This window comes from Ziziphus jujuba, chromosome 10 (assembly GCF_031755915.1).
Source record: "Ziziphus jujuba cultivar Dongzao chromosome 10, ASM3175591v1".
NCBI lineage: Eukaryota > Viridiplantae > Streptophyta > Magnoliopsida > Rosales > Rhamnaceae > Ziziphus > Ziziphus jujuba.
The window spans coordinates 17,317,929-17,390,017 of record NC_083388.1 but is presented as its reverse complement, the minus strand read 5'-3'; the positions used below and the strand labels follow the sequence as shown (position 1 = coordinate 17,390,017).

Genomic DNA, 72,089 nt, shown 5'->3' with positions numbered 1-72,089 from the left:
AAAAATTATATAAGTGTCGAGGGTTAGATTCTTATTTTCCAAAAATCACAATCAAATATGGAAGGTATAAATATAAAAAACGAATTGATTACAAAGTTGCCTCGGTCTACACTCTACATACAAAAAAGTCTCATAACCCACACATAGATCTTACAAAGTTCATTCCCTTTGCAGAGTTTAATATATATATATATATATATATATTGTTCTACGGCAGAATTGACCAAAACAACAGGAAAAGACTTCCAAGTATGCTTGTGATGTATACTCTCTGCAACTTTTCCAAATACCATTTGGTCCATACAACTCATTCATCACAGAATACGGATTTCTTAGGTTTTGTGTTTCCGTATATTGTAGCTATTTCTACCAGGCACGGCATAACATTGTTGTAAAAAAGTACTGGAGATCAAAGTGAAATAGGAAGGATATCATTTTATTTTGATAAAAAAAACTTTGAGATTTGGCATTATCTTATGTATGCTGTTTAAGTTGTAAAATCTCTACTTTTACTTGATGTTAAAATATATAACCAATTTATATTTTATATGTCTTTCCATTTATATATATATATATATATATATATATATATCCCAATTTAAAGATGCTGATGTGTGTAAAGTGTCTAAAGACCAGCATTGCTGTTGATGGACTTTTATTCTCTCTTTGTTTTCCTCTCATTGTTTTTATCATTTTCTTTAAGTATTATAATCTAACATCTAAGCCGTTCATCAGCTTCTAACATAATCTAATAGATAATGTAAACGACAACTAACGCTATTTAATTTAAGTCAAGCCTATGAATTATCCAACGGTATAAGAAATTTTTTTAATCAAAATATACATTTGTGGATTTAAATGAATAATTTAAGACAACTAATGCATAAGTACATTCGCCAATATATATATATATATATATATACATAAAACGTCGTATTTTAATATTTTATTAAATATTAAATATTGACAAATAAAATTAAATATATATCTTGATATAGATTTATTTGTTATCTCAAGCATTTTTTTAATTTCAGATGCATATTATATAATTTCTTTAAAATAATTATAAAATACACAGCCGTACAAAGAAAAATGAACATCTTGTTACATCCACATACATATCGGCCCGACAAAGTCAGTTGGATCCATTACATATCAGCTCCGATTCCGCGCTGCTGGCCCATATGTTATCAGCAAATGCACCATGACGAGTACTTTAAAAATTTTCATTTTCTTTTTGTAAAACATTACTTTGAAAAGTTGATGATAAAGATAGCCATCAAACTTCCCTGTATATTCATGCGTTCGACTCACGGGTTGGGTGGGGTTGGGGTAGAATTATGTATCGGTATTTGGACCCAAAGACAAAAACAAAAACAAAAAAATCGTTGTATACATTCGAGGAAAAGAGCTTATTAGACATGTCAAAAAAATAAAGTAAAATAAAATAATGTGCCTTGGTTCGGACATAGGAGTAAATCTTGATCATACAATTTGTAACTAATGATATGATATAGTATTTTTTTTTTTTCTAAAAATAATTATAATAAATGACATATATTTTTAAAAGTTTTTTTTTTTATACAAACATAATATTTTTAAAATTTGAGGTTAAAGTTCCTACATTTGAAGTTGCAAAGTAATTGACGACTAACATCCCAAAAAAAGGCAACTGGTAAGTGAATTTTATCCATTTTCTTCGTTTGGAAAAAATAAAATAGCGACAAGAATAACTCAAGTCATTTGACATATTGTTTTAGAAATTTATATAAATATATTTTTTTAATAATTATATACATTGGCGTTCTGTCATATTCCAACCTGAATAAATATAGATAAAAAAGCATGGCATTTACCAGTTCGATTGAGACCTCATCGTTAGAAATGTGTATTAGTTTACAACTAAACATTCTAAACATATTTAATATTTTGTAACCAAAATGGTATATTATATTATTTGGTAACATGAAACTAGATAATTGGAAACAAAAAAGATATAAAAATAGACATGAAGCCACAATCAATTTCACAATAACATCTAAACTTTTTTTTTTTTTAATCAATAGAATTATTTAAACCAAAAGCTTTACATATAAAAGAATGTGGACAGTTTCTCTTAGGTTGTATCTACGCCAAAAACATGCTTCAATTATGTAAAAAGAAATTTTTGCCAAATCGTGTGGAGCCTGAATTTCCTATTGTTTTAATTGTAAACCCCTTGATCATTATTGAGCTGAACAGACGATGTACGGGATCGAGCTGCCCAAATTTATATATTTAGGGTAGTTTAGGCTTTTTTGTTTTGTAAGTGGTGCCTAGTATTTGGCTATATAGAAAATACGAGACATCCCTTTTTCAGAAAGAGAAAAAAGTGAGACTATATTGTGTATGTTCATCTTCCATTGAAGATGAACCACTATAAGTCTTGTGTGTATTCTTGTTTTCTATTTTGTTTTACTGCTTTTATACTTAGATATTAGACTATTTCAAATTAAGCAAGTGTCATGGTGAGATTCATATCTTCCAAAAAGCACAATCAAATATGAAAGGTATAATATAAACATCCAAAACAAATTGATTACCATGTTGTCACAGTCTATACGTACAAAAAAAGTCTCATAACCCATACATAGAGATCTTACAAAGTTCATTCCCCTTGCAGGGATTTTTTTGTTTTTTTTTTTTGTTTTTTTTCCTTTCTTTGTTTGTTTCACGGCAGAATTGACCAAAACAACAGGAAAAAACCTTCCAACTATGCTTATAATATACTATATATCTTGGCAACTTTTCCAAAAAATCATTTGGTTTTGGTCCATCCATACAAGTCATTTACCACATGATACGGATTTCTTGGTTAAGGTTTCGGTATATTGTAGTTATTCCTAAAAGGCACGGCAGGCCTTTCTCATAGTCTTCATTTACTACTATTTCAACTAAAAAAAAATGATCACACTTTTTAGGGGTCATTGAATCATAACATTTAAGTTCGTTTTGGTTTTTTCCATCATTAGATGGGAATAGGCCTAATAATTTTGATTTAGAACTCTTACTCTCCATGTCACATTAATTGGAGGCTGAGGCCACATAATTAATGTGAAAAAAGTCTAATTTAGAAAGTCTTCAACAACATGAAAGAAGAACATGGGCAGAGGCGGAGGGAGAGGGAGAGGCATGTGAAGTGAAATAGAGTTGTAGTAGAAGTAGTAAGTTGAGCATAGAGAGTTGAAAGAGACGTTTTGGTAATGTCCAATCCCATTGAACCAAAAAGATCTTTTGGTCAAGGTGTCACCATCCAACCTAAAGATCCTCCTCTTTCCCTCCCTCTGCCGTGTGGACCCAATAAGCTATTCTCATTGGTTTTCTTTTTTTTTTTTTTTTTTTTTCTCCCTCCTAAATATTCTATTTTGCTTTGGTTTTCATATTCATTCATGAAACCGGTTTGAGCTACTTACTTATAACCATATGGGCAAAATACACTTTTCTCCCCCCCTAATCATTAAATATTTTTCACTTTACCTTCTAAACTTTGGAAATTGTCATTTTGCTTTCTGAGATATTGTTTTTATGCCAATTGTAGCTTGTTTGATAACGAACTTTAAAAATTAATAGCAGAAATTAAAAGGAATTTGCAAAGATTTTATTTTGTTGGTGGAATAAAATGTCAAAAATGTGATAATTTTGGGGCCAAGTGTTACAAACAATAAGTTAGGGAATTACTTTTTCTAAAAACTCAAGTCTATAAAAAGTGAATTATTATACATTTTAGTATTTTCTATTCACATGTAATAGATTTGAATCCGAACTTGATAACTTAATCATTTTTCTAAAAATTTAAACTTATAAAAAATAAAATTTTATATGCTTTTACCATAATAAATGAAGCATGACTCATTTGTTAACATTCCAATTGTTGGTTATGGGTAGAACCAAAGTGACATAAAGATAATACTTTTAGGAAAATTTTTAAAGTTTAGAGACAAAATACAAAATACAGGTTAGAGGGCAAAATGTATTTTATCCAAAGTATTTTTCTTTTTGTTATTATTATAATTATTTTGGGTTTTGTTTTGTTGATGTGGGGAATTGAGTAAATACCTACGAAACGTACAGTCAGTCTACCTCTCAACATCTCTTTGTTATTTTTTTTTTAGGTGAATACCCCTCAATAACTCACATCACATGGTGCGGGGCAATGAACACATTGACAAATTTAGGTAACGATCTATCAGATCCATACCAGATCCTATGGTGGTGGCTGAGGCCCATCTTTGAAGAGGGTATTACTAGCTCTCGCATGTACTTGTCCATAAGTGACTTGCCAGTTCTTTCAACTCACCTCTCTCGAGTAGTATTTGTATTTTGGACTTTTGGGGTTGTTGTTCAGTCACTTCTAGAAAATTGATTTCCTTGTTTCCTCATTTTCTTGATTTTTCTATCTGTTTTTTCTTCTTCTTTCTTTTTAATCTTTATTACCCACTCAAACCTAGTTTTTGTCAAAACCTTTATCGAGTATGTGTTTATATATTGGTGTTGACTGTTGTGGACATGGCAAATATTGTAGGAGGCGTAGGACTCAAATAGTGGGTCTATAAGAGCAAAGCAACCAATAACCAAAAAGTTCACCTACAGCCTTTAGAGATTCTCTGCCTCCATCAGAAATATTCAAATCTGATTGTGGGCATTTGAGCAAATACAAATAAATTATTTCTCAAAATTTGAAGCACCATGATTATGATAATGGGAGGCCAAAAGAATCATCAAATTTTGTCAATGTTTTTCGGCTTCAAGGTGTGAAATATGTAAAGAGGATGGACAAATAAAAAGCTCAATTTCAATTGGAGAAGGTTTATGCTGATAAAAAAGCTAGTCAACGCAATGCATTCCAATATTGCAATGGGATTGGAAAATTGGATACCATTTCCATTTGCATTATTTTGCTCCACCTTTAGAGTGATAAAAGGTTTAAGGCAATAAATAAGTATAAGCAAAGTGTGAGTGGGGACAAAGATTAAATTAAATAAAGACCCTCTAGAGTGAATTAGTATTATAAATAAAGAGGGGGAAATGATTTTTTGAGAAAAACATACGATTAGACTTAAAATAATCAACACTACCACCCTCAAAGACTTAAAGATAATCATACATCACACCAGCAGCAGATCCTGATTCTGATTTGTGGGAACCACTCAAACCCTACAGACAGGGCTCTTCTAAAAAACCTTCTGGTTGTTGGCCTCACCCATCTTCCAAACCCCAACAACTCCATACCCATCACCTTAATTTGTTTTTTTTTTTTTTTTTTTGGGTGATCAATCTTTCTATCTATCTGTCTCTCTCTTTCAACATCATACTCACACACACACATACACACACACACACACACACAAAAACTCTTACTGAACTAGATTCAGAGTTACATTTTACATCCCACAACAATTTTGGCAAAAAACCAAGCCTACCCTACAACCCTTTCACATCATGGAGCAAAACTAAAATGTGAAAGGGAAAAAAAAAAAAAAAAAAAAGAGATAAACCCCACACAAAATGCTGAGCAGAGAAGCCTAAAACAAGCTCCCTCTCATTTTCACTTCTCTCCCACTGAGTTAAAAACTTTGGATAAGCTTCTTTAATCGAAAACAAGCCTCTGTACAAAATGCTAGATCAGTCACATAACCACAACTTGCAAATTTTTCCATCCTCACTAACCTCTTTTTAGTCGTATATAATTATAATATAAACCTATAAAATTTAAAGGGATTACTCTGTAATAGTCAGTGGAGTACAACCCTTTGGTACTTGGTCTCTATTGGAGAATCAGAGCCTTCATAAAGAACCCTTTTCCTATTCATTCTTCCACAGTTGGTTATGTTGCAATTAGTGATGTTAATCAAGGAATCTTGGTGGATTTGTGAAGATGATGATGGTGGTGGTGGTGGTGGCGGTGGTGGTGAAGGAATGGTCACAGGTGGGATCTCAAAGGACTCCAGAGGTGGTGGTGGGTGTCTCCATTGAGGAAGTGGTCCAGCAAGAAGAAGGGTCTGAAGGAGTGGACCAGCTTTCATGACTGCCTGCAAAAGTTTTCCCTTTTCAGGCAATGGCTTTTCAGAAAGCAGCTCTAATGTTCCCTGTGGCATGGATGATGATGATGGTGCTGCAGACTGCTGTGGCAATTGAACTGGTGGTTGAATTGGGTCTATAACTGGTGATGAAACAATGCTTTCTTCACAATCAGAAGAAGAAAAGCCATTATTGGAGTCAATTCCCCTTCTGGGTTCATCTTCAATGCTTGAAATTCCAGAAAGAGGAGCTGTTTGTTGTTGCTGTTGCTGTTGTTGTTGCTGTTGAAGTAGGAGTTTCTCAATCTGGAGTCTTTGGCATTTCTCATGAGCTTCATCTCTTTCTCGGATGGCCTTGTTGAGTAGATCTTCGAGCTGAATTACTTGATCGTTTCTCTTTCTTAGCTCCTCCTGAGCTGCAATTTTTGTCTGTTCAAGCTCTAATGTTGTGTACAAAAGGGTTTGCCTCAACTCATCCACCGACTGTATGATAAAAAATACACAAATTACCATTAACAATTTAGCTCTCCAATTGCTTAACAAAATAACCCAAAGATAAATTTCGGCAGAACCCCAAGTGGTAGAATCATGAAAACTTGGGTCCCAAATTGTAAAACAAGCAAACCCATTATACATTTTCAATTTCCAAACTATTCATTAGTAATACCCGTTGAAATATATATGTTAAAAAAAATGAAAATAAAAAAAGAAGGAAATTTGTTTTTACCTTTCCTTGGCAGCAGTAAGCCCAGGTTAGAAGAGAACTTCGTTGATTGTCCATGTTCTGGTTATGCTCCGAAGAATTAAATGTAATATGTCAAGCGAGAGAGAGGGAGAGAGAGAGAGAGAGAGAGAGAGAGAGAGAGAGAGAGAGAGAGAGTTAGAGAGAGAAGCAAAGAAAGGGAAAGGAGGTGGGGTTTTTGAGTGGTTCTTCCAGGTCTTATAAGAAGTAGCATATCTACAGTCACTACTTTCTTTTGTCCCTGTTGCTTTCTTAAGAGACTAAGCGAGGTTGGACAAAAGCACAAAAGGCCAAAAGCCTAGCAAAGCCAATTCCTATATACTATTCCTATATGCTCTCTCTCTCTCTCTCTCTCTCTCTCTCTCTCACACACAGACTCAGAGTTAGTCAGTCTCTTGTATGGAGTCTACGGCTCTATTGCATCACAAACTAGCGCGGGGAATCGAAAATCAGCGATAAAAGCGGGAGCAACAACAAGTCTACTATGCGTTTTCACTTTTCTAGCCACTTGCATTTGCATGTATACATACATAAGAACAAATTTACATGAATTTCAAAATTATAAAAATAAAAATAAAAATGTCAAAAGAAAAGCCTTTAAACCCAATATTTATAATGTTCATTATGTTCTAAATGAGCTTCATATGTGTATTTTGGCCAATTAGTTTGAAGCTTGGATTAGTTTGAAGCTTGGAAAAACACTACTAGATCAATGAGTAGTACACCATTCAAGAGATTTTTTTTTTTTTTTTGGGTTATTGAGCCTTAACTTCCCTGTGGTGTCAGAGATATTATATATGGGTTCCCTTACTATTTTTTTTTCCGTTTTCTTCATAAAAATCTCATGTGGAAAACAGGCATTTCCATTTCCAAGGACAATTTGCTAAGTTATTTACCAAAAATAAAAAAAAGGACAATTCGCTAAGTTGTAATCAAAAAAGGACAATTTGTCACGTTTGTTTTTGCTGTATTTATAAACCATTTGATCTTTGATTGGAAATTTGTCAAGAAAATATACGGTTTTGGTATATGCAAATACTTTCACCATTAATTTTGAAACTAAATGAAAAACTAAACTAACCCTATTGCTAATAATAAATTTCTTTTTCTATGACGTTGATACAAAGTTTTTTTAGCAGTTTATCTACATAAGTGGTAACTTTTCAATTTTCTTCTTTCCAACAGTGAATCAAAAGGGCTCCTTTTTGTTTATTTGATTTTTTTTCCCAATGTTTTTGATAATTCATTTTTTGCTTAAGATTAAAAAACTTATTTGCATTTTTTTCTTTAGCACGTGGGCTGCCTAGTCTAGCTACAAAATTAATTCTAACACTAGCTACAAAATTAATTCTGACATTTTTCTTGTTTGAGTCCATTTCTTTTCAATTCAATGATTTAAATTTGAATATGCCTTGCACATCATGTTTTCCTTCCTTCTTACTTCTTAAATTATTATTTTTTTTGTATATTTATTTATTTTTTTTCCAGTTGGGTACGAATTATTTTAGAAATCGATGCACATAAGAACTGAGTAGAATACAAATTGCCACGTAGAGCCATAGAATTCTAAACAAATCCGATAAACTAACTAATTAAAGCTAAACATTAGGTAGGTATCTTTAACTTTCACATACAGAAATGCGAGTGAAGTTTTGTTTTCAATGTTTTAAAAATTTATTTTGCTTTTTGAATATTTTACATCTCCGGTGTTCGGTCGTCTCATGTTTCATGTATTGTCTTTTGTCTGTGGAATAAATTTCCTAATCCATTAGTGGTCAATAATATTATTCTTCCTATACAACTGTAACCGTGTTGGTGATAATTAAATCGTTTTATTTTAGAAAAATTAGCTAGGGGCTTTAATATTCTTTCTCTCAAAATGCCGCTTATATATATATATATAGGACCTTAACTAATTAAGCAAAAAAAATATAGGACCTCAACTATCATTATATATATATATAGTGCATTACTTAGGCAATTTTTTCCCCCTTTTTTCCAAAAAAAAAAAAAAAAAAAAATTGTTTTTAGTTTTTGTTTTCTCCTATTAAATTGTGTAATTTGCTTATTTCAATTATTTATTAGTGTTATTTAATAGTAGAGTTTATTAATTTAACAAATCAATTTGCTATAAATTTGAAGGGGAAAAAAAAAAAAAACTAACACAATTTCAATATTTGAATTTTTTTTGGTCATTGAGACAGTTTACATAAGAAAAAAAAGGATATCTCTATTGGTCATTGAGACAGTTTACATAAGAAAATTTTTAGATTTCCTTTTGAAAGTTCTCTTATGAACTACTAAATGCTAAAACTATTATTTTCTTACATTGTCGTTGGTTGAAGTTTTTTATTTTCATATCAAGAAAAACAAAACAAAACATTTTTCATTAGCACAAAATTCCTCGGAAGATTTATTGTTTTCAAACTCCAAATTTTGGAATTAAGCAAAATTGTCTTGTAGCAAAAATGAAAAAGGAAAAGAGAAGAACATGAACAAGAAGAAGAGCACATCTTGTTTGACAAATTAATAAAAATGAGAGAAAAAAATATGTTTTCGTTGATGTATCTCATTTTATAGTACTAATCTTTTTGACTTGAAGAATGTCTGCATGTGCGATATCCATGGCTAGGAACCGTAAAACCAATAAATATTTGTTTGTGCCTCTTTCAATGTTCCCTAAGTCCTAACTATGTTCATATATAGGAACAACTTTCATTTCATTGGTCAGAAAAAGGAGCTGGTAACCAAACTTTCCCACCAATATTTTCCCATAGAAAGGTAATGGACCCGCTTTTGAACAATAAAGTCCTCCTTCAAGGAAAGGAGGGAGGCTTCTATTTGACTAATTCAAGACTCTCTCTACCATTTTGATCAATTAGCTTCACCTACAAAAATTGACCACCCCTAGATTGATCTTTCTAAAATATGGGACACGTGTAGGGTGCTGATCTCTAAACTCTTACAATTTTACTAAGAGCATGAAAATGTGTGATTGAATGGGTAGTGATTGGTTAAAACTTATAACTTGTTGGATTAATGAATACCTATTAGTTTTTAACTTTCGAAAAAGGATAGGCAAAAAATCCACATAAATAATCCAAATTTGCCCAAAAAGAATAAATTGGGGCGCCGCGCCTTTATGTCCCATCCAAGGGTGTGATTATCTTTGGCATTTTGTTTTAGCTCTCTCCAAAAATAACCTGCATATATATATATATATATTATAGTGCGGTGCCCTAGAAATATATTTAGCGGCAAGTTCAAGCATCAAAACCAATTAAGAGCTATTACCATAAAAAAAAAAATAATAATAATAATAATAAAATAAAAAAGAACCAGTTAAGGGCAATATCCTTTTTTTCTATTTGAGAAAGGGGGAATATTTATTTACCATCCCCACCTTGCAGTCATATATTTTTGAAGAACTTCAAATTTTATCAAAATCCTTTTTCTAATTCTTGAAATGAAAAGGGTCTTTTTCTTTACCTCCATTTTGAAGGTTTTCTTTTAGTTGTGTATGATTGGTTTGTACTTAAAAGAATAGTGAGGTTTCTCATCTAAATGCAAGCTTAAAAATACTAGAAACAAGTTTAAAGAAAAACAAACAAAAAACACTAAATTGAAAACTACAATTTTAATCTGTTTATAAAATGAGAGTATTTTGTCTGAAAGCAACTCTAATTCTAGATAGCTTTATAAATTGTCTAGTGATATCATATGGACACCTTTTCTTTTTTTTTTTTTTTTTTTTTTTTTTGGTGGGTAAAACTGATATCGTTTTGATTAAATGATGAGTTTTCTATATCTTTGTCTTTCTCAATATCAATAATTAAAGAGAACCAAGCCATAGAGTGTTGGCTTATAATAATGATTTATCTAGCAAGGAAATGATCTTCAGGTTATAACTACTATTTATGGGATTAAAAAAAAAAAAAAAAAAGCATTAAAGCTACTGTTTTGGAGCGTTGCTTTCCTGTCTCAAGCATGTTATGAAATAATAATGATAATCATAGACTTGCCATGATGCTAATAATCAAAATAATTATTCCAAATAACGAATTTTATACAATAAACTATAAGTGCAAAACCCTAGTTAGCACTAGACCCATTTGGTTTCTCCTTTTTGTATAGAGTGTAGAAATAATCTTTAGTAAAGTTGTTTCAAATACAAAAAAGATAGGAGACAGAATATATCATTACAGTATTACTTTTACCAACATAACCATGCATTATACCATGATCAATCATTATTTTATAAGTATATATTATAAAAACAAATATATTTATATATAATAGAGTATCAGCATTAGCTCCAACACAAAATTTTGGTGGAGCCCAGATTCTCCAAATCTTAAACTTGGACCCCACATTATCGTATTTTCAAATGCCTTGTCATTCAAACATGCGTGAGGTAGCAAGTAAAGGGCTATGATCTGGTTGGCAATATAGAGATCACAATTCTATGGTTGATAGTGATTACTAACATATTGATCCCATATTAAGCCTACAAGGCTCGCAGTATGCTTGCAATTTTACAACCAAAAAGAATATATTTACACTCCTAGCTTCCCATTTAGGATTACAAATTTTAAGGTACTATTTGCAATTAATACTTGTTAACCCCTCCAAACAATATATACTTTCATTATTTTATGTTTTTCTTTCTGGATATATGGATAAGATATATATTTACAAGGAGTAAATTAAGGAAGTACTTGCGGCATATATATATATATATATATATAGCTTGAATTGGTTTATTTTATTTTTCACCCTTTCCACCAACAGTCTTGTTGTTGCTTTTGAAAGTGCTTTATATTATTATACCATACATGGGATAGCAGAGGAATCCCAAACAAAATAAAAGAAAATATAAAAAAAGAAGCAACTAACTAACTATGAGGTTAGTTAGTAAAGAATCCTTCAATAGCATTAAAGTGATTGAAAAGTTAAAAAAAAAAAAAAAAAATCTTAAAGCAAAGAAACCGAATTTCTTTTGGGACAATTGGGAATTATATTATTTTGTATATCAAAAGGCAAAATAAAATGAAGAACTAGATACCTGGTTAAGATCATTTTTTTTTTTTTTTTGACTCTCCCTTTTTCGTACCAAAGCAGCTGCATTTTCAGACTGATCCTTATGTCTCACGGAAATTGACAGTCTTTTTTTTTTTTTTTAACCTTTTTTTTGTGCATTTGTGTCTGCCATATGTTTGTTTGTTTGTTTCTTTTATTTTCTTGGTGAAGAACAAGTTATGAGCTTTATTCTTAACTACATTTTAGTAGGTAATTAAAACTGGTTTTCATTTGCTTTATTTTAAAGCTAACTGAAGCCCATTAGTCTTTTTGTTTACTTCAAACAAATTATTGCCCTTTTTCAGCCTAAATAAGTTACACTTATCAACCACATCTTGTTTAGTCCTTTTCTTTCTTCTTTCTTCTTCTTCTTCTTCTTCTTCTTCTTTTCTTTTTTTCCATCCTCTCCCACAACCAAAATTCTGGTTGTTCTTAAAGATTTTTCAAGCAAATAAATTCTCTGTTTATGTAGATTCTTACAAGCCAAAAATAATCTTAAAGGGGTGTATTCAATTTAAAATTTGAAGAATTTTAAAAGTATTTAAAAGTTTAGAGGTATTCAATTTAGATTTTAAAAGAATACATACAAGTTTAATGATATTCAATTCAGATTTTGATAGATTTATAAAAGTTCATTAAAATTTAGATGTATTCAATTAGAATTTTGTAGAATTCTTTTAAAATTTGGTGGTATTCAAAAAATCATTGATTTTAAAAGATTTTAAAAAATGATAGATTTTAATAGATTTGAAAAGATTTTAACAGTGAAATTGTAAAGAAAATTGTCAATATAAAATCCAACTTTAAATTTAAATATTTCGTTAGATTCTTATAAAATCTTTATGGAATCTGTAGAATTTCATAACAATTTATCAAATCTTTTAAAGTATATAACTCATTTTAAATCCATCAAAATCGAAATTGAATATATCCTCTTTAATTTGTAATTAATTGGGAAATTTTTTACATGAAAATTACCAAAAACATTAAGCCCCTATCATGGGTTACATCAAAATAGTCGTTATCATCTAACTGTGTTTTAAAGACTAATTACAAGATTTCATACATCGGAGATGAGGGAAAAAAAAAAAAATTGTTTTCTTTTTTTCAACACTCTACTTTGGAGACAGAAAATGAAAGATATTTTTGTAAAAATAGGCATGATGTTTAATAGAATTAGGGGGTTACATCAAGCTCGAATATACCAAGATTCAATTTGAATTGGATCACTCAACATAAAGTCATAGAACCATGCAGTGGTTAAGTCACAATAAGTGGGGTCCTAACGGCTAATACCTGTCGGGTGGAACCCTAGAAAATCATGGATGCCAACTTTGTTTAACCGTGTGGGCTCCATTCCCTCAAAAGAAAATAAATATTAAAAAAATATATTAGAATTAAAATATAAATAATATTATTGAAAAAACAAAAAAAAAAGGTCATGGATAACCTCTTTTTAGTCTTTAGGTGGGTGGTCAATTCCATCTCAAATCATATCAATGTTTTGGAGATCTTTGGAATCCCAAGCGGTCGTTATACAAAGAAAGTTAAAGCTCCAACTATGTTTTTTATATTCTTTAAATCCTCCTCACATTCTCAAAAAAAAGAAAAAAAAAGAAAAAAAACCTCATTTTTATTAATAAAATATTAATCATTTATTGGTCATCATTTTAGTCGAATTCCCTCATAAAAATAGTACATTAGCCTATCAGGTTTAAAATCTAAAAGCTCATACAGTAAAAGAAAAAAATATATATATATTTTTTACTGTTAATGAATGAAACGATATTAGTTTAAATCACAATATAATAAAACATATACTGTAAATGATAATTTTTTAAATAAATATTATCACATTATTTATTTAAATTTTTTAAATTAAAAAAAAAAGAAAAAAAAAAGGGAAAAGAATGCAGTAGAAGATGTAAAATATAGTCCGTGATAAAACGCGGTTTTGCGGGTACTTAAAATCTAACAAAATGACGGCAATGTTTGTCGTTTAACGGAAGGTCTATGCATGTGAGGATCACTCTTATTTAGTAGTTATAGTTAGTTGGATTTTGCCAAGTGGCCCAATTCCATTTCTCAATTCTGATTGGAAAAAAAGATGTTTGTTTGTGCATTGGGATTTGTGGAGCCCATTTCTCTCTTATAATTAATCTACCCCCCCAACTCTCTAAAATTCTAAATTAAATTAAACATTGAAAAAAAAAAAAAAAGATTAAACTCAAACTCTTCTTTTTCAAAAATTAAAATTACATTGACAATTTTTTTACAGGTAAAATCTGATTCCAAGTTATCATAGGCCCATCCAAGTTGCAGGTTTTTTTTTTTTTGATTGATTTGTATGGCCTCTCTGTCTCCTCTTTGATATGATGTCCATCATACACTTAACCTATTTTGTATAAAATATTAAAAAAAATTAATTAGTTTCAATAATAATCATAAAACAGAAAAGTAAAACTAAATGACCCCACACGGTTTCGATAAAAGATATATAATCTGGTGCGATGGAGACTACAAACGGCTTTTTGTGGTCTTGACCATTGAGTTCTTCTAAGTCACATGGATAAAAGGACAATGTGGTTTCTAGTTGGTAACCACTAGCAACTGGAAAAAAAAAAAAAAAAAAAAAATAATTTCTGTGGGTTCTTTTGCAAATTACCATGCCTTGTACAATGCATATGTCTCAACATTTATTTGTTTGCGTTTTGTAAATTACAAAAATAGAGATTATTTCTTTCATTTCTCTGTTTAAACTTCAAATTATTTGTACCAACCTTAAGCAACTGGGTATGTCATTGTCAGGCAACTCAGTTTAGAGGAAGAATTCAAGGAGGAAAATGTATTAAAAAAAAATATATGGGTTAAAAACAAGATGGGGTAGATAGATCCAGAATGTTTTCTTATCTAACATCATCTGACTTGGCAGGCCATGAACTTGAAACTTGATATTCTGTCTGTAAAGCCCATCGACCTATTCTGGCTCGCGTTGGGTTTTTACAAGATGGGCTTCTTTGCAAACTGTTCATGTTAACATCTGACAACATGGTCTTGGGGTGAAGTTTCTGCATGACTACTGCTTGGGCTGTGTTGCTCATAGGATTAACATGCATAGTAATTGAGTACATTGGAATGATGATATCACGGTATGAAAACTTTGATGACCGGTTTTATGTTCAAATGTTTATACCATTGATATACATAGATGGGTCCGCTTTCCATTTCTTATCGGTAAATTGTTAAAGATGGGAACTTTACATGCAGAACATCAAAGCGAGATAGATTAACAGCTCTATCACAGCATTATCTTGGTATCTGCACTCCAAAACCTTATTAGTTTTAACCTATTGAAATTTGAAGTAAGACAAGAAAATCTTGTTAGCAACCAAACACAAGCTTCATGGGGAAAATTGTCATCACCAACGCAACCATTTTCAAGTACTAAATAATAAAGTTGTAAACTTTGTAATAGGACATGAAGTAAACAAGATATAATCAAAGCTTTTTCTCATTTGAATGAAATGCTTGTGTCAGTTAGAAAAGGCATTAGAAAAATAATCACAACAGCGTGGCATCACATTACCACATCTTACAAATAACAAATATTTCAGTGATACAAACAGTATGGAGGATAGCATAAATATACATTATGGATATTGTTCACTCTTTTCTTCTCATTTTAACATTGAGAGGGACTTCCTTGTAGGACTGAACCTTCTCCACCGCTCTGCGCAACGGTCTTCCTATTGAAGATCTCTGTGATACTCCTGATTCACTTCTTGATGAGGCACAACCAATTTCTTCTTCTTTCTCTTCTTTTACAGCAGAGGCATGTAGTGGAGTGGACCATTCATTAGACGTTGGATTGCTAAGAGCCTCCGTAGCAGAAATTTTAACATCATCTATCTCAAACAAGTTTCCTGGTTCCCTCTCATGGGATTTAAATCTAGCAGATTGCCTCCTCAAACAGCGCCTGAACAAAAGGGAAAGAGGCTCATGGGCAAAGGGTTGGGAATATAAAAAAGATGAAGATAAAAAGAATGTTTCTAAAAGTAGGCGTAAGTGCAGGAATCCAACACAAGTAGAGAGTGACAGAATCGAATAACCATGACGAGAGGCAAAAGCTTGACACAAACTACAGTTCTATGTTGGGGGAAAACTAACATGCATAACCTTTTCTACATCTAAATCAAACATTTTTCTTCCTGCATCGATTTTTATAGTTCATAATATGTAATTGAAATTGTATCCAGTATTGTATATATCTTTCGGGACATAGATAGATGAAATCATGCAATGTCAATTTTGTGTCCATTCAAATCCTTGTGTACCATTCTGCAAGACAGTACTGTGGACTAACCTTTTGTTTTCAACCTTGTCTTTGTCTTCTCCTTTTTGGCAAGTGCTTGAAGAGCCCATAGCTGTAAATTAGACCACATGTTAACATAGCAGAAGCAAAATGAGGGGAGAAAAGTTGAATGACCCAAACAAAAAACAGAGAGGAAATATGTGGTCATCAATATTACATCGACTTCTTGTTGTACGCCTTCTGTTCTGACTACATGGTTTGTCATCAGTACTAGCTGCAACTAAAGCTGCCTGTTGTCCTTCCTTGAGCCAACAAATTCAAAATTAGGATTTAACTCCATGGATGAAATATATATAAGCAGAAGATTTTGCTTACATACCTGACGAGCAATCTTATTATGACAATTTACTTCTGCTTTCCCCTGGAAAATAAAGGACCATTCATCAGGTTCAGTCTTTTCGTTGGGTGGAGGAGGAATAGTAGTTACATAAAATGATAACTCAAGAGCTCACCATTGGAGCATCAATTTAACCATGCAGAAGTTCTGAGTATGGCATTAAAGTAATTGAATTACTAGAATTGCATAGTCATATGCACATCTTTAACAGCTGAGGTAGAAATTTCACAAGTTAAACTATATTACAAAGTTGGTGAACCAGCTATTTTGCTAAAATCTTTTATGTAAATTATATAAAATTGTAGTTCCTTATGTGACACAATATTGAGTAATCCGTGTTTACACTCATTTATTGGCTTGTTTTCATTACATTTAAAATTCAACAAAACAGTTGCAGTCAAATGGTAGAATATAAGAAAAAATTCTAACCTCCAGTTCCAACTTCTTTGCTCTTAGTAAAGCATCTTTGCACAATAGTTCATGCTGCAATGCTTTTACCTAAAATTAAACAAGAAGAGATCAATAAGAAGCTGATAAGAAATATGGGAATGGGACTCCATTCTCCACAGAACAGTCAACTTGCAAGTATTTTCCAGGAAGAGTTTGGAGTAAAAAATTAATTTACCTTTTCTCTTCCTAAATGAAGCTCCTGCAAGTATGCATAAAAGAAATGATATATCACTGACAGTTTAAGATTTCCATAGGTGAGATTCTAATTAAGAGAAATTCTAGAAGCAAACATACAGCTAGCATCTGGCTATTTGATTGAGCAAGATTCCAATTCTGAAGCTGCAATTTCTGAAAACTGGCTCTCATTTTTTGCAACTCCTCTCCACTCAATTCTATGATTTTACTGTACAAACGTAATTAAGGAAAACCCATCTGCTATTTGGTTGCTCAAAAAGAGAAAATCCATCTATTTGGGTAACAATCTTAAACAACAAAGAAAAACCAATAAAAAACCAACAGAGAAACTGTAACAACATGGAAGAAGAACCGAAGGATACTTTCTTTCTGCGAGAAGTTTCATCAAAGTGATTCTTTCCTGGTTCAGAAATTCAGAGCATAAAAATTCCGCAGAGCAACTGTGATGTGCCACAAGTAAAGAAAAAAAAAAAAAAAATCTAAATTTGAAGTAGAGATCATACCCTGATGAGTTGGTCAACATAATCCTTATCAGGTTGGTAAATTTCCTGGGGCTTTTCCTCTTGATGAGTAGTGGTTTTCGTGGCCTGCGAGTTAGTAATATCGGACAGCTTCTTCCTCATTATGCTGCCAAAAGACGCTCTCTTGGCCATTCTCTCACCTTTCATATTTGTCCCAACTAGTCCCACAAAATCCCGGTTCCAAAAAAACTTCAAGAAACCTCTAATGGGTATTCAAGAATTGCAGTCCCAACAATAAAAAACAGTGGTGAATTGCGAAAGCAAAATTGCACAAGTTAAAAAGATTCCTTGTATAATAAATGTGGGATATATTATACCCAAGGAGGGAAATGAAATTCAAAATACTTCGAGTGAGGAATAAATTCCGGGAAAAAGAAAAGGGCTTTTAGAGTTTATGATTCAAAAAAAAGAATATGGGCAAAGAAAGAATAAGAAAATTTCAATACCAGAAGCGCGGTAGAAACTGAGGACAAATTTATAGAGGCAACAATTTTATGCGCTTTTAGAAATCGAAGATGGAAAAATTGTGAAGATGGGTAATGAGCAAAAAGTCAAATTTGTGACATCGGAGTCTCTTGTTTATTTTTATTATTTTTTCCCTTGTCTTTCTGTGAAACAAACGGTTTTGGATTATGAGAAACTGAGAGAGAAAAAGAATGGATGAAAGCGAAGGAACAATGAAAGGGAAAACCAAAAGGAAAAAAGGAAGCGAGCCAAACAGAATGCACAAAGCAAATTACTTAAGGCTTGGAGGGAGGTTCGGTTCCACAACGGCTTCCCAAAGCGAATCCCGAGCCTAATTTTAAAATTCCCAACGTTGCTGGTTCTCGATCCCGTTTTAAATTTTTTACTTCCAAGTCTTTCCTTTTTTATTTTTATGTTTCTAAATAAGAATGTTATAAGCAGTCCTAATTGGTAAATTACCTGGCTAATTTTTTTTAAAAATTTTTTACTGCATAAAATTGTAATAATGAAAATAATTCCTCTATAATTTTCATCATATTTTAACATATCAATTTGCATGTTTACTCTCTGGAACTTTTATCTTTAAAATATTGTTTAATGCACTTTGATGAGTTCCGAATACAGACATGTATTTGTCCACAAAAAAGGAATTCTTTTTCTTTTTGCACAAATAAACACTTGGATGCTTCTTTCATAAAAGATAAAAACACTTGGATGCTGACAAACAGTAAAGCAAAACTTTTTTGGGATGAAAAAAAAAAAAAAAAGCATATGGCTGAGAAAGGTATTCTTACGATCCAAAATTAATTTTGCACATTTTTTTGGGCATGCAAGTTAGAACTTCTATAACCCACAATTTGTTCCTTCCTTTTTTTTTTTTTTTCCTATGCAATTTGTTCCTTCTTGGTAACTACAATTTTAACATTTTTTGACATTTACTTGGTAAGTTCAAAGTTAACGTTGTTGATGATAAAAGTTAGATGCAACGAAAGTACAGCGGTAACAGATTGTAGTGTTCTCTCACATCTGACAGTAAACTATAAGATTAAAGCAGTAGCTCTGAACAAAGTGATACCTTCTTCTTTATTTATTTTATTTTATTTTTTGTGGGTTTAAATGAATGAAAGTGACATCTTAGTGCTGACATAAAGAAGCAAATTTTTACGTCAAACTCAGGTTTGGTTGAAACTGAGTTTTAGAAGACTTCAAACTTGGAAACCGTCCCTCGTCCATCAAATCTGCAATTTTTATCTTTCTTTTTTTTTTTATTTTTTTGGGTAAATCTGCCCTGTATATTGCAGCCATCATAGTAAGAATACCTCATCCTGCATAACTTTTGACAGATTCAACTATTGAATTACCAGACTAAGTGGCTTCGTATTCAGAAACTTGTGCCTTAATGGAAACCTAAACCGTAATTGCCATTCCTACATTTCTGACAGCTTTAATCTATCCCTCCTGTTTAATCAAATTTTGTTGAGCTCATGAAGAAATAAAATGAGTATGTATGCAACATGCTCAGTTTGCTTGACCAAGCAAGGTCTTCGATTCGACTACAAATAACACACTCCCTAAGCATGAAGTAATGGTGAATAAGTGCAGCCAACTCGTGCGTAACCTAGTTGCAGCCTTCATGCAAGGTGTCGAAAGTTCTATCCAAAACAAGGACAAGGTGAGAGATTGAGATAGGAAGTGAAGGACCAAGACCAAAGGTATTGTGCAGACACTTCAACCCAAAAAAAATATAAGAAAAGAAAAAAAAAATTATATACATTTTGTATTAGATTTTAACTTGGAACAATTTATACAAGGCAGGGAGGAGAAAAGGGCTAAATCTCTGATGCTTCAAAGCCTCCTCCATAATCTGGCTTACCTACAGTCAAAAAGGTGCTTATCCGACTCGCCCACCGCTATGTTCTGGTGGATTTGAAATTAAGCTACCCATCAAAATTTCCTGCAAATACCAAGTAGCCCAAAATATGGAGATGTTCCAAAAATATAGTAGAGACTGAACAGGAGTACAACTGCATAATGGCCACAATTAAGGAGAACCTAGGATAAACATTTAGCACACAGCATATGTGGCAATGAATTCTATTGTCAAGATATTCAAAAAAGAAAATGTAAGAAATGGAAAACTACTGAATGCAGCTCCAAATACTAGTAATGCTCTACTTGAATTTATCAAGGTATTTTTCCTTTTTCTGCTTCTTCAATTTCATACAAGCCTTGCAATTAACGATTTTATAGATCACAAATAATGTGTAATAAACACAGATAAACATCCCAGATAATAAATCAGAGTATGTATACCCGACTATTTAACTTTCTTTTGTTTCCATTTTGCTATAAGTACATTTTTTCTATAAAATCCTCTTTCAGAACACATTCACAAAGTAACATACACCACAAAGCTATATCCTGTAGAGTAAATTAGAGTATATAGACCTTTTTAAGTTTCTTTATTTTATGTTTTAATCATAGTTGGGGGTGTGAAGGTACTTACTGACAAATTTATGTCTGGATGCTTCCTTGAAGAAAATATGAAGCCTTATTTCGCACCTGCAACATATAAAGATAATTTTAATATGACAATCTTAGCATATGAGACAGAACAGATAAGTTTAATTCCACACCTTCGACGCAAAAGGCCTCAAATCTGTGCTGGCGATCAGACAAGAACAGTTCCTAAGATATAGATTCCACATTTCATTGAGAACTGGCTTGTCTGCTAATAGTTCATTAGAACAGAGCCAATTCTCTGTCAAAACCAGGTAAATGTACATCTTGACGAGATCACAGCCTTTTTCTTTCACATTGATTGAGATAAGTAATCTCAGGATTTCTTCATCAGCAACCTGAGGAGAAACATCAAATCAGTCAACTTTTAATACTGAGTTGGCATGATAGCTGTAGACTTTCTGACAAAATTTTCATAGGATGCTGACAGCCAAACACTTGTATTAAAGATAACTAGTGGCAGTTTGAATGGCTTTTCCTGATGGATATATGACAATGGAAACATAGCTGCGACTAAGCCATATGACTGCTAAGGTTTTTAAATATACGCAGGTAAACCACATATAGAAGTTCACTGTGGACATGTGACAATTAATATGTGCATATAGCTAAGAGAGGATAATATGAACTACCTTGTAATCAAAGCAACTCAGAAGAATTTGATATGCTACTGCACTTCTGAGTTGTTTACTGCGAGTGTCAACTCCTGAAATGCATTCCACTATTCTTAAGCAATTCAAGTCCTTAGGAACTCTGAAAGAAAACAATCAGCAACAGTAAGGGTGAGATGAGAAAGAGGGAAAGACCAAAAGACAAGCAACACAAATAAGCATTAGTTCCATCAAGATTCAGTAATTCCAACGAAGGACACGGAGAACATTTTGTAATCATCACATAGAAGCTCAGGCGTGACACCTTGGAAATGTTTGGTACCTAATCATTAAATTTGAGAATCTCTTTTTTCAAAAAAAAAAAAAATGAAAATAATTAAAAAAAAGAAAAGAAAAAAAGAGATAAATATAAAAATCTAATGACTAATTGCACTAACTTTAACAAGTAGGCCGTACTAATTACACCCTTAAACCTCTTATGACCAACTTCTTAAATTTTTTTTTTTTTTACAATTACTGATAGTCCTTCTATTTATTAGGAGAGTTTAGGTTAACAGATTTAGTAAGACAACAACCAACATTTAGTATTCATCAAACTTCTCTGAATGCTAAAATTAACATAGATCAAAGAAAATATATTACTCAGCAAACTTTTACAATGCACTATGCAAACAAGAAATGTGAAAAAGTCATGAAAAAGATTAACATATCTGCACCACAAATTACAAATGAGGATTCACCAATCCTCCTAGCAACAAATTCAAATGAATTATAAGAATTAGTTGAGCATCTAATACAATAAATTAGGATAGCATTGACAACCTGCAAGCAACAGATTTTGCTATTTCTTCACAGCAGGCTTTCCATTCTTTGTCTTTGAAATAATTGATAACAGATTGCATGCAATCGTACAAAAGCAACATGAGGCCTTGAAGCTTGCGGTCTAAAAATAAACAAATAATGACTTCAACTAACTCTGCAGCGTCTGAGGTTGAAAACATAGACAATTTACTCCTGTAAGAGATTTAAAGGAAAAGAATCAAACACACTTCAAGCTTGCCATGAGCATTGCATCAGGCAGAGTCCATTTTATGTCGCATTATGTCTATTAAACAGCATAAAGACATCCATAAACATCAAAATATAAATCAAACGCCAAACGTGTCATGTACCGAATGGATGGCAGTTAAATGTTTACAAGAAGATAGTTCCTGTAACTTTACTTACCTCACATGACAAGAAACAGTTACAAATTTGATCCAGGCTCTAATGTTTTGAGCTGGCCCTTCACGACCAGAATCTGGAAGGAAATTAAAAGAACTCAGAAGGGGGCAGTAACTACAAACGGAATACTTTCAGAATCCTATATACCATTAGTATCATATCAGAAAGAAACAGAAAAATAAAGGGAAAAGGAAAAAAAAAAATTTGAATAAACTTACCAGTAAGGGTAGCGTCAGGGTGAGGTAAAAAATTAAAGAGAAATCCATAGACTTCAAGAGCCCCTTTCAGTTCAGCATAGCTTGGAATCCAAGTTATTTTGACAGGTTGTAGGTCATCCTGTTATGTAAAATTTATAAATAACATTGTTTATTTCAAATTTCGTTTCAAAGAAACAAAACAATGCAGTCCACCTCTTCTTTAGATGAAAGAATAGCACACCAGAAGTCACAGGCGGATATCCTCAACTCTTCTTTTGGTGAATACAACACTGAGAAAACAAAAGAAAAGCACATTAGGAAACATAACAGGTAATCAAAGGCAAACTAGGTACAATAAATCAACTCACTCAAATTAAAGGTCCAAATGAGAACTGACTCTTCTACATGACCACATGTAAAAGCCAGTTTTGAAAGCCAGCCATCAACCAATAGTCCTTCAAGAAAAGAGTTCCCTGCAACAACATAATGAATAAGTGAGTGCAATGTTTTTGGTTTTCCTGGTCAGAGGCTACATGCTCTGGCTTATACATTATGAGGGGAAGTTCAAATTGATTCTTAAACCACATATCAATCCATATTCTTAGTAGGGTAAAGAAAGGGTGGTCACTAATATTAATAAGGGTAAGTTAGATAACCAACCATTTTCAGTAGACAGTTCAACCAGGGAATTAAGCTTATTACTCATAAAAGACTGCAAAAGACCACAACTTTTAAGCTCCGGACAAACTAGGGGAGGTGGGGATTTCTGCAATTCACCAATTTGAGCAAGAAATAAGGCAATGCCCATTGTTGAGAAAAAAAAAAGAAAAAGGGGGGGTTATCTACCACAATTTTTTTGTTAAAAGTAATAAACATGATGAAAGGTAGCACAAAGATATCCATTTAGTTAAAACCTGGTCTCCAAAAACCTGCATTCCCCATACAAAGCTATCTTCGTCAGCATCTATTTCTGTAATCTGCATAAAGGAGTTTACATTCACAATTTCGTAACAAAACGCATAAAAACTAACACCACGTGCATTATTAACAGAAAAAAGCTATTTGCCTGGTTTTGGCACTCATCGACAAGTTTTGATAAGGAAGCCTCTTTGATATCCTCTTCTTCATCAGAATGGTAGTTTTTTAGCGCCTTTGCCTTTTTAGCCTCCTTCTCAACAAGCTTGTTTTTCTCTTTGTAGAAATCAGTCAAAAGGTCATCCAACCCAATAACCTTCTTCCTAGTTCACACCAAATAGATCATGTTCTATGTAAGGCAATTTTACTAAATTCCTCAAAACCTTATCCTCAATTATGGGGGTAAAAAATTTGCTTTTTTAATCAACTTAAAAGATTATACCAAAAAATATAAATAAATAAATAATAAAACAAACACTATTAACACGAAAGCAACCCTAAATACCCAGATGGAAATTTTGGTGGGAAAACTAGAGAAGAAGAAAAACGAAACCTTTTCTTAGCAACAACAGGGGAAGTGAGGAGTGGATCTTCAATCTCGAAATCAAGGCGATCATCCATGTCGTCCACAGTCCCTTTCTCAGAAGCTTAAATATTTGTTGGGTCTCTCTTCTTCTCCCTCTGGCTTGTCAAAATAATTCTTCTGAGGGAAGCGCCAAATTTATTTAAGAGCACTTCAAAATGCTTCCATTTTCTTATTCAATCGGTCTTTTTTTTTTTTTTTCCGACCCAATGAACGCCAAAAAAAACCATTTCGTTTTTTAATATTTATCTATATATATTATAAATTTTTAATACATGCTGAAAATAATTTAATATAATTTTAAAATAATTAATATGATTTAATATTTTTATTTTTATATTTGTTAAAATATTTTTAAACAATATGAAAATAGATAATCAATCATTTTATGTCTAGTGAATTCACCATCCATGTAAACCCGGTTCATCTATTCGTTACCAGTTCAATAGTAAGAGTGCTTTTCCTATTTTCAGGTTATTTTTATTTTTTAATAATATTTTTGGTCGCGCCTAAAATTCCAACCGAAGATACTCGCTTCTCATAGAAAAATATTATATTATTTATAAAAAAAAAAAGTTACTAAAAGAAAAATCTAATAAAAACAGTTAGTTAATTTTTTTTTTTTGACTGATTATATGATCCTAATCATCTTTTATTTTTCGATAAATTTGAATCCGACATAAAAAATATAGATAGAATTGCTCATATTAACTGAACTAACTACACTCATTTAAATTGTTTAAATTTTCATTGACAAGAGAAAAATACATTCCCCCCCCTCCCCTTTTTTTTTTTTAATTACATTTAGGATAAATTTCAAATTAATTAAAAAAAAAATTCAAGTTGCTTCCAATTTCGTATTTAATCGGTTTTCTTCTGACCCACCCACCCATGGACAGTATAAAATAATATTTTATTTTGCACCCAAATTCCAACAGAAGATAATCATAAAAAAAAATATATATATATATACATATATTACGTCAAAAAAAAAAAAGTTACTAAAAAAATCCAATAGAAGGTAAGTTGAACGTGTAATATATTAAGTTATATTTCATTTTGTTATTTTTATTTTTTATACTTATAGTTGATTAATTACCATTAATTAACATTAATAAATTATAAAAATAAGCAAATCACATGCAATTTAAAAGAAAAAAATTTACAAAAAAAATCTTATTATCAAAATAGGATTTTTTTTTTCCCCTTAGATTTTGATCGGTAAATTGTACTTAATAGGAATTTAATTATTTTAGAAAAATAATAATTTTTTTGTTTTTGAATTTTATATTGAAAAGGCAAAATGCTGGCATAAGGAATTAAATTCTTCTTTATGTGAAAAGGTATGAAGAAAAGTTATTTTTATATATAAAGATATTATTTTAAAAATCTTTAGAAAATTAGTTTTATAATTTTTAAAAAAATACAAATTTACATTTAATTTATTACTCAAAACTAAATTTAATTACTTATAAGTTTGAACTTTTTTTATTACTTATCAAATATAACAAAAAAAAAATAATTTTTAGAAAGCTAAAAAAGAAAAATCAATTCCTAAAAAGCTAATTTCTAGAAAACTAAATATTGAATTTTGACATTTTTCAAATATTATCTTATATCTTTTGAAGATAGAATGATGGTTAAGCCATGCTTTCTTTGAAAATGATATAGAGTTCCAATTTTATCAAACATCAATTTATTCAAATAAATGGAAAAATTTTATTTAAACCCCTTCAATTTTTCTTAAATACAATTAGATCCATTCGTGTAAAAAACTTTATTCAAAACTCATCACTCAATTATTTTTTTTCCAGTTAATTTCTCCATTAAAAATTATAAATATAATTATGGTAAAATTGAAGGTGTTTAAATGAAATTTTTAAAATTTAATAAATAAATAAATATTATTTAATTAACAAAAGAAGTTATGTTTGTTGGCTTCTATTAATTGTACTTTGATGATATTACTAATAGGATCATTTAAAAAAAAAAATCTTTGAATCTTTTCAATTTTATCTTAATTACAGTTAAATTCTATATTTTTAAAAAATAATCACGTAAACGCTATTTATAACATCCCACATCGGTTGGAGAGGGGCACGAAGCGGTCTTTATAAGGTTGTGGATACCTCTCCCTTCAAGACGCGTTTTGACAAAACCTTGAGGCCAGGAGGAGAGAGGGAGTGAACCCTGATCAAAAGAGGACAATATCTTGATGCGGGTGGACTGTACTGTTATACTATTTGTTAATTTTTAATCATTAAAGGACATTATTTATTTTAACATTATTATTCAATTATAAAATATTAATTTTTAACTTTTTTGTTTTTAGATTTTTAACCATAAAAATTAATTAAAAAATATTGACAAATAAATATATTTTGATAGATATAGAAACTAAAAGAAGGTTAAGAATAATTTTTAAAAAAATGCAATGTCTAAATATATTTATAGCAAAATCCATAAAGTCTAAATAAAATTTGTCATTTTTTTTAATTTGATATGGAATATAGGATTAGAACTCAAAAAAGTTAATATATATGATCAGTACATTATGTCATCATATATCATTTTCAATTATCACATGCAACTTAAACTTAATAATCTATTAATCATTTACAACATTACACAACGACCCTATATAAATATTATAATATATTTAATGATGAGTGGCTTGTAATACTGTGCTTTTTATACCATTTACATAAAAAAATAAATAAAATAAAATAAAATGAGTTTAATTTTTCTAAAACTCAAGATCTTTGAAGAGGAAGAAGTGACTTTTCTATTGGGTTGTTCAAGGGAATTGGGATCATTACACAGACAAAGATTTTGCCCCCCCTTTTTTTTTTTCTTTTTTCTTTTTTCTTGGGAAGTCAGATTTTAACCAATTATTTTTTACTGTTTCAATATCCTTATATAATATAATCTAAAACCTATAATAAAAGAGCACATGGCCCATGAATGGAGTTTTGGAAGCAAATTTCATAGTATTTTGAAGATAAATTTGGTCGTTAAAAACATTATATCTCTTCCTGCACATTCGAAATCATTACAACGGATTTGTGATTATATTTGTAATTATAGGGAAGGTATTATATGTAACACTCATTTCATATATTTTCTAATCATCTCATCCAACACAACATAATCTCAATTATTTATAACCATGTGCAATATTATATGAACATAAAATAAAATATATAGGTCTTATATAAATATTATAACATATAATGAGTGATTTATTATACTAATTCAGCCGTATACTATATACATAAAAATAAATAATTAACCATGAAGATTTCTTTTCTTATCGTTTTGAAACCTAATTTGTAATTTTGAAAATTTCTTTGTAAAATGTAATTAAATTTGGATGACAAAATGTCACGTTTTAAGTCTTATTAACCATCTATGTAAAATATTTACAATGATAATGCTATAGAATATACACAAATTAGTTACTTGAATATGCCAAAAATGCTTCTAGAAACTTGACACTCACTTGTGAGTTCTATAAATACCTATACATAGAAACCAACCATGATGCAAGAGCCAAAAAAAAAAAAAAAAAAAAACAATTTTTTAACAAAAGCTTTGTGAAATCCAAATTCAATTAAGTGATTTATTTCATTTCCTCATCTCTAGTAATTCAAATCATGCCGTTCATGCATATTATCTTAATTAAATCTAGCACCCGAGTATAATTTTTGATGTTTATTTCTAATTGGGTTTTATTCCATGTTATTGTTGATCAACTAATGGTTGATGAAATTACGGCTTGTTTTCGTTTGTAATTCTTTGTTTATTTTTTTTATTTTTTGGTACTATAAATGCAAATTCTTTTTTTTTTTTTACCAAAATAAAAAAAGTTTTTTTTAATAAAGAAAAACAAGTTTATTGGAATCGTGCTGGAATTACATGGTAATAGAATATTAATATAGTTTACAGAAAAAAATTTATTTAAACCTTTTTAATTTTATCCTAATTACAATTAAATTATACATTTTTGAAAAAGTATCATGTAAACCCATATATGATTTTAACAAATAAAATTATAATTGTATTTTTACAATATTATTCAATCATAAAATGTAAATTTTTAACTTTCTATGATTTCTAAATATAAAAATTAACAAAAAAAATTAACAAATTGATCTATTTTAATAAATATAAAAAATTAAAATGCAATTAAATAACAATGATTTTCCAAATATATATGATCTACATATAATTATAATAAGTTTGAAAGAGTTTAAATATTATTTTTCCTAATTTATATTTACGAATAGGTGAAAATCAAAATTCGAAGGAAGTAATTGCAATTAGCTTGGTCAGGCAAAAGGAAAATCAATGGAAGCCAATCAGTGCAAGAAGTGTCGGCCCTCTCCAACGCATGCCACATCAGCAAAGGTTTCTGGAACCATGAAGGGTTACCTGTACTGGTAACTTGTAAAATATGAATAGTAACTAGTAAAACATGAACAGTACTTGTGGAATATGAACAATGGAGCATTTGACTATATTACCAAAAAAATGAAAATAAAAATAGAGCATTTGACCAGAGAGCCATAAATAGACGATCCATGTATTGCAAGGATATATTTGCCATAGTAATTTTGTTGTATTATATTAAATTGGTTTGTATTGTATTAGAATGTAGAGTATTAATAATTTCTATTGTTTAGTATAGAATTGAATTATACTATAAATTTTAATAAAAAAATAATTTTAGCAAAATAAAATTGATTTTTATTATTATTCATATAATTTTCTTAAATAATTACATAAATTTTTTTTATCATTATTTACTTAATTTTTAACATAATTACATTGTTTAAAAATAGATTAAATTGATTATTATTATTATTGTTATTTTTAATTTTTTGAAATAATTAGATTAACTCATAATACATTAAATTGAGTTATTTTATTGTCATTCATATATATTTACATTATTTAAAGTTACAAAATATTAATTATTAAAATAATTATTGGAAAGTTTAACATTAAAAAATTAAAAATTAAAAATATTTGAGTAAATTTTTTTTATTGTTATTACATGGATTTCATTATTTAAGCTAGAAAAAGAAAAAGAAAAAGAGGAAGTAGTTTTTTTGAGAAAAAAACAAAAAGCCAAAAAAGGAAAGAAAAGAAGAAAGAAATTTCACCAACCCACTATTCCCCCCCCCAAAAAAAAAAAAAAAAAAAAAAGAGGGGGAAAAGGTGTTATATCCGATAGGATTGTGCTGGCCAAACCCCATTGCGTTTGGGTCAACTTGTGCGGCTTATTGTTCAAAAAATGGTAGACCCGATTCTGTTTAATCTCTTATTCAATTTCCGTGATTTCAATGCCAGATAACGACCATGGGATATGATTAATTTTATACACACATGGTTTGGTACATGGCATCAAACAGCTCTCTGAATGGCAATTAACCATGTAATTAGTAAGACACAACTCACGGCAAAACCGGCCGGCTAATTTGCCGTGCCAACAATATTGATAATGACTCAATATTTTGTTTTTGAATTTATATCAAATAAACAATCTAGCTAGGAAGTGAGAACATGGGACTCATATTGGAGACTTTTTCGGCTAAACAAATACTAACCAAATATATTTACCTTGCTTATTTTTTAATTAAGTTTCTAACAATATATTTTATAAATAAATTGAAAAGAATACCATCCTCCAACAATAGCTTTCTAGTTAATACGAACAAAACACACACACACACACACACACAAAAACAATATATATATATATATATATATATATTTGTCTAAGAGAATAGATTTTATTCTCAGCAGCAGCCTTAGCACCCTAGTCAGCTGCTTTATCTAATATCAAACACAATAATAGCAAGATTCCAAGGTGCATTTTTTATCCCCAAAAAAAAAAAAAAAAAAAAAAAAAGATTCTAAGGTGCAATGGCATCCTTTGACTTGAAGCTGGAATACAACTCCTTAGAATCACCTTCAAATACCATGGTTTTCCAATCTTGGTCTATGGCCTAACATTAAGAAAAACTTACATACAATATTTATATCATCCATTCCATAAGTAATAATTATGTAATGCACAATATCAAAATAAAATGTATAGTTTCTGCCAAGTAATAAATATTTATTTAGTATATGATTATACTTCACATTATCCATGGTTCTTAAGCATTTATAGCATGCAGATTTTTTATTCTATTTCTCAACCCTACCTACAGTCTAAAAATTCTTCATTGTTTTTCCTTTCAAATTAATATATCTTTATATTATATTAATGTGTACGAACCTTTTTCCACATCTCCCTCACAAGACGGACTACTATATCATCAACATGCAAGATTTGGATGCCTTTTCTCTCTTATTTAATCTGGAAAACAGAAGGCCTAAAAACAACAGGGAAAGCCAATATAGGTTCTAAAAAAGACAAAAGCAGCGCTCATTGTATGGAGAGCAACAGGATCAACTCGTGATCAACAATGTCCTCATGAATCATATATATTATCACAAACAACCCAAATAATTTTGACCGTCAGAATTTTTGGTACCAAAATACAGAAAAAGCTGACCATTAATCCTAATCACACACAAAACAAAGCAGGCTCACAAATAAAAATCCACCCGTGAGTCCGTGACATATAATAACCATGACCACCGTATACAAACAAATTATAGAGCAGCCATTTTAGCCAAAAATAAAAATAAAAAATAAAAAATGAAAAATGAAAAACGAAGAATAAAATAGAATGAAATATTACGCATCAGCCCAACCCAAATGTCCTGTCTTTTCTTAGGAAGACGATAAATATTGGTATTAGATAATCCCACTTTTTATCATTTCAATCAGTATGACTCATACACCAAAAGAATCATAAAAGATAGATACAATGTTAAATCCAAAAGCCAAAGAAAAAAAAGAAAAGAAAAACCTTTCTTTTGGCCTTTTCTTTTGGGAGAATACAATTTGCCTTTTTTGATGATGGGAAGCAAAGCCGCATAATGTTCTGTGCAACCAAACTTCAAACACTTGGAACATTCTGTAAGCAGGACCTATTGTCGACCACAAATTTACTCTTGTCAGATAGCTTCCTCTAAAAATCCCCCAATTAATCTCTACCTCATGGAGATCTCTTCTGTGTAGCTTGATTTGAAAGACCCAAGTCTGGTTCAATCTGGTCTGCATTTTCTCTAAACTTCTTATATATATCACTTTTGTAAAATTTCCTTGTCCTCACAACAAGAATCAAAGAAACCAGAGAACCAAATAAACTAAGACAAGCTAAGATGATAAAAGGCAGTCTATAACATTGAACCCCAATGCATATCAACTCTTTCACAGATGACCTATCCATACCTTTCTTGGCCAACTCCTTCAAAGCTTGATGATCATAAAGCTTACCAGTGACCCTCACATTCATTATGTATGAACCAAGAGGACTAGCTATCTGTCCGCAATTGAACAATGTGGAATAGTGTTTGAGCCCAAACAGCTCAGAAATGATTGCGAAAAGCAATGGCAATTGGGCACCAAAAGAGAACCCAATAATCACAGAAGCAACATAGAGCGAACCAGGTGTTGGAAAAGCAATGAGTAGGTAACCAATACAGGATAGAAGAAGAACGAAGGTCATTATCAATGGGCGTGGAACTTTATATCTATCAAGAAGCGTTTCAGAGACAAACCCAGAAAAAACCCTCCCGAAATAGTTCCATATACTCACAAGGGATACAAATGAGCTCACGGTGTGAGCTGGGTATCCGAGTGACTCGCCGATCTGCCCCAAATTGTCCACGGCGGTCAAGCTCGATCCGAGCCCACAGAACGTCGCGATGAATAGAATCCCCATGTCCAAGCTCGTGAGTGCTTGCAAAATGGTGTAGTCTTCGCCTCTTTCTGGTTTATCGCATATGTTCTCGAAACAAGCTGTGCTTTTCTTCTCCTCTGCTCCCTCTGTTTTCTCTGTTTTCGATTCCTCGGTTTTCGATTCTTCAAGTTGTGATGAAATTATTGCTTGTGGCTTTTCAATTTTCAGCTCAGTCGGAGGCTGTTGTATTAGATTCCATATCACCATCTCTTCTCTAATGGCGATACCAAGAGGAAGGAAGATCAAAACGCAAACAACCGTAGCACTAGCGGCATAAGCTTCGTGAGAGAAAGCAATCTGTTTTTCAACTATATTGATAACCATAAGAAACAGAGCAAGGACAATGGAAACGTAGAGGAAATGGTAAAAGACTCGGAGCTCATTGTTTTGCCGAACGACCTTCATAGTCCTAATCGTGTAAACAAATATCACAGACAATGCAGCCGGAAGCCAAGCGATCAGAAGAATAAGATTGGTGGCATCGTTGCCGTAAATTGCCAAATAGAGCTGGGTCATGACCGCACCACTAAGCCCAGAGAAACCTTTCAAAATACCCAGAACAACTCCTCTGCTTTCTGGGAAATTCTTGACGCAGGTGACCAGAGCTCCGGTATTTGCGAAATTCTGAGAATTGGCTCCGATACAAATGTAGAGGCACATGTGCCAGACTTTAGGCTTGGCAATTTTTCCCGTGACGGCTAGCCAAATCATGAAATAACCAGTGAAGTTCATCGCCGAGCCAACCAGAAGGACGAACCAAGTGGGAGTTACCTCATCGATTAGGCCGGAGAGAACTCCTACGTTGGCTCCGAAGTCTTTGAAGAAGCCTAAGAGATTGAGAGTGGATTGGTCGTATCCGAGAGAGGATTTGATTTTCTTGGAATAGACTCCGAAGAGATAAGTAGCACCAGCTCCGGCCATTATAAGCAAAGAGGCAAAGACACTGAACCATCGGCCTTTAACCACATGTACTGCAAATCGAAACCATCCTGTACCACCACCACCACCACCACCACCACCATTGCCGTTGATGACAACCATTTTCGATCCCCTGCTAAAGGGTGTAATTTTTTTTTTTTTTTTCTCTATATTTATGGTGTTGGGAGAGAAGATAAGTGATCCAGAGAGAGGGGTTTTCGGGCTTTCGATCAATTTGGATCTGCTGCAGTGAAATACTGTGTATGAGAGAGAGAGCGAACAAGTTTTTTTATATTTTCCTTCAATTGATAAAAGCATGGATAGGGGGATGGGCTTTAAATAGGGGAGTTTGGTGTAATATAGGTTAGACCTGTGTGGATTAAATGAAGGATTTTGGATTATTATCTTTTTAATTTAAGCCCTTTATCATCAACAAGAAAAGTATTAAAAAAAAGAAAAAAAAAAAGACAAATTATTTCTTTTGATTTGTTAAGAATTATGTCAGTTGTAAACCAATAGGTAATGTCAGTTAATACAAACAGATAAAATTTATTCATTTATCTATTTATTTATTTTTGACATGAATGTAAAATTATATTTAGAAGAATGTTTGATAAAATTTATTTAAAAAGATTAGTTGCGTAAAATTTGTTTAAAAAGATTAGTTCTTCTTTATCCTAATATGGGAAAATAGGGAGAGTCAAAGAACAAATATGTTTGGATAATATGTTAAAGGAGATTCTGTGTCCTTATTTTCTTCTGCCTGTGTTTTTGTCCGATCAAATTTCACCTTATCTCAAAACATTAGTTATTGTTTCCACTTAGTTATATTTTATATCTTTTTTATCCGGATCTGTATGTTGCTAGGCTATAAATAAGATAACTGTTTGTTTTATCTCAAAATAAAAATAAAAGAAAATAAAAAAGAAAAGAAAAGAAAAGAAAACTGTCTGTTTTTGTTAAGAAAAAATTATTAGCTGTTATTGTTAGAAAAATATGTATGGTAAGGTACATTTCTATAGTCTAGCCTTTGGATTTAGGAAACTATTATTTTATTTATTTGTTTGTTTTTGTTATAAAGAAAACTATGTGTAATTTACCATAATAATGACTTTTCATTAGATAAGATAAAGATAAAATAATCCCTACAATAAGTAAAAGGTCAGCTTGTTGCTTGGCAAGAAAATAAGAAGGCCAACTTTGTTTTAGTACAGCAAATTTAACTACCTTGATTATTTTTCCCAATTCTGGCCACGAAAACAAGGTATGTATGCGAGTTCTTGATGCGAGTTCTTGCCACTTTACCAAAACTTAAAAAAAAAAAAAAATGTGAGTTCTTGCTAGTGTGGGATTGACCATTGGGATTGTACAGTCAAGACAGAAAATGATGAAAAATATCAAGGTTTCCAGGGAAAATAAAAGATAGAGAATAAACAAATAGAAAGTGGATTGGACCCATTTTTGTAAGCCTAGGTTTTGTTAAAACCAAATCAATTAAAAATGATTAATATCCACGAAGTTTTATCTTTCACTTTAAATTCGCCAAGGGTCAAAAATGAACAGATATGATAGAAAAGTAAAAAGCTGATGAGAGATAGCAACAGTAATATGTGAACTATAATTTCTCCTTATATATATATATATATATTGATCATCTCTAGTTGAGTTTTTATAGGCATGTGTTGGAGTCGTGTTATGTAATTAAATTATTTATTACATGAATTTTTTTTGGGAGAAAATTAATTGTAGCTAGCATGAATGAATCATAGAATATCAAGGCATTCTGCTCCCCAAAAAAAAAAAAAAAAAAAAAAATGGAATATCAATGCACGAGGATAATAGTTTTGAAATAATGAATATGAAATTGTGGGGCCATATAATGGCCAATTTTTTTTTTCTGTAATAATTAATGGCTACTTTTTTTCCCCCTTATTTTTGCTTCCAGAATAATTAATGCTACTTTTTTTTTTTTTTTTTCTAGCTGAAATGGTAAGTTATATTAACCAAAAGAGAGGGAAAAAACTGTTCTTTTTTATTTGAGGTCAGCAAATTAAATCCTATCACATGCTCATATGATATGAACGAGGAAGCAAAGGGGTAAAAAGTCTTAGAGGAAAAAAAATAACAAAAAGGAAAAACAATATTGTAATTGAAACGGTAAGAAAAGCAATCTTGTCAGAAACAATTAAAAATCTATAATAATAATTATTTTTTTCCCATATAAAGGGGCATAAAAAAATAGACATTTTGCCTGCCAACCTTATTCAACGCCGTTATTTAAGAAACTCAATTGCGCACAGCCGGCATTGATGTTAGCTTTTTCGTTTTCTACATTATAGCAGAGGACCCGCCTTAAGTGTAACTTTTTTTGCTCAATAAAATAGCAAGTGTGACATTTTTTTTTTCTTTTTTTAAGAGAAAGTGTGACATTTTAAATTGCTGATAATGACTAGGAATTCGCAAGCAAATTCAACATGTCCATCAACACTGGCACACCCAGGAAATTTTTTCCAGGGTAACATCATACAGTGACATTTTTTTTTTAACATTTATATATATATATATATATGTCTCTGTGTGTGTGTGTGTGTGTGTAACTTGTGCTATATTGCATCTAGTCCCACTAATTAGATTATTTACTAAATTAAATAGATTTTATTTTTTATTTTCTCTATTTTTTGGGAGAATAATATGATTTCAATATATTGGCAAAGATTTCAAATTCATAATATGTACATAACAAATTTATATATATAAAATAAACATAGACATTGAACTTGAAGCAAAAACAGGAAAATAATTTTCAATTCTGTTAGAAATTAATCGACCACAATAAATTAAAAACTAGAAAAATAAAAAAAATAGTTATTAAATAAAAATTATTTTGTAAATAAGTATATTTTTTTGTTGTTCTGATTATATAATTCTTGTGTATTAACTAATTTGTATATTAAATCATTGAAATTGCAAATGATTATTATTTTTTAAAATTGTAAATAATAAATATTATATAACAAAAAAAATTAGTAAATAAAAACTATACCCATAAGAGATGACTAAAAATAAGATAAGTGAGGAAAAAAAGTATTAAACAAAAGGTAGAGGAGAGAGGGGGGGGGGGGGGAGGGGAGGGAAAGTGGGTTAAACTGCACCGATCGTGTGTGGTAGTGAAATGAGGGGACACACTTCTTACTTTGGCAGGTTTATATGGTAAATAATAATATATACAAATGATAAAAACGCTTTTGGTACTTAAAAAAAAAAAGAAAAAAAAAGAGACTTGTAGTTGAAGATGAGGAGGCTTTGTTTCATAGAGAAGGAAGAATACTTGTGTAAGAATTAGTGTGCCAATTTTTCACAGCCCAAAAAAAAAAAAAAAAAAAAAGGAAAAAGAAAAAGAAAAAGAAAATGCTAATCTTTTTGTTTGAAGACTAATTTAATTTAATCTACAGAAATGTTAAAAATATAGTTACAATCTTGGAATCATGCTGACCTCAGAAATGCATATGTAGAATTTGGTTAGACAGGTACAAGCACTAGTGTTTTTTCACTGCCTCAGCACATTTACATGGTGCAAGCCAAGTTTTGTTATTGTTGTCTAAGCAGAAACTGAAGTGTATCTATCTCTTGTCTTTGTCCGCAAATTTACTATGTCCATGATCGATAGCCCATGGTCCATTATATATTCTTCACATGCGAACTACTTCTTGCCACTTCGGCTCTACACTGACCTAGAAGAAAATTCCCAATTCCACCACCCACAAATCATCACGCCCCATTACTACATGCACTAGCTAGTAATTGTTTGTCTCTCTCCGCTCAGATATTTAGTATTGCTAGCAATCAAACACCACAAAAAGAGAAAAAAAAGGAACTTTTGTTGCCCATTATAGGATATATACGAAAACTCTCACCAGTGACCAATTCCATGTTTTCTAATCATGTTTAATGATGAATATTTGCAAAACATCTCTACCTAAAAAAATTGAAAAACATATTTAATTAGTATCTTTATATTTGCGGCTATAGTTGAAGGATCATTTTATTTGAATTGTGATATTAATATATTCCTCCCTCCACAACTAAAAAAAAAAAAAAAAAAAAAAACATAATCATGTAGCAAGGTGGGAATGTGCTGAACGTGACTGCATTTGTATCTGGCCATTTTTAAACTGTTCATGATGTAATAACGTCTATTAGATGTTGACGCAATGGTAAAAGCCACATTTTCTTTTAATAATGATTTATAATTTAAATCTTCTAACTCTCTCTCTCTCTCTCTCTCTATATATATATATATATAAATGCATTATAATATATATTATATAGGATTAATTCCAATTTAATACCTTATACTATGGTGAAAATTGTATATTAAGTTTTTCGTATTTAAAATGTTTTATATTAGATTTTCAATTTATTTCACATTTATCTAATTTTCAACATTATTGTTAAATTGACTGATAGAAAGTTTAAAAATTGATAATATTAATTAGTTTTCTCAATTTACAAAGAAGAAGAAGAAAAAAATGATTACTTAAGAAAATTAGTTAATTTTCTTAAGTTTTAAATTTTTTTTCACCCAATTTAAAAGTTAATTTAGTAGTTGAACAAATGTAAGGCAAATTATAAATTGAGGACTTAATATGAAACATTTTGAATTTAAAGGTCTGATATGTAATCTAATCAAAGTACAGGACATTAAATTGCAATTTACCTTATTATATAATAGCAATTACTCTAAATTGTAGCTAATACTACTACTCATCACCTATATATATGAAATTTTGCTAGAAAATGTGTCAACCCCCCATCATTACATGTGCATTACCATTTTTTTGGTGACAATAGACTCATGTTGCAAGATGATAGTACTAGTCTTGACATCAATTTTGATATTAAAAATCTTATTTGATTGTGGTTGTATACAATGGTGAAACCAGAAAAAAATTTTGAGGAGCACTATTATATAATATAGCTCGATTATTCTCTACTTTTAATTCAAAGATGGAAAATATTCAAACATATGGAAAATGCATTTTTTTTTTTTGGGTAATATTATAGTCCATTTGTTATTAACCAAACTGAATAGAGTTAATTAATAATTTTTGTCAACTTTTTATATATTTTTTTTTTGTTTTTTCCAATTTTTTTTAATAAAAAAATTTGATTTAAATACTTAAACTAATGTATTTTGGCATCCACAACAGCCACGTTAGAATTCAATTTAAAATAAATAAATAAACTTTTTTTTCAATCTTTGATCACAAAGTGTTCCTAAACCTAATCGGCCTTATCCTATTCGAGAATTAGAACATTAATAAATATTTTATTCGTTAGTAAAAACTACTTTAACTTGAACCTGACATTTGAGAAGCTAAAATTCTTGTAGTTGTAGTTTGTTACCAACTGTTGGTAAAATAAATAAATATACTTGAGGTAAGGGGGAAAAAGAGTTCCAAAGTTAAATAGGGATTAATCAAAGAAACTCAACGGAAAACTATAAAAAAATAATAAAAAAATGTAGCCATAATCACAATTAAAAGAATCAACTCCTCTACAAATAATTATTATAATTGTAGATAAGTATATTAAAACGATATTATAATTTTAAAAATTTATTGATTAATATATATATATATATATATATATGTATAAGAGATTATGATTATAAATAAGTGATGTAAAAATTAAAACGAGAAAAATGGGAAATGAATTTGAAAAGTCAATTACAGAACAATGTGGGAACGATTTGATATGGGGAATACTTATATTTTGAAAGGCTACATTGGTAAATGAAAATATAATATTAAAAAACATGTAAAAGCCAAAAATATTTGAGGAGGGCACATGTGGGTTCGCCCGAGGTCGTGTATACGCATATTAAAAGAGAAAATAGATATACTTGAGCCATTGCCTTAAAAAATAATATTATTATAAATTAATATTGCACAATATTGTGTTACTATTCAACGAATAACATCATTATAGTATAAAAAAAAAAAAGATGTTGAATATAAGCATGTGCATATGAATATTTGAATCAATAAACTGTATAAAATAGTGTGTCCAAAAGAAATTGTACAGAATGTATAATGTATGACTATGACGTCTAGGAATAAAAGAAGAGTAAAATTCATTAATATGTTGTGTATAAAGAAAGGATAAGAATCCAAAACACGTGGTCTTACAAAGATAACAAATGTCTATTATCCATTTCAGCTCCAGCTCCACTTAAATCATACTCAACTTGGCCAACTACAAAGCAATTGATGGCAGAAGAGAAGATGGCAAGGCTGGTAAGAGCGTATGCTTATAGCAATGGAACCACCTTTAAAAATTGGACTTTGCATGGTGGCATGCTAAAGATGTTGAACGCTCAATGTTGTTATTGGAAGCCAAGAAAAAGTTTGAGTGAACACTCTTTTGCCTCTCATCCAGACCTTGCCAGACTGCATTCCCGACCAAGGAACTTCTATGTTAAATTCATTGATGGGGATAGCAGCCCAGTAATGCCTAGAGACAAGAGTCAAAAGAGCAGCTCAATCGGACTTGATCTTAGTATCCAGTAAAAACATTGAGGGTTTGACATTTTTAGCAAGCTCCAAACAAAGTCCATTTTAATGGTCATTCCATTCTTACAGTTATACGCTCTTACAAGCCTTACAGTCAGCCCTTTAATCATCAATTGCTAACAAATCAGCTTGAGTAAATTAAGTGTTTCTAGATTTCTTGATTATTTTATTATTATATTTTTTTTATGATTTATGACTTTTGGTATTTTTATAAATAAATTAATAGTTTCAAATGTATAAGAGAAATAATAATAGACAAAATGTAGAAAAGGTTATACAGCATGAAAAAAGATAAATAAGGATATTACACAAAAATAAAAATAAAAAATTGTAGAAAGAAGTAGAGAAAACAAACCATTGAAGAGTCGGCTTCTTGAAGACGATATGAGAGATGTTATTGAATCAATCAGGCCACCATTGAGGAGGAAATACCTAAGAAGATCACAAAACCAAATGAAAAAATCAATAAATAGAAAAATAACACACACACACATATAATCATGAAACTAATTCAACTATAAACATAAGTCCACAGAGTTTTTATTTATTCATTAATTTATTTGTAATTGTCAGGATTATAACATGATATGGGTGCGTAGGAGGCACACAATTAGACGATTCCTCATTCATCAAACAAAGTCCAAAAGATTGACTTTAAAAAAAAAAGAAAAAAACAGAGTAGTTATGCTTGCACTATAAATCAAAAAACGCAACGTACGATATGAATATTAATGGGCCATATACATGGTAGAAACTAAAAATTGAGGCCTTATAGACATGGATGGATATATATCACAGAAGATATCAACCCGGCCACTTTCAAATTCGGAGTTATGATCTTTTTACTTTACCGATCAATCAGTAGCATGGTAAGATACAAAAACTAAATATAAAAAATAAAAGAAAAAAGAAAAGAATCAAGGGAACTATGGTGAAAAAGAATATTACAAAGAAAGTGTACAGCATGAAAGAAATTGATATATGAGGAACAAAATAAAAAGAACAATTTAAAAGCACTAATTAGTTTCGAATCTTACTGAAAGCATGATGACTTAATGAATCAAGATCTTCTTCGAGGCAAGAAATTATAGCAAAAAGAATTCTTTGCAGCTTTGTGAATGTCTCATTCAGTTTGTATATAGGATCATATATTATTAATAATATATATAGATGGCCGAGAGTTTTAGTTCAAGTTTACTTGCTTTTCCTAATTAAGTTGGATATGCTATTGGTTCCAGATAAGTTACAAAGATAGTGATCTAGTTCTAACAAAACTTCGCTTCCCCTGTTGCTTGAAGTAAAAGCAAAGCAAAAAACTACCACTATCAAAAAGAAAGAAAGGAAAAATATAAGCACTGTCAAATAACAAGAATCTGATTATCCAAATAATTAATAAATAATTTGAACCCGATTATTTTGGAATCCAAAATAATCAGAAAAATCTGCAAGGACAACCACACAATAATAATGATAATGATAATACTTATAATAATAAGAATAGAAATTGGTTATTTCTTCCTTCTATTTGGATTGGAGCCATTCTTACGATCTACTTTGGTTATTTCTTCCTTCTATTTGGATTGGACCCATTCTTACAATCTACTGCCGATGGTAGTGGACCCTCAACTTGTCCATTAGGGCCTTGGCCTCTTTTAGTTTTTACTACATGTAAAATCTAAGTCATTCGCAAGCAAATCACTAGCATTGCTAAAGTCTGGAATATTTACTCAAAGATTTAGCGTATGATGCTTTGGATTTAGGATTATGAATCAGTAGGACAGTTTTTTCGTTTACATGTACCAATAAACTAATAAGTATAATATTTGGTGAATATGTATAAAAGCAATTTATACAAAGAACGTGATAAAAAATACAAACTTTGACATGAATGTGATAAAGTACATACTTCGATAAAATTAAGTAAGAAGTACATATTTTGACATGAATATGATAAAAGTACGTATTCTGATAAAATTCAGTAAGAGAACAAACAAGTGAATTCTGCACAATTACGATGCGGAATAAAAATAGATTATATTCAAAGAGAATTTTTTTTTTCTTTTTTCCTCAGGGTTTGCAAGCCATAAAAATTATTTTGTAAATAAGTATAGTTTTTTGTTGGTCTGATTGCATAATTCTTGTTTATTAACTAATTTGTATATTAAATCATTGGTATTGTAAATGATTATTATTTTTTAAAATTGCAAATGATAAATATTATATAACTAAAAAATTAGTAAATAAAAATTATAACCATGTTAAGTAATCGTGACTTTAATAAGTAAGAGATGACTAAAAATAAGATAAGTGAGGAAAAAAAGTATTAAAACTAACAAAAGGTAGAGGGGAAAAAAACACAGAAAAAGTGGGTTAAAACTGCACTGGTGGCATGTTTTAGTGAAATGAGGGGACACACTTCTTACTGTGGCAGGTTTATATGGTAAATAATAATAGTAATAATAATATATATATACATGTTAAAAACGCTTTTGGTACCCAAAATAAAAAAGGAAAAAAGAAGAAGAAAAGACTAACCTCTAAACGCAGCTATTGATAAATTAGATCTTTAATCCTGTAAAATAGAAACAACGTAAAGTAGTACCTATGGACACACTACTCTCAAACCACTCTCAGATCTCTGAAAACCCTAATCTCAAAAATACTGTATGTTATTCTTAATGTTTGCTTGCCTTAGATCTTTTTAAATAGTCTCTACAAGTCAGACTTATCCATTAATTTTGATATAAATAAAATAATAATAATTTGATAATATAATTATACTAGAAAAAATATGGATAAGTCAATGGGCTTATAAAGAGAGTTGGTCCTCCAGTCCAATGGGCCAACCGGAGTCTTATAGAGAGTGTGTGACCAAAAACCCTACTACAAAATAATAAAATAAGTCAGTCCCATTAATGGCATAAAAAGACCCTGTAAGTGAGTAATTGATTATGCCAAGTCCACAAATATTAATTTATTCAACATTCTCCCATTTGGACTGCATAATCATCATCATATAAAATCCAAACTCACTTACTATAGAATCTCCCGAACCATAATGTCATTTCATCCAAATATGTAGTATACCGATAGGGCACAACAATATACTAGACTAGGCAGTAGAGATTCTCTCAGTAAATCTCCTAAAACATTATACTATTTCAACTGAGTACTTTGCATGCCATAAACTCAGTCTAGGTAGTAGAGATTTACCTAACCATGTGCAATCCCCCAACACACAAAACCATTTCATTCAAGCACATTGCGTATCAACAGGATACAACAATATACCCAAACTAGGTAGTAGGGATTCACTATGACACCTCTGGATCAACATACACATATATATAGACTAATAGTCTCAACAGGCCTGTAAATATAGGAGCAATAATATGTGTAATAAATCATCTCATAAATAAATAATGATCTACATACATCAATATATCAAAATACTCAAATAAATAAATAATACTCAACATGGATATTACTACAGAAAACATAACAAACTCCCACTGACCCACAGCAGTCTTAGCTGCCTAACAATACCATACGGGACACATGCTCCTCAAATATGCCTACTGGTAAGGCCTTGGTTAGTGGATCTGCCACCATGTTGTAAGTAGGTGTGTGAGCAACAGTAATGAGGCCTTCTTCAACTTTCTCCTTAACCACAAAATACTTGACATCAATGTATCTTGCACCAGGGGTACCTTTTAAATTATTGGAGAAGGACACTGCTGCAGTATTATCACAATACATCATGATAGGCCTCTCTATGGAATCTACTACTCCCAAATCATGAATAAAATTCTGAAGCCAAACTGAATGACGAGTAGTCTTATAACACGCCACATACTCTGCCTCCATAGTCGAGCTCTGCCAAGACACAGCACCTCCTGCCATGATAAATATATACCCCGTGGTAGATTTCTTATCATCCACACAGCCTTTATAATCTGCATCACTATAATCAACTACATCAAGTGAGTTGGTACGTCGATAAGTTAACATATAATCTTTAGTACCCTGAAGATACCTAAAGACCTTCTTAACTGCTTGGTAATGAATAGGACCAGGATTGCTTATAAATCTACCAAGCACACCCACAGCAAAAGCTATATCAGGCCGTGTACAAACTTGTGCATACATTATACTACCCACTGCTGAAGAATAATGAACATTTCTCATCGCCATCCTCTCTTTATCATTCTTGGGACACTGATCCTTAGAAAACTTTTCACCTTTCGTAACCGGTACACTTCCAGGAGAACAATTATGCATATCAAATCTCTTAAGGATTCTATTAATATAAGCTCTATGGGACAATTGTAACTCATAATTAGTCCTATCTCGAACAATCTTGATGCCCAAAACAAAAGAAGCCTCATCAAGATCTTTCATATCAAAATGGTTGCACAACATCTGCTTTGTCTCAGCTAATAGGTCAGTGTCATTAGTAGCTAAAAGCATGTCATTAACATACAGCACCAGAAATATAAAACTGCTCCCACTAACCTTTATATATATGCATCTATCAACAACATTCTCTTTAAAGCCATTTTGGATGACAACCTCATCAAACTTAAGATACTATTGTCTCGAAGCCTGCTTAAGACCATAAATTGACTTCTTAAGCTTACAAAACAAATTACCATTCCCTGTTTGCTAGAAGCCAACTGGTTGAACCATATACACATCTTCAAATAAATCACCATTCAGAAAAGTAGTTCTGACATCCATCTGATGCAACTCTAGGTCATAATGTGCCACAATTGCCATAATGATTCTAAAAGAATCCTTTATGGATACAGGAGAGAATGTCTCTGTGTGATCAATTCCTTCCTTCTGGCTAAATCCTTTGGCTACAAGTCTAGCCTTATACCTCTCTACTTGACCATTAGAGTCTCTTTTAGTTTTAAAGACCCATTTGCACCCTATAGGCTTGCTACCCAATGGTAACTTAACCAAATCCCAAACACCATTTGATGCCATGGATTTCATTTCATCTTCCATTGCATCCAACCAAAAGTTTGAGTGCGAACTGCTTATGGCTTCCTTATAAGTGACTGGATCTGAATCATCACTTATGTCAAAATCATGCTCCTGCAAGTAAACCTCATAGTCATCAGGAATAGCTGACCTTCTAGTCCTTTGTGACCTTCTCAAAGGCACATCAGCATCTACAATAGCTGGGGTATTCTGCTCTTCAATGATGGGTTCATCCTGATCAACTACTGGTTCATCAACTACTGGATTAATAATATCTCTATTAGGAACAACAACACTGGGAATGTATATATTTTCTTCTCTAAATTGAGATTCTCTTGGACCATTACTATCATCAAACCCAAAATCATCTTCAAAATAAACAGCTCTATCTGATTCCATAATTTAGGTGGTGTGAGATGGACAAAAGAATCAGGAACCCCTAGATCCTATACAATAGCCAACAAAATACCCACTTATAGTTTTAGGATCCAATTTCTTAACTTGGGGATTATAAATCCTTACTTCAGCTTTGCAACCCCATACTCGAAAATGATGCAAATTAGGCTTTCTTCCTGACCACAACTCAAAAGGAGTCTTAGGAATGGATCTACTTGGAACTTGATTCAAAATATATGCCACCGTCTGTAAAGCCTCTCCCCACAAGTAATCTGGCAAGCTAGAATTTGCCAACATAGATCGCATTATATCTAACAAAGTGCGATTTCTCCTCTCAGCTATGCCATTCTGCTGAGGTGTACTAGGCATTGTATATTGCGCATCAATACCACATTCACGTAAAAATATTGCAAAAGGTCCTGGATTCTGTCCAGTCTCATCATATCTACCATAAAATTCACCACCTCTATCAGACCTCACAGCTTTTATTTTCTTATTCTTCTGAAGCTCCATCTTTAATTTAAACTCCTTAAAAGCAACTAAAGAATCCGACTTCTCACGGATAAGCTCAACATGTCTATAACAAGAAAAATCATCAACGAAGGTAATAAAATACCTGTAACCACCCAAAGCAATTGGAGTGAAAGGTCCACATATATCAGTATGAATTAACTCCAAAACATCTCCACATCTAGCTATCTTATCTTTTCTAACCTTAGAATTTAATTTTCCTTTGACACATTCAACACAAGTCGACAAGTCGGAAAAATCAAGATTAGAAAGTATTCCATCCTTCACTAACCTTTCCATTCTGTGCCTAGAAATATGTCCCAAACGATTATGCCACAACATTGAGGAATTATCATTAACTCTTGAACGTTTAGAAGCAATAACAGGGTCAACAACAGAATTAATAGAAGAATTGAGACCATTACTAAATAAATCAAGTCTATATAAATTGCCACATAAAGTTCCAAAACCAACAACTTTATCATCCTTATACATCTCAACTTTATTATTTCCAAATAACAAAACTAAAACCTTGATTATCCAAAAGTGAAATAGATAACAAATTCCTCTTAATTGAGAGTACATATGAAACTTCTTGTAATTATAAAACATATCCAGTGGCAAGTTTTAACTTGATTGTTCCCATGATATTTACCTTCACTCTCGAGTTATCTCCCATATAAACATGCTGCTCAAGATTGGTTGGCCCCCTTTACCTTATCATCCCTTTTCTTTTCTTGCTTTCCCTTCAAATGCCAACAATCTATCTTCTTGTGTCCAACTTTATTGTAGTAGCCACACCGTCCATTGAAGTAGGCTTTCCTTTCTTCTATGTGATGAGCTCCATCCTTTGGTCCTTTTGGCTTCATACCAGAAAACTTCTTCCTAGTGGGTTTAAATCCTTGTCCAAGCTTGAATCCTTGTCCCTTCTTTTGAAAATCTCTCTTAGACTTATCTACCTGATGTGAAACTAAAGCAATGGATCTTGACCTGCTTAACTTAATATCATCCTCCTCCTTGACAAGAATAGCAGTCAATTCTTCCAAACTACATCCTTCTTTCTTAGTATTCAAACTAGACCTTATATTATCAAACTAAGATGGAAGACTCTTCATTATCGAATAGGTCAAAAACTCCTCTCCAATGTCCATCTTAAGGTCCTTTAACTTATTATAATAAGAAGAAAGTAACATAATGTGGTCCCTTACTCCTTTAATTCCATCATATTTAGTATTATTCAAAAGGTCCAAATAATGATACTTCTCATTCATATCAAACTTGATAAATTTCTTTCCTATCTCATCAAGAAGTTACTTTGCAGTTTCTACCTTTGGAATACTTGCAAAAATTGATTCATCTATGTTATTTTCTATCATGATCATGCAGCACTTATTAGAATGCCTCCAATCCTCATAAAGTTTTCTAACTGCTTCATTACTTTCATCAGTTGGTATCACTGGGGGGTCTCTCTCCAAAGCTAAATCCAATTTCATAAAAGTCAAATTCATAACTAAAATCTTCCTCCATTTCTGATAATTTGCCCCATCCAATTTCATCATGGTAATCATTGGCAGAGTATTCGGGGTGCTACTAACTGTGAAAATAGTAAACACAATAAAATATTAAATATATAAAACAATAACTATTTTCCAGCCCCTCAAAACAAAATATAAAATCAATATCGCTAGGGTCTTTGTAGCGCTAAAGATACCCTTTCACGGGCCAGGGACAGTCAACCAAATAACCACAATCAAATGCATTGAACTGAATCACCGACAAGGCAAATCAGAACTTGCAATACATGGCATTTAATTAACTTCCACTGCCATTCTAGGCGTCATACAAAGCAACTAAAACTACCGACAGGGTAGCCTAGTTACCCGTATAGACCCTGGTTAATAAGTATGAGAAAATCAACATATTGGCAATTTCATGAAATAGGCAAATATAAAACATCCCATCCACTATGCCAACATACATTACATTGGTACGCATAATGCAGATAAAATAAGTCTCACAATAGGTGAGTGCTTAAAATTCCACACTACTATACCAACTAGGTACAAAACCTTTTTAGGGAAAGCTAACACAATCCAATTATGAACATATATATTTAATTTAATTTAAGAAATTATGGAATAGAATAATCAAACAAATAAATATATATATATATATATATATATATATATGTATATACATACATAATAGATAAACAAATAGACAATCAACAAATAAATAAATAACAATTTTTTTTTTAATTTTTAATTTTTTTTTAAAACAATCGGCTGCTGACGTCAGCTTTCTCCTTCCTCTAGCCGGGTCGTGGATGACCCGGTTTTCAGGTTGGCGGGTTGCGTGACCTGTTTTACAATCCGGCCAAAATAACGCTATTCCGGCCACTATTTTTACCGATACCGGCGCCATTATTTTCCTTTCGGCGTGGGAAACAATTTCCTCAACTCAATTTGGTCCAAAACGCCATAAAATCAAACACCCAAACACATGAAAATTTTCGGCCAACGGGTTTCTTTTCTTTTTTTTTTTTCCTCAATTTTAAAAGGGTCAGACCAAAACAACATTCAAAACATATTCCATTCCACATAGAGAACAAGAATCGACAATAACCAAATCAAAATGCATACAAAATATAATTTTTTTTTTTTGAAATAGCAATCGGCATGTATATATATTAACTGAATATGTAATGTTGAATCCCACAAGTACATTCACGAAAGAAAACAAAATAAAGAACATATATTCAATCGCACAGATCATTCAATGGCCACATACGGGTAAATTCAATCATCATGAATACAACGAACGCTAATGACAAAGAATTTTATTATGCATATTAATCATCTGCTCTGATACCAATTGTTAGATTTTATAGATCTAAATATACATAATAAATTCCATTAATCATAAATTACTAACCTCCAAACGCAGCCATTGATAAATTAGATCTTTAATCCTGCAAAATAGAAACAAAGTAAAGTAGTACCTATGGACACACTACTCTTAAACCACTCTCAGATCTCTGAAAACCCTAATCTCAAAAATACTGTATATTATTCTTAATGTCTGCTTGCTCTAGACCGTTTTAAATAGTCTCTGCAAGTCAGACTTAACCATTAATTTTGACACACATAAAATAATAATAATTTGATAATATAATTATACTAGAAAAAATATGGATAAGTCAATGGGCTTATAAAGAGAGTTGGTCCTCCAGTCCAATGGGCCAACTGGAGTCTTATAGAGATTGTGTAACCAAAGGCCCTACTACAAAATAATAAAATAAGTCAGTCCCATTAATGGCATAAATAGGCCCTGTAAGTGAGTAATTGATTATGCCAAGTCCACAAATATTACTTTATTCAACAGTTTAATGATGAATATTTGCAAAAGATCTTTACCTAAAAAAATTGAAAAACATATTTAATTAGCATCTTTATATTTGCGGCTACAGTTGATCTTTTAATTTGAATTGTGATATGTTCTTCCCTCCACAAACCACCATACCATCACCCAACCACCAACTGCCCGCACCCCCCTCCCCCCAAAAAAAAAAAAATTAAACACAATCATGTAGCAATGTGGGAATGTAATGAATGTGGCTGCATTTGTATTTAGCCATTTTTAAACTATTCATGATGTAATAACGTCTATTAGATGTTGATGCAATGGTAAAAACCACATTTTCTTTTAATAATGATTTTATATAAATGCATTATAATATAGATTATATAGGATTAATTCCATTTTAATAGCTTACACTTTGGTCAAATCATATATTAGGTTTTTCGTATTTAAAACGTTTAATATTAGATTTTTAATTTACTTCATATTTATCTAATTTTCAAATTTATTATTAAATTGACTAATAGAAAGTTTAAAAATTGATAATATTAATTAGTTTTCTTAATTTACAAAGAACACGGAAAAAAAAATTGATTACAAAGAAAATTAGTTAATTTTCTCAATTTTTAAATTTTTTCTCACCTAATTTAAGAGTTAATTTAGTAATTGAACAAATGTTAGGCAACTTATAAATTGAGGACTTAATATGAAACATTTTAAATTTACCGGTCAGATATGTAATCTAGTCAAAATACAGGATATTAAATTGCAATTCACCTTATTATATAATAGCAATTACTATAAATTGTAGCCAATATTACTACTCATCACCTATACATATGAAATTTTGCTAGAAAATGTGTCAATCCCCCACTATTACATGTGCATTACCAATTTTTTGGTGACAATAGACTCATGTTGCAAGATGATAGTTCTAGTCTCGACATTAATTTTGATATTAAAAATCTTATTTGAGTGTGGTTGTATACAACGGTGAAACTAGAAAAAAATTTTGAGAAGCACAATTATATAATACTAGATACATACCCGTGCGATGCATGGCATGTACAATTGCCATATATTATTTTGATAATAAATGTAAAAAAGAATTATAATTAACTCATATATAAAGTATCATAAAAACAATATTAAACCAAAATTTTCAATTCAATATAATTAATCCAAATTTTGAAAATTTTTTTTAAAGACCACATTAGCGGTTGAATTGGTAGGTTCTCCATCTTTATCAAAAATTAATATCTTCAATCATTTCCTATTTGTATCTCTGGAAACTGCAACATATAATTGTCCATGACTGAAAACAGATCTTTTAAGATAAAGTTCGATATGCGAAAGAGATTGACCTTGGCTCTTATTAATGGTCATAGCATATGATACAACCAAAGAATATTGTCTTCTTTTAAACTTAAAAGGCAACCTTGGGTCCGATGGAGTTAAAGTCATTCTTGGAATAAAAAACTTTAAACCCGGCATTGCTTTCTGAAATAACTTTGCCTTCGAGAACATTATTTCCAAGCCTTGTAATAACCAATCTAGTCCCATTGCACAACCCCAAAGAATGATCAACATTTCTTAATAGCATAATGGGGAAACCGACCATCAATTTCAAATGATAATTAGGCACCTCAAAGCATTTTATAGCATTCAAAAATTTAGGTATATGAAGATCTCCTATAAGATCAATGTTCAAATCAGATCTGCAAGTTGCATCAGAACTTAAATATGTATTTTTCTCAGTTCAATTAAAGGAACTCACGTATTCATTTATGGATTCAATAATGTCAAGAGTTGGAGCAAGTATGGCTCTTTCTTGTAAATATGATGGATCATTAATATTCTCTGAGAAAAAAGGATATGTGCTATTTACAACAGATGCAACTGAATCTTCTGTATCATTTATCAAAAGATCATCAGGTCTATCAATCATTGCATGACCATTATTCAGACCGCCAATTGTTCCGTCTCCAATACATGATATCCATTCTGAAAAAGCCTTCAATTCATCCTTATCAATGTCCTAACCATTATTATTATGTAAATAAAAACATTAAAGAATATATAAAACCTTGATGATGCAGCATGCTGCATTGTCTGTAGAGTATATCATCTGATAGATGTCGTCAACCTTGTTTCCAAATAAATTCAGGCCTCATTAACAAATCTGACAGCAACAAAGTTTCAAATAGATTTCTCAAATAATATGCAGATCCCCAATGGCTTGCTTCAGCTATACCATCGACATATTCTTTATCATCATCTAACAAACTAAGTTCATAGCAAGTATCTCTCAAAGAATTATATTGAATGCCATTTATATTCATTATTTCTTCAAAACTTCTTGGTCCTCGAACTATGTTAAGAAGTATTCTCAAATAGTATACGTCACCGCATCCTGGAGGCATAAAAAACATTCGTCCAATTGCAAATCCATGCTTCCTTGGATGCCACTCCCTTTCCAAACTTTTCCATACAAATCTAGTAGGAAACTCTGCATAAGTTAGCTCCCTCACTTCAACATATTTTTAATTTGCATCCATCCAAGTTGAAAAAATCGAATTGCTCACGGTATTTCGATTCATGATAGCATCAATCGAATCAGTATCTAAAAATACTATGTTTTTGCTCATTGGAAGATGGAAATTTAATAGCTCAACTGGAGGGTCTCTACAATGAATATCAAAACCAAAAATTCTCTAAGCTGCCTCGCATGGTGAAATATACCTACAATCATAGTACATATTTATTTCATCCATGTGACCATGCACAATACCGTCATTAGCGCTTTCATAAAAAGTTGTGGTGATGCGATCATATCCTTTATTGACATATTTAAAAAGATACTTAATGGATCTTGACTGGTTGCACCACTTAACATTCATATGAGCACCATACTTTAAAAGTAAGTAAAGGTTGTGCAGAACTACATATCTATTATCCAAGGCAATCCCATTCTTTTTAATTGTTTTTCCGTTGTCTCTCCTTCTATAAATTGGATATCCATCTTCATCAATTGTAGTACAATCTACATATCTTTTAGGAAAATGTTTTGTACATTTTCCATCCAACATACATGGAGAATTTTTTCTTGAGCTGCCGCATGGTCCATGCATCATCAAATTTTTAACTGCAACATAGTATTCTGGATCATTTGCTACATCGGGAATTTCAGCTGAAATGATCTTGTCAATATCTTTACCTGTTGGATATTTGTCTTCTTGATATGAAAAAAGCAGTATATGTATATGTGGCAATCCACGTTTTTGGAACTCAATGGTGTATATTACTACAGCGACGCATTTTAATATAAAAATTATGATAGCCAACATATATCATCAATTATATATATACACTATAGTAAGATTATCTTTATGTTAATTAAATAATAGTATTTAAGGGATGCAATTTATAAAAAATATTCATCAAATATATTCGAAAAATTACTTGCTTTGACTTTTCCAAATATTTGGTTTTGTCTAAGATCTTTTACGAACTGATTTAGCTTGACTTTAAATATTCTACAAATTGTATCTGGTATGTCTTTAGGTTTTAAATCTCTACTTTCTACAAAATGAACAACCTCTGACCATTTTGGATTACATGTAACGTGATAAAAAGCTCAGGGCCAGCCCATTTACAAATTGCTATAGCATTCTTGGTAATTTTGGATCATGTATCATGCCCAACCTGTAAAAGAAGAAGGCAATATAACACGTTTTCCTTGTGCAAAAGCATATATTTCTCCTTTTAAAATTACTTCTACCAAACCTTTACACATCTCGGACCTCAATTATTTTTGATAGGTACGTATATATGATAGATGCGATGATTCAACCATTGTATATGCATCAACTAAAAATTGCTGGAACAATCTATTTGAGAATAAAATACTTAGGGACTCATTCTCTCTTTCTTGCAATCTATAAGCAAAGCATTCTCTCATGCTTAACCTTTTCCTTCTAGCAGATGATTTTGTATTTAATTGCTTTAGTGGAACATCCTCTCAATATCTATCCTGACCATATGGAAAAAGCAAAGGGTATTGAAGTCCAAGATATGAAGCATTTAATTTGTTGATCCATTTTAACTCTCCAGTTTGAGTTTCAACTATAATGACTCTATCAATCGGAGATGTTTCAAAGTCGCCAACTACGAAAGTTGCAATTTTTTATATAGTTGGTAAATTGTACATCCTTTCGTTTCCTTCTCTCCTTCCAATGAGTCTGAGCTTCAAATTTGAGGAGTCATGTTGTCGAATTGTATCCTTTACCATTCTAACTAACTTAACTAAAACATTATACTGATCAAGCATCATCTTCAAGTCATGAACAATCTCAGTGTGTAGTTTCTTGATGTCGAGATTTTGGCTGATACATATATAAAAATAACAATCATTGTTATTATACGTAGTTAAATATATTAGTATGCAAAATAAAAATTTTGGAAAACATTGATTACCTGACAGCTTGTATTCCATTTGACACTTCATTTTCAGTGTCATAAATTTATAATTGAGCAAACTTTGGCGGTGAACCTTTTGGCGATAATAAACTTTCAATCTTGTGGTAATTTTGACCATGTAACCTAAATACAAGAGGCTTTCTTTCATGATTTACACTTGAATTGATCTTTCCTTGCATGGATGTAAAAGAAAACATGCTGTTGTATGACCGAATATTTTCAAGAAAATGCTTGCTTTTGTTGTCTGCACCATAAAGTATATACTTAAGAATTTGGGGAGGGTCTTGCATCATTGGAAGCTCCACTTTCCCTTGCATATAACATAAAGAGAATTTTGGTTTTGATGAATTGTAATCCTTTCTAACCCTTTCATCATACCAAAATAATACACCACAAAATTCACATTTATTGCAAGGATCTCCGATATTCCAATAGTTTGCATTAAATTCATAAAGGGTGAATACTATTAAAATTCACATATAAGCAATATAAGCAATTTTGAAATAAAAACAATAAAATCCTAAAAATATACCCATATTTGAAAAGTCACCGCATTCCAATTCATCCCCTAAACAAAGGTCAAATAATTAATAAATAATCAAATTATAATAGTACATTTGCTTATGACAATTGGAATTCTGTATAATAATACTATACAATCATATTCCCAATCATCACTCGTTGCGACATCAGAATTTATAGGATTTTCATTACCTCCAACATAGCAAACTAATGAGACTAAATAAATAATCATATAGTTTTATATTAAAAAAATTAAAATAATTAACTAATGTACTTTAAAAAGTTAGAATACACCAACAATATTCAATTGGATATTATGTTCTCGCAAATTAATGTCCATAATCACTTCCGGAACAATAATTATGGATTTAACTTAAAAAGTAAATTAATAGTACTAATTTAAATAACTGCAATTTTTTTTTAAGAAAGCACCATACCATTATTTAAGTTGCTTATGTTTTCTAAAAAACCTTCAGAAACATGTTTATCTGAAGAAGCATTTGAAATTGCATTAAAACCTTCAATGGTAGATCCATTATTTATTATGTGCTTCCTAGAAGATAGTGCATTTAATTGTGTAGATGCTTTGTTGCATCTATTATATCCAAAACTCCCTCGAGAAAAGTTGGTATTAATGACAAATGTGCAATGTCTTCCTTCTCTTCGCTAAACTGCCACAAAATTGATATTTTCTATTAGTAAATCTTTACCTTTTGAAACTTCGAGAATGTAAATTAATTAAATAAATAAATAATCATACCATATGTGACATCACTTAATGGGGTTCTTGAGCAAGTTTTTGAGCTTCTTAACAAATCTTGACTTTGACAAATAACCTTTGTGTTTGGTGAAACGAAACAACCATCTAATGCTTTTGTCTGAGATGGTATATTTTCTGTATGTTGTCCAAAATATATTTACTATGAGCATCTCATAAAGAGAAATTACAAATCATTGTATACAACGTGCATATTCTTTTTGTATTTGTATAACATAGTCTTCCTTAAAAAAAATTTAAAAAAAATTACAAATTTATTTATCCTTTTTATAAAAATATTTTTGGAATATACTATAAAGCTAAAGCCATGCTCCAAGTATTTCTTATATTTTTCTACTAAATTGTATTCTCATTTTTTTGACAAATAATTTATGTTACATAATAAATTCTAATAATAATAATAATGATGAACATTTAAAATACAAAATAATAGTCTAAATATAAAATTACAAAATATATAATAAAATATATTTACATATATATATATATATATATATATATTTAACAAAAGCTTCCACGTATTTAAAGATTGGATCAATAAAGAAATAATGAAAAAATAAACTTACCATCATATGTACAATGTGATCTTTGACTCTTTTGAGATCTGATCTGTATTGTTTTTATTCTTGCTTCTTTTTTTGACCGTATATCCATTATCAATCTTTAACGCAAAATAAATTTGATTGTTTTGATCGGTGCAATTACTAATTTGATCTTAGAGTAAGAACACAAAAGTATATGAAATAATTAGTGTACCTTTAACAATTATCAAATTATACAAAAAATCAAATAATAGACCATGTATAAAAAAAGAAAAAGTACCCATTTGTTTTATATCTTTATGTTAATAAACAACCTGAATAAAAAGAAAATTCCTTCTTTTGTTATATTCCTTCTTTTCATCATTTACAACTTTTGTTTTCTTTAACTACATTTTGTTTCAATGGAAAAAAGAAGAAGAAAAACATAGATCTATAGCACTAGATTTAGTATATAATTACATAGAATCAAGTTTTTTTTTTTTTCCTTTTCTTTTTCATTTTTCTATTTATTTAAACCTATTGGCAAAGCCAAAAGTAAAAATTTGTAGGCCAAATTAAAATGTAATGTAATTCACTTAGACATTTACTTAAACATTTGCTAAAATGTATTTTATATAATTATTTAAATAACATAATAAAAATTGGTTATATATTATTATTAATAAATCAAACTTTTATGTAATATTTTAGTATGAAGGCTGAATAAATAAAATAAAATTCCTTTGTTCTCTTTTTTACATTTAAAACACACGCGCGCGCGTGCACACACACACACACACACACACACACACACACACACACATTCAAAAACAAAACAAAAAAATAACAAAAAAAGAAGAAGAAGTTATGATTCTCTTATATATTATTACACAAAGCAATTTTATCTTTTATTTCACAAAGCAATTTTATCTTTTATGGAATTATATCTTTTATTTTTTTAATCTTAATCATATTATTCCACAAATGTAATTGCTTTATAACCTAAAAAAAAACCTACTACAATATATATTAGGCCACATATATATATATATATATATATATATATATATATATGGCCTAATTATATAGCCGGATTCTAACTTTTATATAATATTATATTGGCCATAAATATTATATGGCAATTGTAGTAAGATTTATATGGCCTAATATAAAACCAGTATTTTATCACATATTATATTTGTTTTTATTTATATATTTATGTATTTAAAGATATTAAATTTGGTTTACAAATTTTTTTTTTAAAAAATGCGTCTTGATTTATAATTATGAAATAAATAAAATGTTTTATATAAAAAATACTAATATATATATATATATAAATATAATCAAATCAAAAACAAAATATGTTTCTAAACAAATTAATTTTAAAAAAAGTAAAAAAAACTCCTTTTCACATATATGATCTCTTTCTAAGAATATATATTTATAGAAAAAATAATATAATATATATAATAATTATCTGAAAAGGAATTTCTAATTTTTTTAAACCATGATTTAGATTAAAATAATATATATAATAATTATCTGAAAAGGAATTTCTAATTTTTTAAAACCATGATTTAAATTAAAATATTAATTTATCTTTTGAATTGTATTGTAATTTTATAAAATCAAATCAAACTTCTCTCTCTCTATATATATGTGTGTGTGTATATATATATATATATGTATGTATATGGTTCCAAGTTCCAATAGATTGGCAAGAACAATTCCTTTAGGCTCTTATTGCCAAGCTTATATCAGCATAAAGCAATAATCCTGAAAATCCATTTAACTTTTTGTTTTCAATTTTAGATACGAAAAAGTAACCAATAAGAAAAACAAGTTGACTTCCTCCAAAGACATAAACTATTCATTAATGTATTCCAACGATGCTGTTAGTAAAAAAAAGCAAAAAAAAAAAAAAAACAGATTGAATCTATAACAACCCTTTCATTCATTATCCACACCAAAAAAAAAAAAAAAAAAAGGAAAAGAAAAGAAAAATCTATCTCATTCAAATTTCCAAGCTTATTGTGCCATTCCAAGAAAAAAATCATCATAAAAAATTAAAAAAGGAAAAAAAATGCTATCACTTGTTCATATATAGAAACCAGAATCTCAAATTCACAATTTAAATACAAAAACCTAAAAAAACATAGAATGAAATACTTAAATCTCATCTACACCATGACTTCAAATCTACAAATCTAAATATCAAAGCCTAATATAGAATGAGAAACCAAAAAACAAAAAAAAATTAATATATATTAGGCCATATATATATATATATGCCCTAATATATATATGGCCTAATTATATGATCGGATTCAAACTTTTATGTAATATTTTAGTCTGAAGGCTGAATAAATAAGATAAAATTCCTTTGTTCTTGTTTTTACATTTGAAAAAACACACACACACACACATACATTCAAAACAAAACAAAAAAAATAAAAAAATAAAAAAAAGGAAGAAGCTTTCGTATGGGTATCGTGGTTGATTCATAAGAAGGTGCTTGTGGTGGTGGTGGTGGATCATGGTTTAGGTTTCAGAGTTTGATGAGGAGGAAGCAGGTGGACTCTATTCATGCCAACTTGAGGCCTCATCCATTAGCCAAACAGTTATCCATTGCCCACCTTGTTGCAGTAATGAGCAGAAACCAAATCCATAAAGTAAGAAAATGTTTTACAAAAACAAAAGATTTAATTTAAATATAAGATTATGATTCTCTAATAAATTATTTCACATTTCTATGAACTTAAAAAAGTAAAGTATATACATAATAGTTTTCACTTGTGGATAAAATACAAAATTTGCCAAAAACTAACATGGCGAAAATCTCAAAATGGTAGGCTAAAGAGTACAAAACAATATTTAATATGCAAAGGAATATAAAAGTAACGCAAAAATGTGTTTCATATTCTAAATCTCATTATAATAATTATTTAAATAACATAATAAAAACTGGTTATATATTATTATTAATAAATCAAACTTTTATCTAATATTTTAAGATGAAGGCTGAATAAATAAGATAAAATTCTATGTTTTCGTTTTTACGGTTTTTTTTTTAAAAAAAGCACACACACATTCAAAATCAAAACAAATAATAATAATAATAATAATAATAAAAATAAAAAGAAGAAGAAGCTTTCTTATAGGTATCGTGGTTGATTCACAAGAAGGTGCTTGTGGTGGTGGTGGTGGTGGATTATGGTTTAGCTTTAAGAGTTTGATAAGGAGGAAGCATGAAACATAAATAATCCAAGAAAAGTCCAATTCGATAAACGAAAATTCCCTTGCATGTTTTTTTCTACTTGGAATCTCTTCCTTGCACGTTTCCCTTCTCCATATATACCAAGCATCTTCTAAAATATTTTCCACTTATATCTTGTTATGAATTATAGGTAAACCCAACTCACATGACGTTTCCTTCAAAATTAATCCATTACAAAAGTAAAGTATATACAAAATATATTGTACTTGTGTAGTCAAAAACTAACATGGCGAAAATTTCAAAATGGTAGGTGAGAGAATAAAAAAACAATATTTAATATGAAAAGGATGGAAAATATATATTAGGCCTTCCAAAAACAGTTAAGTTTTGGGATTGTGATTTTGATTTTCTGCAAAATTTATTTTCTTTATGTGAGGAAAAATATAAAAGCTTAATTGATTTTGATTCTTCAATGACATGTTAATAATGAAAAAAAAAAACTAATAAAAGTAACTATTATATATTTGGACAAATCTATGTATTAATAAATTTATGTAACAAAAAATACTTAAAAAAGAAATGGATACATAATATTATTTTAACAAAATTTTAAAAAAGTAATTCTGTTTTTGGCATAGTTGACTATTATCCATTCTTTTGTTTAAAGTTTAAATAATATTACATAATTTTAACTATAATAATATAATATATTTGGAAACCCCTACGATTCTCTACCCTTTCTTTTCGACATAGTTGACCAAAATTTATTATTATATTTTTTTTCAGTAGAGAATCAATGTCCTTTTTTTCTTCATTAACCATAAACAGTTTTTATTTTATTTTATTTTCCTTTTCCTGTTTCTTTGAAACACCCCCCCCTCTTTTTTTTTTTAAAAACAATTTTCTACCCCTGCTTTTTGGCATAGTTAACCAAAATTTATTTACTTTTATGTGAGGCCATTTAATATTAGGTCATATATATATATATATATATAATTCCGTTATAATATATGTATATATATTAGTCCATATATATGTATAATTCCATTATAATATATATGTATACTAATTAGGCTATAATTAGGCCATAAATATATATTTGGTAAATAAGATAAAATGAAATAATTTATTTATTTTCAATCAATTTCAAAATTATTACCATGCATAATTTTATCAATTGTTTGATAGTCATGAATATTTATATCAAAAATTAATTTTATATATGTCTAGTTATATCTATAAAATGTAAAATAATGAATAATAAAAAATAAGTAATAATAAATATAATCTATATAATGTATAAAATCTATATACAATTTTTGCTTCTTTCTCAAAATGGATCTCGATTTTTTTTATTACTAAAAATATTTTTCTAGAACGATCATATTGCTTTTTCTTGCATGCCCTCGGCCTAAAGAATCTCCTACAGCTTCTCATTTTTATCTTTTTCTTATCCATCATCTTGAAAAAGTTGATAGACAAAGGTGAATCAATAAGTAAGAATTCTTTGTCAGAAGCATCTTTTTCTTTTTTAAGAGTTTCTACATCATATGTTGATTAAGAATTATCAATTTCTTCCAAAAATCTATAGCATGACTCATGTATATGCTTATGATTAACAGGAACATGTTTATGATCCATTAAAAAAAAAATTGAGATTAAAGAATAAAAACCCAAAAAAAAAAAAAAATCTTAAACACTAAACAGAAATATGAGAGAAATAAAAACTAACAAAATATTGAATATCGAAATTTTAAAAAATCAGGAGATGTTACTTACTAATTTATAGCCAAATATGTTTAACTTATTTGGTAAATAAAATAAAATTAAATATTAAATAATAGTACATGCAAAGGAATATTCTCTAAATCTTTAATTATATATATGTTGTACATGCATGAGCCTATATCTTTAATTATGGTTATACAAATTCATAAATATATATTTGGTAAATAATATCAAATCAAATATTTTATTAAAAATTAATTATATATATGTTTGGTTATATTCATAAAAGGTAAGATAATGAATGACAAATAATAAGTAATAATAAATAAAATAAAAATATTTTAAAATTATTACCAAATGTAATTAAATTATATCAAAATTTGGTCTTATATATATTTAGTTGTATCCATAAAAAGTAACATAATGAATAATAACCAATAAATAATAAATAATAATAATAATAAATAAACAAAATAAAAAAATGTGTTTTTTGAAGGAATTTGAAAGGATGGTGTGCTGACACGTGACGCATACGATTATTCTTTTATATATTACTAGTATTAATCTCACGCGATGCACAGTATGTATAACTGTAATAGATGATTTTGAAAATTAATTATATTCAATTTGAATCAGATTAATTAATTATATAATTTTTATTATAACAAAAATTGAAATTAAAGAGGAAATATTGTTCAATAGTTATATGTTTGATTTATTGGGAGTTAAAGATTACTTGCTTTATTATCTATTTATAGGTGAAGACTTTCAAATTTTATAAGGATACAAATATTGTTCTGAATAATAAATGTAAATTTGTCTGAATTTCTAAAATTAAGCCATTATTCCAAATTAAAAGCTTTTTTCTTCATTATTTGAATAAACTTGAAAATTGATCACGTATGGTCACCATCCCTCTTTGAAGAGATTAAATAAGGAGATTAATTTCATTATTGAAATCTATATATTATAATATCGAATCATCATAATTAATTTCAAATAATTAATTATATTATGATATTGAAATCTATATATTATGATATTGTAATTAATTAATTGATCTATATTAAATCCTCATAATATAATATAATTATATTTATTATTGTTATTATTATTACCATTATGATTTATCATATAACCTTATAATATAATATATTTATGGTTAGATATATTTTATTAAGATCAAATAAAAAAATTAATTTCATTATTGAAATCTATATATTATAATATTGAAATTTCATTTATTGCACATCCATATATGTATATGTATTAATGTATGGAATATAATTATTAATTACCATACACAAAATGTTTTTATTTTACAATAAAATAAATATAATAAACTTACAAAGATATTAATAAAGAGATTATAAATCTATTTTTTATTTTATTTTATTCTGATTATCTTTTTTTTTATTTGTAAATAATTAATTTTTCTATATTAAATCCTTCTGATATAGTTTAATTTCCTTTATTATTATTATTATTATTACTATTCTTTACTTTTTACTTTGTAAGGTAATTCATTACTTGTTATATATATTTTACCTTGTAAGATAATTTATTATTTTACAATAAAATAAATATGACAAAGGAATAAAGATATTAATATATAAATTATACAAATTAGAAGATCTATTTTATTATTAATTACTACACATAAAATCTTATTATCTACCAATAAAATAAATATAACAAAACAATAAAAATATTAATATATAGATTATTATTTTTTAAAATATTTTTTATTATAACTATCCTTTTAGACATGTTTTGATTATAAAATTAAGGAGATCCATTTAAGAAAATCATCCATTGTCACTATATAACCGATAAACTTGAAAGAATTAAAAATATAAGTTTTTACGGAAATATGAAATGTTTAAAATGAAAGTGAGAGAGCAATTTAAAAATTAGATGAAAATGCCAAAATTATTAATGATTTAAGCTGCATATAAAGTATGCCGAGTATGGTTCATAGAAGCTACTACTTACTACTATATTACCTAGTGCGTACTACTGTCTAGTGTTGTGCCCATTGCCCTGACTACTTAATGATGACATCATATCTATAAACATTACGATAATACATGATATCGACTATTCTACTTTTATATATTATATATATTCCAATTTATAAATTTAATTTAAATTTAAGAAAAAAATATTTAAAACTAATTTCAAGCATACTTACTAACAACTAAAAACGCTTCTTATTTCTTTTTATTTTTTATTTTTCAGTGACAACTACAATTGATTTGATTTATGTCATTAGATATGTGAGCACATAGTGTTCCTCCATTTTTTTTTTACCAAAACTAAAACGAAAAGGAAGTAAAAGAGGGGTAAAAAAAAAAAAAAAGAAGATATATACCATTATTAGTTTATAAGATTATAAAAATCATCTTATAAATTTAAAAAAATTATTTCAGTAATTTTTTCTTTTCTCTAATTAGATATTTAATTTTTTTCTAACAACTCCAAGTCTCTAATTAAATATTTTTTCTTTTGGGAAATAAGTCTCCAATTAAACATTTAAAAATTATTTTAAAAAACAATAATAACATACTTAGATAATTTCTCCAAATTACCCTCATTTTAAACACATAATCACTCTCCTACCCTTCAGGCTCCAACTGAGACATGAGGAGGAGATGCACACTAACATTCCTTTCAGCAATTCCATGAGAAAAAAAAAAAAGAAAAAAAAATTAATGAAAAAAAAAAACCAAAAACATAAATCATAATACCAATCAATTTTTTCCATCAGCTAGCTAGTTTCAATTGAAGCCCCCCAAAACATTTTTTCTCAGTTAGCTCTTGGTTTTCTCATATAGCTCTCGGTTTTCAAAAATAAATAAAAACAAAATAAACTTTAATAACATCAATAACTAAAATAGAAATATAAAATAATAAAAATCATTAAAATATTGAACATTAAAATTTTAAATAACAGGAAGGTGACACTTAGTAATTTATAACCAAATGTATTTAACTTATTTGGGAAATAAAATAAAATCAAATAATTTATTTTGAATATAAATCTCACTTTGCCATATTTAACAACTCTATTTTAAAAAAGATATCTCAAATTTTTTCATTGATAAAATAAAATTATATTATTTATGAAAATTTTTTGTGTCCAAATAAGGAAATATGTTTATTAATTTCCATATAATCACATTTGTATGTATAAAAATATTTAAAATACATTTGACTAAGGGAACCATATATATGCAAATAAACTTTATGGCATATATAATATTATAATAATAAAATATATATTTTTGGGTATAACCAATAAAAGTTAAAAATATCACACTCTTTCAATCAATTCTTTCGATTCACATCCAAATCTATTATATATATAGAAATACTCTGTCATATATATATATATATAATGGTTATATTAATATATGTTATATATTTTTGGATACAATCATAAAAGGTAAAAAAATATCATGTTTTAAATAGCTGTTTAATTTGGTATTGATTAATATTTTAATAGGATCGTAAATAATAATAAAAAAATAATATTTTATTTTATTGATAATTTTGGAGAAAATTTAAAAAAATATTGCGATAACATGTGGCACTGACTCTTCTTCTTTTATATATTATATAGATAATGTAATATAATATAATATAATATAATATTATAATATTAAGAATAAAAATATATATAATTTTAAAATGGTAATACTTGCATTCTTGAGTAATGACCTTCAAGATTTTCCCCATTAGTCTAAATATACTTGATTAAAATCTGATTTTTCTCCGCCGTCTATCTAATATAATAATAAAAATATATATTAATTGGTAATAAAATAAGATCAAATAATTTGTTTTAAAAATAAATTTTATTTTGTTATGTTTAACAATTATTATTTATAATATTATATTTTTATATCTAAATAAAAGACATCTTTATTAATTTCCATGTAACTATATATATATATTTAAAATATATTTAATTAAGAAAACTATATATATGCAAATACATTTTATGTATTTGAGTTATTTGGTAAATAAAATAAAATAAAATATTTTTTTTATTTTAAATTTATTTCAAAATTATTACCATATATCATTTTATCAATTGTTTAATTTTTATATTAAAAATTGATTTTATCTATATTTGGGTATAAACATAAAAGGTAAAATAATAAAATAATAAATAAATTATAAATAAAATAAAAATAAAGAAGTTGCTTTTGGAGGGAATTTGTAAGAAAGGTATGTTAACATGTGGCGCATACGATTATGCTTTTATATATATTATATAGATATAGATAAATGGTTCGATTTTTCTCTATTTATAGATGGAAAATATTCAAACATATGGAAAATGCAAATTTTTTTTTTTTTGGTAATATTATAGTCCATTGGTTATTAACCAAACTGAATAGAGTTAATTAATAATTTTTTTCAACTTTTTATAATTTTTTTTTGTTTTTTCCAAATTTTTTTATAGAAAAATATGATTTAAATACTTAAACTAATGCATTTCAGCATCCACAACAGCCACGTTAGAATTCAATTTAAAATAAATAAATATACTTTTTTCTTGATCTTTCATCACAAAGCGAAAAAAAAGTGTTCCTAAACCTAATCGGCCTAATCCTATTCGAGAATAGCACATTAATAAATATTTTTTTCGTCAGTAAAAACTACTTTAACTTGAACCTGACATTTGAGAAGGTAAAATTCTTGTAGTTGTAGTTTGTTAACTGTTGGTAAAATAAACAAATATACTTGAGGTAAGGGGGAAAAGGAATTCCAAAGTCAAATAGGGATTAATCAAAGAAACTCAACGGCAAACTATAAAAAAATAATAAAAAAATGTAGCCATAATCACAATTAAAAGAATCAACTCCTCTACAAATAATTATTATAATTGTAGATAAGTATATTAAAACGATATTATAATTTTAAAAATTTATTGATTAATATATATATATATATATATATATATATGTATAAGAGATTATGATTATAAATAAGTGATGTAAAAATTAAAACGAGAAAAATGGGAAATGAATTTGAAAAGTCAATTACAGACAATGTGGGAACAATTTGATATGGGGAATACTTATATTTTGAAAGGCTACATTGGTAAATGAAAATATAATATTAAAAAACATGTAAAAGCCAAAAATATTTGAGGAGGGCACATGTGGGTTCGCCCGAGGTCGTGTATACGCATATTAAAAGAGAAAATAGATATACTTGAGTAGACCTGGCAATTTGGATCATGACACGGCGACACGATTCGAAAACGACACGGAATAAATGAGTTTGGGTTTATTATAAATGGGTTCGGGTCATAATCGGGTCAACCCGTTTAACACGATTATTAATCGTGTCATTTTCGGGTTGACCTGTTTAACTCGAAATTGACCCGTTACGACCCATTTATTAATCGTGTCATTTTCGGGTTGACCTGTTTAACACGATTATATACCTATTACAACCCATTTAAATTTAATTTTAAATTAATATTTTATCACTAATATAATATTTAATAACTAAAAAATATTATAAATTAAAAATTTTATAAAAATAATTTTCTATTACTAATTTTTTAAAAACAAAAAATACATCTTTAATAAAACAAAAACATAAAAATAAAAAAAAATAAAAAAATTTTCGGGTTAATAGGTTAATTTTCGGGTTAACGGGTTAATAGGTTAGTTTTCGGGTTAATAGGTAAATTTCAGGTTAACGGGTTAATAGGTCAACACGACCCGTTAAAATAATCGTGTTAAACGGGTCGTGTCGTGTTGACCTGTTTATAAACAGGTCGGGTTAGTGTTTTAGGTACCTGACACGATTAATAAATGGGTCGTGTTCGGGTTAGGCATTTTTGACCCGATTATTAAACGGGTTGACACGAACACGACCCATCAACCCGAATTGCCAGGTATATACTTGAGCCATTGCCTTAAAAAATAATATTATTATAAAGTAATATTGCACAATATTATGTTACTATTCAACGAATAAATTCATTATAGTATAAAAAAAAAAAAAAAAAGATGTTGAATATAAGCATGTGCATATGAATATTTGAATCAATAAACTGTATAAAATAGTGTGTCCAAAAGAAATTGTACAAGATGTATAATGTATGACTATGACGTCTAGGAATAAAAGAAGAGTAAAATTCATTAATATATTGTCTATAAAGAAAGGATAAGAATCCAAAACACGTGGTCTTACAAAGATAACAAATGTCTATTATCCATTTCAGCTCCAGCTCCACTTAAATCATAGTCAACTTGGCCAACTACAAAGCAATTGATGGCTGAAGAGAAGATGGCAAGGCTGGTAAGAGCGTATGCTTATAACAATGGAACCACCTTTAAAAATTGGACTTTGCATGGTGGCATGCTAAAGATGTTGAACGCTCAATGTTGTTATTGGAAGCCAAGAAAAAGTTTGAGTGAACACTCTTTTGCCTCTCATCCAGACCTTGCCAGACTGCATTCCCGACCAAGGAACTTCTATGTTAAATTCATTGATGGGGATCGCAGCCCAGTAATGCCTAGAGACAAGAGTCAAAAGAGCAGCTCAATCGGACTTGATCTTAGTATCCAGTAAAAACATTGAGGGTTTGACATTTTTAGCAAGCTCCAAACAAAGTCCATTTTAATGGTCATTCCATTCTTACAGTCATACGCTCTTACAAGCCTTACAGTCATCCCTTTAATCATCAATTGCTAACAAATCAGCTTGGAGTAAATTAAGTGTTTCTAGATTTCTTGATTATTTTTTTTTATGATTTTTGACTTTTGGTATTTTTATAAATAAATTAATAGTTTCAAATGTATAAGAGAAATAATAATAGACAAAATGTAGAAAGGTTATACAGCATGAAAAAAGATAAATAAGGATATTACACCAAAAAAAAAAAAAAAAATTGTAGAAAGAAGTAGATAAAACAAACCACCATTGAAGAGTCGGCTTCTTGAAGAAGATATGAGAGATGTCATTGAATCAATCAGGCCACCATTGAGGAGGAAATACCTGATAAGATCACAAAACCAAATGAAAAAATCTATAAATAGAACAATAACACACACACACACATATAATCATGAAACTAATTCAACTATAAACACAAGTCCAAAAAGTTTTTATTTATTCATTAATTTATTTGTTATTGTCAGGATTATAACATGATATGGGTGCGTAGGGGGCACACAATTAGACCGATTCCTCATTCATCAAACAAAGTCCACAAGATTGACTTTAAAAAAAAAAAAAAAAAAAAAAAAAAAAAAAAAAAAAAACACACAGAAAGCAACGTACGATATGAATATTAATGGGCCATATACATGGTAGAAACTAAAAATTGAGGCCTTATAAACATGGCTGGATATATATCACAGAAGATATCAACCCGGCCACTTTCAAATTCGGAGTTGTGATCTTTTTACTTTACCGATCAATCAGTAGCATGGTAAGATACAAAAACTAAATATAAAAAAATAAAAGAAAAAAGAAAAGAATCAAGGGAACTATGGTGACAAAGAATATTACAAAGAAAGTGTACAGCATGAAGAAATTGATATATGAGGAACAAAATAAAAAGAACAATTTAAAAGCATTAATTAGTTTCGAATCTTACTGAAAGCATGATGACTTAATGAATCAAGTTCTTCTTCGAGGCAAGAAATTATAGCAAAAAGAATTCTTTGCAGCTTTGTGAATGTCTCATTCAGTTTGTATATAGGATCATATATTATTAATAATATATATAGATGGCCGAGAGTTTTAGTTCAAGTTTACTTGCTTTTCCTAATTAAGTTGGATATGCTATTGGTTCCAGATAAGTTACAAAGATAGTGATCTAGTTCTAACAAAACTTCGCTTCCCCTGTTGCTTGAAGTAAAAGCAAAGCAAAAAACTACCACTATCAAAAAGAAAGAAAGGAAAATATAAGCACTGTCAAATAACAAGAATCTGATTATCCAAATAATTAATAAATAATTTGAAGCCGATTATTTTGGATTCCAAAATAATCAGAGAAATCTGCAAGGACAACCACACAATAATAATGATAATGATAATAATAATGATAATAGAAATTGGTTATTTCTTCCTTCTATTTGGATTGGACCCATTCCTACAATCTACTTTGGTTATTTCTTCCTTCTATTTGGATTGGGCCCATTCTTACAACCTACTGCCAATGGTAGTGGACCCTCAACTTATCCATTGGGGCCCTGGCCTCCGTTAGTTTTTACTACATGTAAAATCTAAATCATTCGCAAGCAAATCACTAGCATTGCTAAAGTCTGGAATATTTACTTCAAGATTTAGCGTATGATGCTTTGGATTTAGGATTATGAATCAGTAGGACAGTTTTTTCGTTTACATGTACTAATAAACTAATAAGTATAATATTTGGTGAATATGTATAAAAGCAATTTATACAAAGAACGTGATAAAAATGACAAACTTTGATATGAATGTGATAAAGTACATACTTCGATAAAATTGAGTAAGAAGTACATATTTTGACATGAATATAATAAAAGTACGTATTCTGATAAAATTCAGTAAGAGAACCAACAAGTGAATTATGCACAATTACGATGCGGAATAAAAATAGCTTATATTTAAAGAGAGTTTTTTTTTATCTTTTTTCCTCAGGGTTTGCAAGCCATAAAAATTATTTTGTAAATAAGTATACTTTTTTGGTTGGTCTGATTGCATAATTCTTGTTTATTAACTAATTTGTATATTAAATCATTGGTATTGTAAATGATTATTATTTTTTAAAATTGTAAATAATAAATATTATATAACTAAAAAATTAATAAATAAAAATTATAACCATGTTAAGTAATCGTGACTTTAATAAGTAAGAGATGACTAAAAATAAGATAAGTGAGGAAAAAAAGTATTAAAACTAACAAAAGGTAGAGGGGAAAAAAACACAGAAAAAGTGGGTTAAAACTGCACTGGTGGCGTGTTTTAGTGAAATGAGGGGACACACTTCTTACTATGGCAGGTTTATATGGTAAATAATAATAGTAATAATATATATATATATATATATATATATACATGTTAAAAACGCTTTTGGTACCCCCCCCAAAAAAAAAAAAAAAGAAAAAAGAAGAAGAAAAGACTAGTAGTTGAGGATGAGGAGGCTTTGTTTCATAGAGAAGGAAGAATACTCGTGCAAGTTAATGTGTGCCAATTTTTCACAGCCAAACAGAAAAAGAAAAAACAGAAAAATAGTATGTTAATCTTTTTGTTTGAATACTAATTTAATTTAGTCTACAAAAACGTTAAAAATAGTTACAATCTTGGAATATGCTGACCTCAGGAATGCATATGTAGAAATTGATTAGACAGGTACAAGCACTAGTGTTTTTCCACTGCCTCAGCACATTTAGATGGTGCAAGCCAAGTTTTGTTATTTTTTTTTTGATAAATGCATTTGTAAGCTACATCGATATCAAATTCGTTCATAAGACTACCACAAAAACAACGATCATAAATTTTGTTATTATTGTCTAAGCAGAAAACTGAACTGTATCTACCTCTTGTCTCTCTCCGCACAAATACTATGTCCATGATCGATAACCCATGGTCCATTATATATACCTCACACGTGAACTACTTCGTGCCACTTTAGCTCTACACTAACCTAGAAGAAGATTCCCAATCCCATCACCCACAAATCATCACGCCCCATTGGTACATGCACTAGCTAGTAATTTTTTGTCTCTCTCCGCTCAAATATTTAGTATTGTAGCAATAAAACACCACAAAAAGAAAAAAAAAAAAAAAAAAAGAACTGTTGTTGCCCATTACAGTATATATACGAAAACTCTCACCAGTGACCAATTCCATGTTTTCTAATCATGTTTAATGATGAATATTTGCAAAACATCTTTACCTAAAAAAATTGAAAAACATATTTAATTAGCATCTTTATATTTGCGGCTACAGTTGATCTTTTAATTTGAATTGTGATATATTCTTCCCTCCACAAACCACCACACCACCACACCCCGTCACCCACCCCCCACCCCAAAAAAAAGAAAAAAAGAAAAAAAAGAAAAAAGATATTAAACACAATCATGTAGCAAGGTGGGAATGTAATGAATGTGGCTGCATTTGTATCTGGCCATTTTTAAACTGTTCATGATGTAATAACGTCTATTAGATGTTGATGCAATGGTAAAAGCCACATTTTCTTTTAATAATGATTTTATATAAATGCATTATAATATAGATTATATAGGATTAATTCCATTTTAATAGCTTATACTTTGGTCAAATTGTATATTAGGTTTTTCGTATTTAAAACGTTTTATATGAGATTTTTAATTTATCTAATTTTCAAATTTATTATTAAATTGACTAATAGAAAGTTTAAAAATTGATAATATTAATTAGTTTTCTTAATTTACAAAGAACAAGGAAAAAAAAATTGATTACAAAGAAAATTAGTTAATTTTCTCAATTTTTAAATTTTTTCTCACCTAATTTAAGAGTTAATTTGTAATTGAACAAATGTTAGACAACTTATAAATTGAGGACTTAATATGAAACATTTTAAATTTACCGGTCAGATATGTAATCTAGCCAAAATACAGGATATTAAATTGCAATTCACCTTATTATATAATAGCAATTACTATAAATTGTAGCTAATATTACTACTCATCACCTATACATATGAAATTTTGCTAGAAAATGTGTCAATCCCCCACTATTACATGTGCATTACCAATTTTTTGGTGACAATAGACTCATGTTGCAAGATGATAGTTTTAGTCTCGACATTAATTTTGATATTAAAAATTTTATTTGAGTGTGGTTGTATACAACAGTGAAACTAGAAAAAAATTTTGAGAAGCACTATTATATAATAGTAGATACATACCCATGTGATGCATGACATATACAATTTCCATATATTATTTTGATAATAAATGTAAAAAAGAATTATAATTAACTTATATATAAAGTATCATAAAAACAATATTAAACCAAAATTTTCAATTCAACATAATTAATCCAAATTTTGAAATTTTTTTTTAAAGAACACATTAGCGGTTGAATTGGTAGGTTCTCCATCTTTATCAAAAATTAATATCTTCAATCATTTTCTATTTGTATCTCTGGAGACTGCAACATATAATTGTCCATGACTGAAAACTGGTCTTCTAAGATAAAGTTCGATATGCGAAAGAGATTGACCTTGGCTCTTATTAATGGTCATAGCATATGATACAACCAAAGGATATTGTCTTCTTTTAAACTTAAAAGGCAACCTTGGGTCCAATGAAGTTAAAGTCATTCTTGGAATAAAAAACCTTAAACCCGGCATTGCTTTCTGAAATAACTTTTCCTTCGAGAACATTATTGCCAAGCCTTGTAATAACCAATCTAGTCCCATTGCACAACCCCGAATAATGATCAACATTTCTTAATAGTATAATGGGGAAACCGACCATCAATTTCAAATGATGATTAGGCACCTCAGAGCATTTTATAGCATTCAAAAATTTAGATATATGAAGATCTCCTATAAGATCAATGTTCAAATCAGATCTGCAAGTTGCATCAGAACTTAAATATGTATTTTTCTCAGTTCAATTAAGGGAACTCACGTATTCATTTATGGATTCAATAATGTCAAGAGTCGGGGCAAGTATGGCTCTTTCTTGCAAATATGATGGATCATTAATATTCTCTGAGAAAAAGGATACGTGCTATTTACAACAGATGCAACTGAATCTTCTGTATCATTTATCAAAAGATCATCAGGTCTATTAATCATTACATGACCATCATTCGGACTGCCAATTGTTCCATCTCCAATACATGATATCCATTCTGAAAAAGCCTTCAATTCATCCTTATCAATGTCTGAGTCAATACTTTGAAGTCTCATGTTTTTTGTCAACTTCAAAACTTTACAATATTTCC

General features: G+C 29.6%; 5 protein-coding genes and 2 long non-coding RNA genes across 8 annotated transcripts in view; all 7 read right to left on the bottom strand.

Moving 5' to 3' along the window:
* Positions 1-5,280: 5,280 nt before the first annotated feature.
* On the bottom strand, positions 5,281-7,137 carry LOC107411434 (uncharacterized). Its single transcript, XM_016019014.4, has 2 exons — positions 6,784-7,137; positions 5,281-6,539 (listed from the first exon to the last, which is right to left on the bottom strand). Exons 1-2 carry the CDS (start codon positions 6,835-6,837, stop codon positions 5,772-5,774), a joined length of 822 nt encoding a protein of 273 aa, XP_015874500.2. The 5' UTR covers positions 6,838-7,137; the 3' UTR covers positions 5,281-5,771.
* An 8,224-nt stretch (positions 7,138-15,361) lies between these two features.
* Positions 15,362-18,521, bottom strand: LOC107411436 (shugoshin-1). 2 transcript variants are annotated; one of them, XM_025070516.3, is made up of 9 exons: positions 17,735-18,521; positions 17,594-17,631; positions 17,331-17,439; positions 17,212-17,235; positions 17,016-17,084; positions 16,569-16,610; positions 16,407-16,479; positions 16,241-16,301; positions 15,362-15,853 (listed from the first exon to the last, which is right to left on the bottom strand). In XM_025070516.3, the coding sequence occupies exons 1-9, from the start codon at positions 17,897-17,899 to the stop codon at positions 15,541-15,543; spliced, it is 894 nt and encodes a 297-aa protein (XP_024926284.3). In that variant the 5' UTR covers positions 17,900-18,521; the 3' UTR covers positions 15,362-15,540. The 2 variants fall into 2 exon arrangements, with proteins under 2 accessions (XP_024926284.3, XP_015874505.3); XM_016019019.4 differs by having other exon boundaries at positions 16,407-16,491; positions 17,735-18,496.
* A 1,443-nt stretch (positions 18,522-19,964) lies between these two features.
* LOC107410035 (uncharacterized) lies at positions 19,965-24,494 on the bottom strand. The gene is made up of 13 exons (XM_048469144.2): positions 24,238-24,494; positions 23,836-24,007; positions 23,684-23,746; positions 23,430-23,535; positions 23,138-23,242; positions 22,983-23,059; positions 22,791-22,908; positions 22,576-22,648; positions 22,171-22,362; positions 21,370-21,490; positions 20,854-21,075; positions 20,724-20,779; positions 19,965-20,171 (listed from the first exon to the last, which is right to left on the bottom strand). Exons 1-12 carry the CDS (start codon positions 24,303-24,305, stop codon positions 20,732-20,734), a joined length of 1,365 nt encoding a protein of 454 aa, XP_048325101.2. The 5' UTR covers positions 24,306-24,494; the 3' UTR covers positions 19,965-20,171; positions 20,724-20,731.
* Positions 24,495-30,990: 6,496 nt separating this feature from the next.
* On the bottom strand, positions 30,991-33,437 carry LOC107407492 (protein NUCLEAR FUSION DEFECTIVE 4). The gene has a single exon (XM_016014778.4). The coding sequence runs from the start codon at positions 33,366-33,368 to the stop codon at positions 31,386-31,388; it is 1,983 nt and encodes a 660-aa protein (XP_015870264.3). The 5' UTR covers positions 33,369-33,437; the 3' UTR covers positions 30,991-31,385.
* Positions 33,438-38,737: 5,300 nt separating this feature from the next.
* LOC125421121 (uncharacterized) lies at positions 38,738-40,785 on the bottom strand. The gene is made up of 3 exons (XR_007239287.2): positions 40,663-40,785; positions 39,981-40,057; positions 38,738-39,566 (listed from the first exon to the last, which is right to left on the bottom strand). It is a non-coding gene; the product is annotated as an uncharacterized LOC125421121 (long non-coding RNA).
* A 25,405-nt stretch (positions 40,786-66,190) lies between these two features.
* On the bottom strand, positions 66,191-67,862 carry LOC125421122 (uncharacterized). The gene is made up of 2 exons (XR_007239288.2): positions 67,762-67,862; positions 66,191-67,157 (listed from the first exon to the last, which is right to left on the bottom strand). It is a non-coding gene; the product is annotated as an uncharacterized LOC125421122 (long non-coding RNA).
* A 3,557-nt stretch (positions 67,863-71,419) lies between these two features.
* LOC125421000 (uncharacterized) overlaps positions 71,420-72,089 on the bottom strand; it is a 4,048-nt gene continuing 3,378 nt past the window's right edge. The window contains exons 4-5 of the mRNA XM_048468692.2: positions 71,870-72,089; positions 71,420-71,711 (exon numbers count right to left, since the gene is read on the bottom strand). The exon at positions 71,870-72,089 is cut by the window's right edge and continues 74 nt beyond it. Coding sequence (XP_048324649.2) covers positions 71,420-71,711; positions 71,870-72,089 — 512 coding nt within the window. The remainder of the gene's footprint in view (positions 71,712-71,869) is intronic.

Bases quoted from the DNA above. Each gene is read 5' to 3' on its own strand.
- LOC107411434 (XM_016019014.4), bottom strand. From the start codon at position 6,837: ATGGACAATCAACGAAGTTCTCTTCTAACCTGGGCTTACTGCTGCCAA. The intron at 6,540-6,783 runs GTAAAAACAAAT...TTTATCATACAG, and splicing joins CTTACTGCTGCCAAGGAAAG to TCGGTGGATGAGTTGAGGCA.
- LOC107411436 (XM_016019019.4), bottom strand. From the start codon at position 17,899: ATGAAAGGTGAGAGAATGGCCAAGAGAGCGTCTTTTGGCAGCATAATG. The intron at 16,492-16,568 runs GTATGTAAGCAA...TGTTGGCTCAAG, and splicing joins ATAATAAGATTGCTCGTCAG to GAAGGACAACAGGCAGCTTT. The intron at 15,854-16,240 runs GTTAGTCCACAG...CCTTTTGTTCAG, and splicing joins GACAAGGTTGAAAACAAAAG to GCGCTGTTTGAGGAGGCAAT.
- LOC107410035 (XM_048469144.2), bottom strand. From the start codon at position 24,305: ATGGATGATCGCCTTGATTTCGAGATTGAAGATCCACTCCTCACTTCC. The intron at 22,909-22,982 runs GTGGACTGCATT...TTTACATAACAG, and splicing joins TTCTTTCATCTAAAGAAGAG to GATGACCTACAACCTGTCAA. The intron at 20,780-20,853 runs GTGTGGAATTAA...TATATGTTGCAG, and splicing joins TGAGGCCTTTTGCGTCGAAG to GTGCGAAATAAGGCTTCATA.
- LOC107407492 (XM_016014778.4), bottom strand. From the start codon at position 33,368: ATGCTTTTATCAATTGAAGGAAAATATAAAAAAACTTGTTCGCTCTCT.